Genomic DNA, 72,089 nt, shown 5'->3' on the forward strand with positions numbered 1-72,089 from the left:
TTGTTGGGAGGGGCCAGGAGATAGTTATACCCCAGGAAGAAAAGTTAGTTGGATCCATGTGGTGGAATGGTATCAGTTGAGACAAGAATTTCCAAGGTATTCATTTGCATACTTGGGAGTAGCAGGGGCCAGGGGAAGGAACATTTAGGTCATAGGATGTTGTGGCAGCTGGCCCAATCCCTGCGTTCAGGGGCATGGCTGCCCCAGGGGAGAGGGGTACCTTTAAAAAGAACCGGGTGGGAGACAGACGCCCTGTTTTTTCCCCGCATCTTCCTCTGCTTCGCTGGAGCCTTGGCTTTGTAAGTGTCCCTCTTTCTCCTTTTATTAAAACTGATTTATTCTAAAAGGACTATTTTTGGTTATTTCAAATCTCCCACATCAATAGGAAAGAGATATATTAATGGAGGGAGCCAGTAAAGGGCTAGCGAGAAACATGGCACTAGGAAAGTTCCCAGGAATCCACAGGATGACCCCAGCTAAGACTCTAAGCAACAGTGGAGAGGATGCCTAAACTGGCCTTCCCCTGTAATCAGACTGATGACTACCTTATTGTCATCATAGAACCTTCAACCAGCATCTAATGGAAGCAGATATAGAGACCTTCAGGGAAGCACTGGGCTGAGCTGCCAGAGACCAGTCCAGGAGAGGGAGGAGCCATAATACAAGCAAAGGGGTCAAGACCATGATGGTGACACCCACAGAAACCTCTGACCTGAGCTAATGGGAGCTCACTGACTGGACTGCGAGCAGGAGAATTTGCATAGGACCAAACTAGGTTCTCTGAATGTGGGCGACAGTTGTGAGGTTTGGGCCGTCTGTGAGGCCACTGGCAGTGTGATCAGGATTTATCACTAGTGCTTGAACTGGTGTCTAGGAACACATTTTTGGGGGATACTTTGCTTAGCATAGATATAGGGAGGAGGGCCTTTTTCTTGCCTGGAAGGAAAGTTTTGGACTTTGTTGACTCCCCATGGGGAGGTTTATATTCTCTGAGAAGTGGATGGAGTGTGGGAGGGAAGGGTGGGGTAAGAGGAGGGGAGGAAGGGGGAACGGGGATAGCTATAAAAAAATGAGAAAGTACTACTACTACTACTAATAATAATAATTATAGTTAAAAATTCACTCTTAGCCGGGCGGTGGTGGCGCACGCCTTTAATCCCAGCACTCGGGAGGCAGAGGCAGGCGGATCTCTGTGAGTTCGAGACCAGCCTGGTCTACAAGAGCTAGCTTCAGGACAGCCTCTAAAGCTGCAGAGAAACCCTGTCTCAAAAAAAAAAAAAAAAAAAAAAAAAAAAAAAAAAAAAAAAAAAAACCAAAAAAATTCACTCTTACCACTACAAAAAAAACAATCATATAGAAAAGAAAGGAAGTTAAGCCCCAGATGTTTCAGTGTTCAGATGAACAGCAACCAGGACTCACAGCCTTGGAGATGCATGAATTTATCAACTCCTCCATGCATGGAGTGCATGTGGACCTAAAGAAGTCTTTCTGCTGGGATCTGTTGGTTCCCTAGCAAGGTGAGGGGGCAGGGAAATAGGGGCAGCAAAACTCCTGCCACTCTCTGGATGAGAAAGTGCAGAGTTCTTGGCAGGCTTCAACCTCTTCTTAGCTTCAGGCCAGGCTGGCAGTGTTTGATAGTAAACTCAGATATTTTGCGTGAAATAAAAACACAGCATATTCACTAGCTTCTGGGCTCTGTGACATCATACCTGACTGAGTATAGCGGAGGCAGGAGTTATTCTGGGTCTTAGCTCACCGCTCCTACCTTGTTATGGAGGAGAGGCCATGTTGGTAGAAAAGCCACATAGCTATGGCAGTGGGAGGTAGCCACTCACATTGTATCCACAGTGAGTAAGCAGAAAGCAGACAGGAAGTGAGCAGAGCTGTCTGTGCAGTCTGCCCCCAGTGACACACTTCTTCCAACTAGGCTCCAACTCCAAAGTACCACAGAATTAAAAAGGCACCACCAGCTGTGAACCAAATGTTCAAACATGCCAGCCTATGGGAGATATTTCATATTCCCACCATAGCACATCCATAACTTTCCTAACAGAAACTATGATTAAATTTAAGAATAAATGTTGTTTTGGATGCAGATTTATATAGTCTTTAATTATAATCCCATGAATCTTATAGATGAATCAAATTATGAATCAATTAATCTTATGGATTAATCAACCATTGTGATTAATGACGTATAGGTATAATAATTTCTAATAGTTTCCATTTTAGGGTTTCCCACCAGTAAATGATTTTGATAACACTGCACACAATAAATATTTCCTACTAGAGAATCATAGAAGTTGAGAAATTAAGACTATACATGACTGCTCTAATTGGTGTTTTTAAAAACTTTTTTCTATGTGTAAAACCTCATAATTATTGCCTGTTCATATATGAAATTAGAAACAGGACAGCTGTGTTCATATTTATAAACTTTATGATACCATCAAATGTTTGCACTGAGCCACCAATTTCACAGCCAGGCTGTTATAAAATCATGTCCAGAGGAAAGATGTTAATGTACAATTTTAACATAAATTCTTTTTTAAAAATGTGAATATTGTGAAAGAATACTCACTCATATATCCCATAGGTGCATAAGCAATAAACAAAAACAGTTCAATGTGTGCAGCTTTCTAAGAAAATGAACCAGGAACTTTTAGTACTGTTGGGAAAATTTTAATTTGGGGCAGGGTAGAGACAAGAAATGTTGGACTGTGACAAAGGCTAGTTAGGCAAAACAAGAGAATAGTCAGAGGTTATTCATAAAAGGTGGCATCACATCAACACTGCAGAACCCATATTTATAATGGTCCCTGTGACCAAAGCCCAACCATTAGACAGTCATCAGTCACACCCTTCCTACAGTCTTCCTTCCATTTGGGGATAGATTCATAAGATGAAAATGATTTTTCAGTTTAACCATAAAATATTTGATAACCTCTTCATGTAGATATTTCTCACAAGAATTGGAACTCAAACAGAAGACTCTCCCACATCATTTAGGTCCGTGAAATATATCTCACCCTGTCTGATTTCATCCCAAGCAACTCTACTAGAAAAGCACAACTTTTCAGAAGAAACCCAAGGTATGATAATGTATAGAATATTGCCGTGTCACACAAATAACCTGGAAGATGGGGACATGAGGCTTAGCTTGTCTCTATCCCACAGGTTCTGACAGACATCTACATATCAGTTTTTAAATGATACATGCGAGTATATATATGTATACACCTAAAGTGTGTGTATATATTTTAATTCATTATTAAGTTTGTAATATCTGTAGAAAATATAGTCAAGAAAGAAATCATTATGATCTGGTTAAAATGAAAGTAGGTATCAAATATAAAATTGAGGCATTAGAGCTAAGGTTTCACTGTTACCATAATAAATATTCATTCAACAAATAGTTATTGTATTTTTGTGCAGTCATTACTATAATGGGAAATATAAGACTTATCTTTTTGTAAAATAAGGATAGAAATGTTTTCCCTCATGGAAGATTCATTCTTGTGGGAAAAGAGGAATGATAAAGACACCAATTAAGCAACAGCAGTTTTAAGAGGTGTATGCATTTCTTAGGACAATGAATTGGTCTTCACGTGGCTCAAGTGTTTCCATGGTAATGAAACATCTATTTTGAATGCATTCTATACAATGTTGCAGAAGAAGTATAGTTAGACGCCTCTCTGAACGTCATACTTAGAGACTTAAACATATGTTTGGGAGATCTGTCAATAGGACCCAAAAGTACTGATGCCCAGATGGCCACACACAGTTTCTATTCTTGCAAGTAAGTATGAAAATGACAGAGGAAAGACACACCTCACAACATACTTGGAGAGAAGGTGGATGGCATTGGAAAAACACATGGGCTGAAAGTTGGTTTCAGGGATGGCTACTCTGCATTATACAACTAATAAGGGGGGGGGGTTCGTCCCTGGGAGAGGCTGAGCAGTCATCAATTGTCCATAGTTCCCTGTCTAGTGGTGTGGGACCCCTTGAAATCTTCCTCTATCTCTGTTAGCAAGATCTTATTCCTTCTCTGTTAGCATGCTCATTGAAACTGCATATTGATATTGCCATTATTTCAACTCTTCCTAGGAGATAATGTGTGGCAGGGGTCTTACTTGCTTTTTGACTTTTACAGTATTTCCAGCCCCTCTTCAGCAATGTTCCCTGAGTCATAAATGCAGTGGTTGTATTGTATATATACTCAATCTGACTTGGCACCACATGGTCCATTGATCTATGCATTGTACTTAGCATTGGATTTCTGTGATGGTTTTTATTTGCTAGAGAGAAGCCTTCTTTGATGGGGGCTGCCTACCATACCTATCTGTGGTTATAACAATAATACTTATCATATGATAAGGAATTATATTCTTTTGTAAAGTATTAGTAGTAGATTCTTTTCTAAGCACCTTAGTACCTGAAGTTGTCAAGGTTTCTAGTATCAGGCATGATTTCCCTCCTATTTGGATGGACCTCACATCCAATTAGACAGTTGTTGATTACCACTATTATGTGAGTGCCATTTATTGCATCTCCACAGGTATTTCATTGTGCTAGTAAGTGCTGTGGTTCATAGATGTTGCAGCTGGGTAAGGCTTTTATGGCTTCCCTCCATGGCAGCTTGTCCAGAACCTTTTGGTAGCATGGAGGCTTGGCAGCAGGAAGGAGGCTTTCAGAATAGATCTAACCAACAGATCTGAGTTTTGGGTCCTAAGTGTGTAGTGTCTTCATCAGTAGCAACTGCCCTTCAACGTTTGAGAAGCAACCAAGGGCTAAATCAATAATCTAAACTGTTTGGAGAGTCACTTGGGCTTCCCTGACCAGCCATTCAGAAGCAGGTTTCTCATGCCTGGTACTGGATTTTTTTTTGTTAGTCTATGATTCTTATGGGGGAATATTATCATCTCAAGTGACATAATTTCCAAATATGTAAAATAATTTGATTCCTTTATGCTTTGTCAAACATGCTTGACATTCTTTTGACTGTCCTTATTTTTTAGATTAGATTATTACATAAATAACATTTTATGACCTAGAATATTATAAGATGCTTGCAGTCAGATTTTTCTTTAATTGCTAGGGATTGCTCCAATGTCCTCCCACAATCTGGGCAAGTGCATTACTATGATACCTGCCAGTCATGCTTAATTTCAATTTTGTGAATCAAAGCATTGTTCTTAGGTTACAGTGAGAATAAGTTTTCTTGGATTATAATGAAAATATTGAATCATTTTCAAAAATATATCTTAAAATAAAATATTACACGATTTCTCCCTTCCCTTTCTTTCTTACAAGTCCTCCCATGTCTCTCCCTCTCAAAGAGATGGCCTCTTGTACATGGATATAAAGGCACAAATATAGGAATACAATTATCTGTCTCCATTTTTGTTGTTTGTGTGCATATGATTTCAGAATTGACCATTTTGTAGTGAATAACCAGCTAGGGAGATGATCCTGAGGTAGTTTATTCTCCCTCTCAACAGTCGTTGGCTGCATGTAGTTCTTTATCTAACAGTTGTGATCCATGAGATTCTTCTCCTCCTCTTGAGTTACCGTGTCTATTGATGCCATTGTTTGAGTCTTGCTTAGGCGGCCATTTGTAGGAGACACAATCTCAGAAAATTTCCTAGTTTTCTGCCTCTTACCGTCTTTCTTTTCTTTCTTTTACAGTGTTCCCCGAGTCATAGGAGTTTTGTTTTAAGTGTTATCCATTGGTGTGAGGATCCCGCATATCCATTGATTTCTGCATGGTGTTCAGTTGTGGTTTTCTCCAATGGTCATCATTTGCGGTACAGAGAAACTTATAGGAGAAACTGCAGAGTTTGCTTAGAGATTATGTTTGTCTACCAAAGTGGAAGTAGTGGGCTTTCTTCTAACATCCATGACCTCACTAACTTGTTAGTGAAATTTCTAGTCGGAGACATGATTTTCCCCTGTTGAGTGCACCCTCAGTCCAATCAGACAGCAGTTGGGTATTAACAACAAATGGGTGCCACTCTTGTACTTCAATGGTATTTTCCATGCTGGTCAATTCTGAGGCTCATAGGGATCACCTGCCTTTATGATTTTTTTCATCCTCATGTTTGAAATGCAAGGTTGATGGAAATTTTAAAATAGCAAAAATTTAGAAAGAGTAAGATGAGATATAAATTAAGCTTAGAGGATATATATAGCTCTAGTAAAAGCTAATGAGGAGATGAATTTCTATTTTGAAGCCCTACTCTTAAATAATGTATACAAAATGACTTTAATAGTTAGAATTTGATCTAATTATGGGTGAGTAAGCAGCATGAGTCTTAAGTAGGAAGCTCATTAGATAGTGGGAATTAATAGTTTGCCAAGATCCCTACTGCCAGAGATGCCTATTAATAGAGTGGGCTTTAATGGTTTAGTGAAAGTCAGTTTCTACTTTCAAATTTACTCTGAGTTATGCTTTGCACTGTTTGGGTGATACAACTTTTCTATGAAGAGCTGTAGGAATGAAACACAGGGACAATGTGCATAGAAGACCAAATTCTGAAAGGTTAATAGATGAGGCAGGCATGGAGATCCATATGAATCCCTCAGGAAGTTCTTAACCATGGCAGTATCAGGATGGTAAGGGGCACAATAGGACCCCAGATATCTTTTCCCAAGTGTGCACAAGAGTAAGGTTTATTGGCTAGAACTCAAGTCAGTGGTGAAGCTATTGACTTATTTCTGTGCCTTGACTTAATGCCCACCTTGAGCTCCCCACATGGAGAAATTTGAGCCAGAGAAGCTTAGCGAAAGCTTTAAAGTCCAGAAATTGGTCAGGTGACTCTGCAAGTAAAGGTGCTTGCTACTATGCTCATGAAACTGAATCTAATCTCCAGAATCCTGGATCCTGCAAGTTGTCCTGTGACTTCCATACATTTTTTGGCATGTGTGTGAAAATGCATGCATATTCATACACACACACACAAACTCACAAGCATGCACATTCATACACACACACAAACTCACAAACATACACATTCATACACACACAAACTGGCAGTCAATGAATAAATAGATCAGTGTAAGAAGAAAAATTAGATTAAAAGTCAATAAAGTTATTTTGATTTGATTCTACTCTAACATGAATCACCTTGGCTTTTGAGAACTGACCTTGGTGTTCTACAGGTTGTCACAACAGCTGTGAGTTTATGTGTGTAACTTAGCTGTGGTGTCTAGTAAACAGATTCTTCTTAGTCTGGCTTTTATAATTCTTCCAACCCCAACACTCCAGAGGCCCATGAACATAGGAGGAGAGAATGCTATACAACTGTCCCATGTGGGGTTGAGACACCTCAGTTTCTTTGTGCAGGACAAATTGGAATTGATAAGTTTTGTTTGTTTCTCATCTTTTATCTTTCGTTTTTAAAGAAGACACAAAATTAGGTAGGGAAGGTGGTAGGGATCTGGGAGGAGCTGGGGGAAGGGGATGGAATGTGATCAAAATTCATTGCGCAAAATCCTCAAAGAGCTGGAAAAGGAAGAATTGATCCAGCACCAGAGAAATAGTTCATGGTGAAAATAAAAGAATACTCAAGGATTCTGAGATTCATTATCATTGAATGGGGAAAAGCTAAGCATTGTTTGCTTGAACCTTGTCGCTACCTCCTTTCTCTTGTTTTCCAACTCTTGCTCATGTTTTTGTTTCTATTATGTTATTGCTAAACACTCTGGCTCTTTTTCCTCTTAGTGTATGATTGCATTTCTGTAGATAGCCCAGAAATCTCTATGAAAAAAATACTTGTCAAGTCAACTGTACAAGCCAGTATGGTTTCACAGTGGACTGTAGATGGAGCGGCGGGGCTGCATCCCGCCACCCGGCTAGCTTTACACCCGAAATAATTACATAGAAACTGTATTCTTTTAAACACTGCCTGGCCCATTAGTTTCAGCCTCTTATTGGTTAATTCTCACATCTTGCTTTAACTCATATTTACTAATCTGTGTATTACCACAAGGTGGTCGCTTACCAGGAGAGATCTTAACCAGGAGAGAAGAAGCATGGTGACTGACTATGGCAACTTCCTGAAGCGTCTCCTTCTCTCTCCCAGAATTCTGTTCTGTCTACTCTGCTTACCTAATTTTCTGTCCTATTAAAGGGCCAAGGCAGTTTCTTTATTAACCAATGAAAGTAACACATAGATGGATGACTCTCCTCCATCAGGGGACAAGCATCATTATGACCTTCTCTCTCCTCAAAGAATCTTTCTTCAGGTCTAGCCGTTGAGACACAGAACAATTGTTCTTCAAGAGGTTAGGTATTTGGCAGATGTAAAGTGAATCCCATGCTGTGTTTGGCAAATGATGAATTGCCACGCCTGTCCTAAGGAGGATTCTCAGGATTCTCTCATTATTTTCACTTCCTTCCTCTAACGTTTGACAATGTTATCACCTATGCCATGGTGTTGAGGTTGATGAAGGAGATTGGGAAACATAAACACCTCCATTAGGAGGAGTAGATGCTGCTGTTGCAAATGCAATGTTTTCTCATGAGAAATCCTATTCCCTTTTCTTTTTTAAATAAGGTCCTACTATTTGATCATCTTCAAAATTCACTTACAAACAAGCATAAACTTTAGTGGGATATATGGAACTTTGTGTCAATTTTCAGATACTGGAATATGTACATGATTTGACTTTTATGCTGTGGATTTTTTTTAGAGTCAGATGTTTTCATTCCTAAAGTCCATCTCATGGGATTTATCTGAAGTCTAATATAGGAAGTTGATTGTTTATTAAATCATTTCTGGATTTGAAAGGTACTGTCTTTGTATCAAATTTGTGCTAATTATATCACATTAACTTATTTCTGTTTTATTCTCCTTAGGAAAGTCAAACCCAACTAGCATTTCAAAGATTACAAAATATTTATTCATAGTCACATGCTGATCATGAGCACTTCACTTAGCTCAAAATGGAGCAAGCATAAAAACACAAATGAAATGTCTTTGAATTGGAAGGTGTTTAGGATAGATGAACAAGAAAGACATATCAGCCCTCATGCTTAAGGCCAGTGGCTTTAAGGGAACATGCTTGTAGGAAGCATGCCCTCCTATGATCCCTAACTAATTATGTTTGTTGAATGATCACATCAGAGTGGCCATATAGGTGATACAGACATAGTAGAAAAACTATAATTCTATACATGCTTTTGAGACAGTAACGTACTCTAACTAGTGAACCAGCTTATTTTATGAAGACTTCACTTACCCTACTCAGACAACATTTTGAAGAATTTTATTATGGGTATTTCCAAATTACAATTGTAATGTTTGTTTAATCACATTTAGAAATAACTATATTTTTAATTTTTTATATTTATATATTATAATTTTGCATATTTTTCAATAAATGTATTTCTACTTATGTATAACATATATAAGTGTATGTTAAATATGTTATTTTTATCATTATATTTTATATGATGGTGATTCTATTAAATCTTTGCACGGGGAGCTCATTATTATGCATAGTAAATTGATTCTACAGTAGACTTGATGACAGCAGATGAAGCCTCAAAAGGGTGATACTATATAATGTGTTTGTAAATTGAGAATTAACAATACATTTAGAATTATCTGGCCACTTTGAACTGCAGTTCCTTGAATGGTTATACTACTTGTTGGAAAAGTCATCACAAGGTTCTAGAGAGATGACTCAGGGATTAAGAGTTCTTGCTGCTCTTTTGGAGGACCAAGTTCCGTTTTTAGCACCCATATCAGGCAGCTCACCTAACCCATGATACAGGGCTTCTAGTACCTTCTTCTGGATACTATCAGCACCACATATCCAAGAACATACCTGAAGCCTACACACACACACACACACACACACACACACACACACACACGCACACGCACACACACATGCACGCACGTGCGTGCATACATATACACATACACACCACAAACAAATAAAAATTAACTTCTTGAAAAATCATCACAAACTCTGAACTGGTTCTCAAGTACAGAATTCAGTTGAAGAAAGCTTATTAAGACCCATTCAATGTAGCAACCATAACATTGATTTAAATAAGAATCTATCCTCTGACATGGACCCCTTCAATATTATTGTCTACAGATCACTGATTTTATTGTCAATAGCTGTTTCCACAGTTAAGGACAATAAACCATATCTTAGACCTGTGTAAATCTCAGAACCTAATGTCCATACAATGAATTTTATTCTGTGAGGAGCTGTAGTTTCTTGAGGGAACAACTAATTCAGAAGTAGAGCTTAGTCTGGGAATACATGTCTTTTAGCAATGCAAATACCAAGCGAGAGGGTCCACACTAGAAATATACAAGCCACTTTTCTAGGGTTAAAGAAAGAATGGCAGAAAAATAGATAATCTTGAGGCTGATCAGAGAGTAAAGTCCAGAACAATCCAGTGGTCAGTAAAACAGTACCTCAAAGTCCTGGGGAAATAACAAAAAATCAAGTGAGACTCACTTAAGGGAGCAGCAAAGTATGTTACCGCAGAAGACCTTCCATCCATCTGTCTATCTCTCCTTTATCTACATATATTCAACACTAGAGGAGACAGTGGGAAGTTATCCTATTTCCAAATCCAGCATCTGTTTAGAGGGCTAATCCTGGAAAATTCTCAGGAAAACAGCTTAGCAGTCTCAGTCTGTGGTTAGTTATTTTAGAATTCCCCAGTCTGCCAGTGAGAGACAGCTTAATAGTAGCAGCTCCCTTGTGCTTGTTTTGACCATCTGTCTACTGTGATAAAATGCCCCCTCATCTCTCCAGCCCCACTCATTTGTGTGCGCATGTGTGTGTGGGGAATGTATATATGAATGGGTGTTTTTATGTATGTTTAATGTATAGGTGAGTATGTTTGTGTATGTGTGCATGTGGGTGAATGTGCACATGTATTTGCTGTTCAGAAGTCTCCCTCTATCGCTGTCAACCTTGTTTTATGAGACAGAATCTATTTTGGCTAGACAACCTGGCGGTCTACCCCAGGATCCTTCTGAACCCACCTGTGTTAGGGTTCCATCCTTAGCTGTTTTGTAGAACCCACCTGTGTGCTGTTAGGGTTCCATCCACAGCCGTTTTGTCCTGGGGACCCAAACTCCATCCCTCATGCTTGCAGCTCGAGCTCTTTCCTCCTGAGCCTTGCTCTAGCCCTGATATTCTGCTCTTATTCACCTGTGACTAAACAATGCCCCTTAAGAGGAGTAATGTTGCTGGCATGGTAATCCAGGACACCGTAGACCTTGACTGTCCTCCGTGCCCCAGAATATCCGTGTTGGAAGAGAAGAAACCAGAGATGCTCTCCTGAAAACAGCTCTGCTTAAGGCATGCAAAAAAAGTGTACTGGGGAATGAAGCCAGCATGCATAAGGACAGAGAGCTACTGTCAACTGTGGATTAGCATGCCAAATTGCAGAAAGCAAGATCTCTGTGTGTGTGTGTGTGTGTGTGTGTGTGTGTGTGTGTGAGAGAGAGAGAGAGAGAGAGAGAGAGAGAGAGAGAGAGAGAGAGAGAGAGAGAGAGAGAGAGAGACTTGGGTCAACTTCTCCAGCTTCAGTGTTCCCTGGGACAGAATTTGGATTAAAAAGCAATTCAGAAAGTACTCTCCACTGTATGCTGATGTGTGGTGATATCAATGAACTCTATATGTACTCAGGAAACATTCTGCCAAACTTCAGCTGTATGGTAACTTGACTTTTCTCATCTCCTGTGATTCTGAGATTCCTCAGGCATCATCTGGTCCTAGAGGTTCTCAAATATTTCATTTTGCTGAAGAGATGTCTTATTATGAAACTCTAGGTCTGTATCACCTTTGCTGAAATTGTTTCTATGGCTTTCACGTGCTCAAGGGTTTGTTAATCTTGGTAAATATCACAGGTGACAGGAAGAGCCTTGGTTAATCTGCACTTAAATCTCTCATTTAATATTAGCGTTTTACTAATTACTCCACGCTACTAAAGAGGTCATCCCCGAAGATGCTAGCTGCATACTGACACCCATATTGGAATTTTAGTATTCACCGCTTAAATCCTAAAATCCCAGGAGGCATCTGAGAAGGAAACAATACGTAGAATAAATAGGATCCCAGGCTGCGCACCGAGGAGACGCCTGGAGTCCGACAGAGCAGAGCCCACAGGCCTCGCTGTAACTGACGCACTGCTCTGATCTCTTGCCAGAGCCCCTCCCTTTTACTCCTTTTCTACCACTGAGATTGTCCGCAGACTGCGAGGCTATCAAATGGCCAGCCTTCGAGTAGAGTATTGCCTCCGTGTAAAGAAATAACCTCTTGGGTTTCAGTGACTCCTTTTGACCTTACCATTCAACAAGGAAGGTCTCCCATTGGCTGGGGAGACTTCTAGCATAGTCTGATGTCAGGCCAGGCCCAAGTCTGTTGCCCTAGGCTATTAGGAAAAGATGTAGCATTGTTTCTGCCCCTGCCTATGAAACAGCACCTTGTGTTAGATGGTGAGGCCTACTCAACTACAGGTGTTTGTTTTATAGAATTTATTAATTATAATATTAATACTGATGACTAAAATTGAAATTCCCCCTAACTCTGTCTAGCAATGAGTATTTTTAAAAAATAATATATATATATGTATATATATATATATATATATATATATATATATATATATATATAATAAGATAGTTACCATTCCCAAAGGGTTGGGAGCTTTCTGCAGTCGATGATAATAGATAATCAAATGAAACCAGGTTATATGTTTTCCTGATTTATTAAGTTCCACCTTGGTTAATTATTATGCACCTTGTAATTAATCCTTCTGGGACATTTCTTCCATTTGTGAGATTAAAGGAAAACATTGAATCCTAGACGCAAAACCGATGTTGCTGATTTAAGCCCCTGTTTAACCCGACACATCAAAGAGCCAGGCCTGTCATGTATGCCGCCGTCACAATCTCCGCATGCCAATGCCCTCGATGACTCAGAGTGGCACAGATGGTAATCACCTCAAGTTCAAATTTAAGATGACTTCTGTGGGTTTCAAAATCACTAAAACTGTTAGTACCTTTAATTGGGGCTCAGACTCCCACAGCACATTCTTCTTGCATGAGATAGAAATCTAAAGGCATAATAGGTATTAATTACCATTTCCTTTGCTCATCCTGAGCTTCAAAGCAATTTATCATTCCCTTATCAAGGCTTTCTCATTTGTTCACAATATAAATAAAAGATAAAGGGCATTAGTTCACTTTCATTTCACGATGTTTCCATGGCTTCTTTTCAGATCCTTTGATTTCTCTGTATGAATTTTGCCTACCACCCATTTTGTTTAGCCTTTGTTCTTGGGCACTGTTTAAATGAAAATAATTTTGTAAGTATGGCAACAGTCACCTTGGCCTGGGAAGTGCTGGAATGAGCAGAGCGTTAGCATTTCCAATGTTGTTTAGAGAAATGGCACTTTCGATCTTAGACATAAAGGAGAATTTCACTCCTGTAGCCCTTCTCCGCTCCTGTTGTTCTTCCCAATGATTCAATCTTTAAATTCAGGAGTACTGTTTTCCCACTAACTTCCAGAGAATTAATTAGTAGGAGGTATGTATGTGTGTCTAGATAGATAGATAGATAGATAGATAGATAGATAGATAGATAGATAGATGATAGAGGTAGATAGATAGATAGATATAAATAGATATATAAATAGGCCAATGGATGGATAGATATATGGGTAGAAATAGGTAGATAGATCATGACTGATTGATCTATAGATAGATACATTGATACATAGGCAGATAGATATAGAACAGATAAAAAGAAAGAAACTGAGGCGGGGGCAGACAGAACCATTTGGAGCATTTAGAAGCAACTTCAGATCAGTAGTGTCAGTTAATCCTACCCCCAACACCACCCCACCCCGGTCTCAACGAGAAAGTTGAACACCACAAATTTGTATCATTGTGCTTTTTTGTTCTACTAGCCTTCATTCATGCTTTTTTTTTTAAAAAAAAAATGGGATTATTGTCGTTTTAAAAGTGGATATTTCTTTTACAGTATTCTTTTTTTAAAAAAAAACTTATTTATTTTACATCCTGCCATCTCCTCCCTCCTCTCTGCCCACTCCCTACTGCCACCTCCCCTCCTCAGTTCACCCCTCCTTTGTCTCTCTTCAGAATGAGGCAGGCCTCCCTGGTCTTTGGTTCAGTCACTATGAGCCCCTATGAGCATCCTTTTTATATAACTGCACACTAGATTCATTCTTCCTGTGCAACTGCCTGTATCCACGGCAGAGATTCCCTCTTCCGTACGATAGAACTGAATGCCTGTGCAGGCACTCTGTCTCGTGCGTGGAATGATTTTCAATTCTGAAAATAAAATGTGAAAGAAGGACTTGGGGGAATCCCCTGTCTCTCTACCAGAATCTGTTCTTTTCTACTGGCATTTGCCTTGACTCTGGTATCAGCAGATGAACGATAATTCCCTTTAAGGAGCTGTCTGTATAGTGTTGCTTTAATCACACCCCATTTCTGGATGTGAAGGACATCTAATGGAGGCACTTCAGCTATGGTGAAGGGCACAGTGAAGAAGAGGGTTACTCTGTCACCTCCAAATAGTGTAATTGAAGCAATTAACATCTCTATCTGCTTAGAGTCTCAGCTCTATATTTTCAGATAAGGAAGGTTTTAGTCTAACCACTTGAAGGCAAAATTACATAGTGACCAAGACAGACCAATACTGATAAGTCATTTAAACACTGGGGCCAAGTGCTTTTTTCCCCCTTTTTTTCTTTCTTTTTTTTGGGGGGGGGGGTCTAGGATCTTTATCTTTGAATGTTGCTGCTTGGACTCAGCAGAGATGAGGTTTTCAAATATTTCTTCTTACAGTCTTTCGTTTTCCTGTCACTCAGAAGCCATTATCCGTTACAATAGCCTGCATCAGTTATTTTAGACATGACAAATACAGGATGCCAAAAATCTGAGAGTCTAACCTACGTATCTGCAATATATTAGGTGAAGAGTTTAGTTAAAATCCAGAGAATGCCTGATTCTAGGAAAATAAAAATTGTATTTCTTCAAGAAAGCATTTAGGGCATCATAAAACAGGATCTTGAAAATGAATTCGGAAAGTGCTGTGCATTCTGGGTAAGGAAAGGTAGGATGATGACTGTTTCCAAAACACATTGTTTAGGACTGGGGAGAAACTCTCTGTTGTTAGTGTGAGTTTGGCGTTCACATACTACATGCAAAGAAGTAGATTGTGGTGGAATGTGCTTGTCACACCGCACTGAGGGGAGGGAGGAGGCAGAGCCAGAATCCTGTTATAAAACAAAAGATGGGCAGCACCTGAGTCTGTCCGCTTCACACACACCTGCATGCACTCACACACACCTGCATGCACTCACACATACCTGCATGCACTCACACACACCTGCATGCACTCACACACACCTGCATGCACTCACAACACTTGCATGCACTCACATACAGAATGCCACCTCAGTCACCTGTCCTTTGAGTGCAAATGTGAACATCTGACATGTAAGTCTCGACATAATTACCAATACTAGGCCTGTTTTCGGACCTGCTGTTGGAATAGCACATTTTAAAATGTTTGGCTTGTTTGATTCATTCTTATTTTCATTTATGAAATGTGGAGTATCTAGACGATGGGGTAATGCCAAAAGGTGATATTGTTTATAAGACCTGGCAGAAAACTACATTTTAATGCATTTTTGCATCTTTCCATATATTTTGAGATACTGAGTTAATCTTTATGTCCACATATTAAGCACATATGCTGACCTATGCAATTATGCACATTCATGTACATGGCTGTAATCAAATATCATTTATAAAGTTCATTTTAATAGACGCAACTTTTCTTATGATCATGTCTGATACTTGTATATGATATAAGAAGGGTGTATTCTTTTTATTATTATTTTTTCTTTCATTGCTATGACAAAATAACTGGCTGAAGCAGCTAAGGAAGGGTTAATTTTTGCCTCACAGTTTGGAGATACAGTTCATGGTGGAGATGAAGGAATGAGAGCAGGGTCATGGGCATCTGGTTATATTATACCTGCTACCGGGAAATTCCTTTGCTTTTTCTTAGTCAATAGGCAACCCCAGCCAATAGGATGAAGGTTCGCCCACTCACGGGGACCTCTGCTATTCAGTTAATTAAACATCTTCTTAGACGAACCCAGAGTGTGTTTCTGTGCAGATTCTAAATACAGTCAAGTTGATAATAAAAATTGACAATCATAAGTCCACCCCTTGTTAATTTCACTCCCAAGCCCATCAAATAATTTATCTCTATATGTCCCTGGTTTTTGACGGTTCTAAAACAATTCGAAAATCCAAAGTATCTGTTCAGTAAAAAAGCGAGTGAGGTCACTTATTGCAACCTTGATCTCAGTCTGAACCTCATATCTCACTTGCTAGAAGGAAAGAGCCATTTCGCACAGGTTTTCTCTGTCTCCATGTGCAAGTCATGACATGTGCAGGTCCAACATAGGTCCATACACAGTAAACAAATAAAATACCTACATAATAGTCCATAGTGTCATCTGAGACTCGAGGAAATCCTTTAGCTCTTCATACCTATAGTGACAAACACAGCTTCCATTCTTCACTATATGGTGATGCAATAGCACTTCTATTCTAGAAGGTGGGATGGAGGCACCTACAGGTAAGATCAGACAGAAGTCAAAAATCAGGACAAAGAGCCATTTTTGCAACTCTGTGTCTGGTACCTGGGTTCATGTTTTAATCATCTGGACTCAAAAATTTTGGCGTCCTTCTCTTCCTCTACAGACAACCCAGACCCTTTTCTTTGGTCTAGCTTTTTTTGACAGATACACTACGGTTCTGGTTTCTCAAAAATCTGGTGTCTCCACTGTACTTTAGGCTTCATCTTCCCAGCTGTATGCAGTGCTCTCTCTGGGCCTCCTTGCAGTGACTCTGACCCTTTCTCTTCCCTCAGGCTTTAGGAAATCTTCCCATAAACACATATGACCTCTTCTCTCATCAAACTCTTATGTCCATGTGCCAAGTTCTTCTGTCAGCTTAAGATGTACCCTGCCTTGCTTTGATCAGAGTTGCAGTGACTCACATGTGCCTAGCTGATCCTGGAGTAACAACTCTAGATTGTTCTTCAGCAGGGAACTTCTACAGTGGAATAATCAGTATAGGCTCTCTCCTTTCGAATAGAGTTTTATTTCCACACTAGCCCCTTTGGTGGGCAGGACCCTGGCATAGAATGACCTCTGGGAAGTCCCTAACACAGTCCTCCTTTTCCTCTGAAACCCTATGATCTGCGTATCCTCTGTCTGCTTTTCTCTTACCACTGTGGTCTTCCAACTCCCCTGCTCTGCATGAATAATCTATTAACAATTTGCATTTAACATTCTGGGCCTCCCAAAGCCTTAGCTCAAATTTCTATCCAAAATTCCCTGTAAACTTGCTTGAAAGGCCTGAGAATCACATGGTCAGGTCTATCACCATAGCATCCCCATTCCACAACACTAATATTCTAATATCTATGAAAATGAAATGCTTGAGTCAATCACCTTCAGGAATAGAGGGGATTGTGACTCCCATGTTAAAGGAAACTTGACCTGATGCAGCAACTCTTTTTCCTTCACTCTGTTATGTTTTTTCTCATTTCAGTAGTGTTTATCCTGTTTTAGAACAAAGATCCACAGTTATTAAAGTGCAGAGTTGGTAAGGAAGCCCATGCTTGCAGAACTACCGGAGGTTATTACTGTCTAAAAGTCCAAGTGGCTCAAGTGAGAGAGGTGGAGTCACACACCTTTGGGAGGAACCCAAGGAAGAGTTTCCTCCCTCTGCTAAGGGTGGGATCTTCCTCTCATCCTCGTGAGAGTGGCTCTGCTCTGAGACCAGTTGCCTGTCTCTGCTACCTCACTTTCTGAGCAGGAAACATTCTAATCAGTCACTGTAGCCTTTCCAGGCCCTTCACAGAACGTCACTTTTACCCAACAGTGTTGCCTGCTGTTGTTATTTTCAGCATATTCCCTTACCTAATTAAAAAAAAAAAAGGTTTCTTTCACTTGTGGATTTTGTTAGAATCTTATCTTTTTACATACTAAATAAATTTTAGTTTGTTTTTCTGTTGCCTTTTGTGTATGTTGTATGTGAATGTGGTATGTACTCCTGTTTTGGTGTGTGTGGGGGGAAGTGGTACACGTGATTGTACATGCACAGAAGCCAGAAGTAGGCGTCAAGAGTCAAGCTCCATCACTGCCCACCGTATTCCCTTGAGACAGAGTCTTTCACAGAACACGGATCTAGCCTGAAAGCCAGCATGTCTCAGCAATCCTCCTATCTCTGACCTATGTAGCATTAGACTTGCTTATGTGCACAGCCACACCAGGATATTCTCTGGGTGTTGGGGACCTATATTCATATCTGAATGAAAATGAGGATATGGCCACTCTTAGGTATGGTAGAGGAGAAGATTTTTTTTTTGTAAATATGAGGGAGAGAACAGCTAGAGACATCAAGAACCATTTAGACTGAATATAGCTGGCAGAACAGATTGGGCTATGGAGGGCAGGTAGCGAGAGGAAGAGAAGAGGAGGAGAGAGCAAATGGACTCAAGAGAGGACCCAAGGACCAAGAGAGTGCTTGTCTAACATGGCTGGGATAATAGGAAAGAGGAGCTGGGGGAAGGGAAGAGAAGCTCAGAGACTAAAGGTTTAGGGTGGGGGAGGAGGGGTGAGAAGTGCTCTGAAGCCAGGACTTTCTAATAGGTAGTTGCTGGAGAACCTGGCTGCCAGTATCCAATCCACACTAATAAGTTAAATCACCACCTCAATTAGCTATTTGTCCAGGGTTTGTTCTAGACCTAACAAGGTGCTAATGCTTGTGCAGCCACTGAGCCAACTTTTCAGCCGTCTACCACCCTTTTCCCACAATTTGGTTCTTCTATGAGATCCACGATAGACTTCTTGGATCTATCTTTAGTGTTAAAATGGTTATCTTTTTTTTTCTTCATTTTTTCCTAATAATTTTGGGCATTTCAAATGTCACCCACTACTGCCTGAGCTATTGTAAGCAATGGAGTTTGCTGGGATAATGCCTTTACCTAATGCTTAGCAGATGGCTTGAACAGTCTAGTAAATCTATTGAAAATGGCTGTATACTTTTTACATCATTGCCAGTAATGCATAAGAATTCTTTTTATTCCCTAGTGGGGCATAAATTTCAGGAAAAAATAAAATGCACTTTCTTTTTACTTGCTGTGAATTTCAATCCCAGCTTCTTGCAACTTTCTGAATTATATTGATCTTAATGTGATTATTTTCAAGACCAAATGCACAAAGATGACTTCAAAATGTAAGCCATAATATCAAAGTGTAATTCCTGTGAAATAACAGCCATCTATTTTAATGGTACACTTTTAAGAGCTTCAGATATATACTTACACATTTTCATGAATATATTAAATTTGGATTAAACATATAAATCTATATTCTCTGACCTCATAAAATAGTTGGAATGTTTTCCAATGTTGTATGTTTTGTAAGAGAGCTTAATATAGAATTATTTTCTTCTTAAATATTTGATAGGATTCATCATATAAGCAAAGTAATCTCAATGGGATTTTAAAAGTAATCAATACACTAAAATTATACCTAGTTTGGGGGAAGATATATGACTCATTGTTTTCTTTTTTAGGGGTGGTGGTTTTGAGATGGGATTTTTCTGCATAACAGTCCTGGTCATCCTGGAACTCTCTTTGTAGATCAGGCTGGCCTCGAACTCACCAAGATCCACCTGTCTCTGCCTCCTGAGTGCTGGGATTAAAGGCGTGTGCCACCACCGCCCGGCTTTCATTGCTAACATTAAGTACATGTAATGTTCTTGCAGAGTGGCTGTCAGCACTCACATCAGGTGATTCTCAGTTGTAACTCCATCTCCAGAGACTTCACCACATCTTCCGCACTCACACACACACACACACATTTCCACACACACGCGCACATATACACAGACTAAAATATAAAAAATAAATCTAAAAGAAGAAAATTATAGCTCGTTATAGGTCACTATATGTCACTGCTTTATGTAGATATGCAATTATCCATTATTATATAATTGGTATACAATATATACAATTATACCCATCTGCTCAAACATTCTTCATAAGACTTCCACGGCTGTTCCCTTCCAGCTTCCTAGAACACCTTCTATGTTACCACAATTACACGGACATTCTGTGCAGCAGAATCTCAGAGCATATTTTTCTATAGAACCACAAAGGGTACCTGCTGGTCAAACCTCCCCCAGGACTGCATCCTGTCTACTTTTCCAGACTCTGGGAGGGACTGGTGTACTATCAATATCTGTGAGCTAGATGATACACTCTCTTTCAGCAAGGGTCTTTAATAGACAGTTCCATGTTGCTGTTAATGTCAGGTTTGTGTGTGTGTGTGTGTATGTGTGTGTGTGTGCCAAGTTGTCCTTATGAATGTTCCCATTATTTATTTTTAAGTTATTCCACTTTTATTTGTATAAGCGTAAATCAATTAAACATATTAGTGAGGACACAGTAATATTTTAAAACATGCGTTCTCTATTGATTGGGTTTTGTGTGTGTGTGTGTGTGTGTATATATAAACACACACACATATACAAGTCTGTTGCCGGCAATTAGCATTTTCCATACTAATTAATTCTTTGTGATGGAGGCTTTAAGTATCTCTATTCTAGATCTTCACCAGTGTAAGATGGGTGTTTGTGAACTACAGCCATCCCACTGTTCTGCCAAACTTTATTTCTATTTACCTGTGCTTCAGCATCTACTACCCATGATGTTGTTTATCACTCTCAAGCATTTCTAGCTTCTATTAATTCTCATTCTATAATAAGGGTGCTTTTCTTAACTTCTGCATAATAATACAGTATAATATATTACTATGCATCTGTATTTTTGCATATTACTCTCCAGTTCCATTGGTTTTATTCAAATGTCTTCACTTCTCATTCTGTATGGCTGAATATTTTCCCTTACATATAAAATTATAAAATCACATTTTCTTGAGACATTTAATAGTGATGGACAATTAGGTTGTATTGATTTCTTGGCAGTTGTGTATACCATGGCAACCAAATTGCAGATGCAGATGTTTCTTAATATACTGACAACATGTATGTGTGTCTTTATACCCACTGGTGAGAATCCTCAGTCATGTAGTAGCTCCGTTTTTAATGTTTTGGGAACTCTCATATTGTTCTCCATTATAGCGACAGCAATTTTTGTCCTGTCAATAATCACTGAGGACCATGTTATTGCCTCATACTTAACAGCACTTGTTTGCTTTATATTTTAATAGTTATTCTAATTACAACGGAGTCATAACGTCTTGTAATTCTGATTTACATATCGTTGCTGGTTAGTGATATATAGCTTCTTTTGATATGGCTCTTGGTCATTTTTGTTCCTAATTTGATAGATGTCTATGTAAAAGTCAGGTAATCATTTTAATTGGATTATTGAGGGGCTTTTGGTTGTGTATTTTTGCTTTTGAGTTATAAAATAAATTACCTGTGAATGCTTTATTTTATTCTGCTGGATCCTTCTTCACTCTGTTGGCTGTTTTCCTCGCTGTCACAAGCTTTGTGTGTGTGTGTGTGTGTGTGTGTGTGTGTGTGTGTATACCTGCCTCTCAATACATACCATAAGTAAATGTAATTTTAAGCATTTTAAAAAGTAGATTCTTTCCTTGCTAATAAATAAAATGCAGAGAAGAACAATGAAGTGCTGGATTTCCACTAGGAGGAACACACTGAGCTGTTCCGCTCGAAGTAAATGGCATTTAATCCACCTATTAAAGGAATTCAAGAACAATTGTATATTCTAAAGGTCTCCCATAGATGAAACTGTGAGCATGCAGAGAAAGGAGCTGGTTTTCAGGGATGGGGGTGTCAGTGAGGTGTCAGACTGCCCCATGGTGCTAAATAAGTATCCTTCCTCTCAGTGACTGAGAATAAGTTCCTCAAGTCCTTCTGGAGGAGAGTGATAGGAGTTCCATTTTCAAACAGAAGACTGTTTGGATTGTGCTCCCTGACTTTGCAGAAGCAGTGGGAACTTCAGAAGCTCCTCACATTGGGCAAGGGTTGTTACAAAGAACAAGAATCCACATTTCATTTTGTATTTTTTAGTCAAGCAGCTTTATCAAAATAAAATTCATATACCCTACAATTTACCCATTTGAAATGAATAACTGATTGGTATCTCCATGGAGCCATGGACACAGTCTGTTGTAGAACAATTCCGTCACTTCTGAAAGGAAACTAATTCCCTTCAATATCGATGTTTCCACATGTTTTCCCCCGAATTCCTGGCAGCCCATGATCTTTCACTGTAAGTTTACCTGTTTTGAACATTTCTTGGGAATAGAATTACACAACCTGTGGACTTTTGAGCCCAACACTTTTCTTTTCTATGGAAATAGTTTATTTCATACAACAAGTTCTGATTACAGTTTACACTTCCCACTTCACATACCCAAATCCATAATCTTTCTATTCATTCTTATAGAAATAAAAACAGGAATACAACAACAACAACAATAATAATAAACAGAAAGAAACACACTGGAATAGACAAAACAAACAAGAAAAGTACAGAGCTAATGAAAACTCATAAGAAACACATATAAACTTAGAGACACACATGTTAGCACACATAGAAATTTCATAAAAAAATAACAAAACTAGAAACCATAGTAAATTGTAAAGATTTGGGAGGTTGGTGGGGGCGGGGGATGAAGCTATGACAAAGCATTTGAGACAAAGAACTTTTCCAAATTCCACTGAGTTTGCTTTGTGATAACCATCTACTGCTGGCCTGGGCCTGGCCTTTGGAGTGGTTTATATATCCACTGAGACTCTATCAGAAAAAAAACGAATTGTTCATCTGTGAGTGACTATTAGTTGGAGCTAGCTGCTTGGTTGGGGATGTAAGATTGTCCCCACTTCCACACTCAGTTCTAGGGCCCTCTTTGGCTTAGACCTGTGTAGGCCTTGTTCCTTCTGCCACAGTCTGTGAGCTCATACATACATTAGTACTACTGTCTTTAGAAGACCTTGTTTTCTTGGTGTCCTCCGTACCCTCTGGCTCTTACAAATTTTCTACTTTCTCTTCCACATGGATCCTAGGCCTGAGGGAAGGAATTTCATGGAGATATCTCATTTAGGGCTGAGTGTTACAGTGTCTCTTACCCTCTGCTTATTGTCTGTGTGTGGGTCTCTATGTTTGTTCCTGTCTGGTGCAGGAGTAAGACACTCTGATGATGGCAAGGCACTGTTCTGAGTATAGAAGAATGTCCTTAGGAGTCTTTTATTGCTCTGTTCCTTTAGCAGAACTGTGGCATTTGGTTTTCTTTTGGGTCCCTGGGCTGTCTAGTCTGAGCTTCTTGGTCACCCAATCAGTGTTGGGAATGGGTGTCAAAAAACTCATTTTATGCAATCTCACTTCTCTGCTTTGGTTGATTGATGTTTCTTTGCTTTTAACACATTATCCAAACAGTTTCTTGCCCATTTTGTTATCCTAAGCAGTTCCCCATGTTTGCCCTCAGGAATTTCAGTTTCTGGTTTTACATGTCAATTTTTTAATACATGTCAATTTTTAATGCCTATTAAGTTTGATTTTTGTGACAGGTGAGAACGACTTACCTAGTTTTATTTTCCTTCAGGTAGAGAGACAGCATTCTTACCAGCTTCCTAAAAACCACTATTCTTTCTCCAATGTATATTTATTAAGTACTTTTTACACGGCCCTCACAAACTTGATAAATTGAACTTTCATTTTTATTCTATTTAAAATTTTTCTAGTTTATTTACTTATTCTTTGACATATTTCTTCATGTTAAATTTAACATATTTAGGATTTAGTATGTCTCTGTTTATTGATCTGTAGTTTAATGCCAGTATGGTTAGAGGACACAGCGTTCATCATCTTATTTGATTTCCATTTACAAAGAGTTATTTTACAGAGCTGCATATTGTCTGAGAGTTATGAGCATACTTCAAAAATATGTATGTCTTATATGAAATATTCTGCAAATAAAAACTAAGTGAAATTGGATGAAATCATCACTCACACCTTCTCATCGAATTCTCTGTCTGCCTTATGTGTATATTCCTGGGAATCTCCAGTGGAAACTGTGGGTCGTCAAGCGTCTCTCTTCATTTTTTCTCTCCAGGTTTGATTGCCTTATAACATTTATGACAACTTAATATCCAATACACATTTAGAATTTATTTCTCACCCTGAAATTTCACTGTTATATTACCTTCTCATCTGTTTGTGAGGAAGGTGTATTCTGCTATTACTTTTGTTTTAACTGATGTACATATTTACTTCATATGCATATTTAAATATAGCATGTGGCTTGGTCATACTTTTGAGTGTTCTGAAAACCACCCTCTCTGAGGTCCTCTGACTTGACTATTTCCAGGCAATACAATTACCTATCAATTCAAATTTAAGGGTTGCTTTTATATCCTACTTTACATCTGCCTGGGCATATTTAAGGATACCATTTTATTATTCGTTCTCTGTATTTGTCATCATTTATTTTTACAATGTGGCAGTTTATTGAAAGTTTTATTATTTAACATTCTATAGTATTTTATCATTTCCCTGTCATTTACACATCCTTATAGTAAACTTGATACCATGCTTCTTTAATAGAGCACACAGTCTAGTAAACTACCACTTCACAGATGGAGACGCTTCACTTTAACTGTCCACGTGCCACTGTCTGGAATTAGCTGGGAAGACAGTCTTCATGAGGCCTGTGGCATGACTGTGAGGGCTTTTCTTAATTGGGTTCATTGAAGTGGGAAGAATCATTTCTCCTTTAAGTTGCTATTTTCACCACCAGCCTTCCCCATAGAGACGGGAAATCAAGCTTTCCAGGTATTGGGAAATTTGTATTTACCTTTGACTCCTCCTGCATGCTCCTTGTAAGTTGTGCCTCTGTCCATAAGACCACGGGGTTCATTATCTCTTAATTTGAATATTTCATGTTTGTTTTATAGAGGTAACTTTAAGACATGCATTTCATATATTTACCCTCTCCTCATGTTTTTGATGAATTTTTTAAGGATCCAGTATTACTCACAATGCATTTTCTCTTAATTGAATGTATTATATTCAGTATTTACTTCAAGGGCAGTTTTGCTGCTCCTTCATTTATGCATTTGGCGAGGTTTCTGACATTTGAACCAATCACTGCAATGCTGTGATTTTTCTTCCAATGTATAGTGCTCGAGTGAGAACTCCATTACTGTTTCTCTGATGCCCTGATGGTGTCTATAAAAGAGTCTCTGTAACTCTTTTTTTAAAGATGTACATACGTATGTATGTATGTATGTATGTGTGTATAAAGTGTTCTGCCTGCATATATGCTTGCAGGACAGAAGAGGGCACCAGATCTCATTACTGATGGTTGTGAGCCACCAAATGGTTGCTGGGAATTGAACTCAGGACCTTCAGAAGAGCAGGCAGTGCTCTTAACCACTGAGACATCTTTCCAGCCCTCTGTAACTCTCTTGAACAACACCCTCTACTGCAGCCTTCCTTCTGTATATTTGACATTAACCCAGAGTTCACTTAATTTTGGGACTTAGAGTTTTGAATATACTTGATAAAAACTTAAGTCTTATGGCTCCAGTTGTGCATGTTTAAGTCACTTGGGATTAAGTCATGAGGGTTGTGGCATTCTTCAGGGTATAGTTTTCTCTCTATTGAGCTTGGATAGCTTGAATTCCTTCACATTTAATGTTACTGATCTCAGTTCTGATGTATCATTATAGTTAAGCCCATACAGCTTATCTTAAACTTTAAATATACTTTTCCAAGCTTAGTATTTGTGTAGTTTTGTCAACTTCGCTATTGCATATCATGCTATGTTTCTAAAATATCTAGGTGAATTTACTAGAATTAGACATGCTTATCTGACTTTCTTGTATCTCTTTAATCTCTCAGTAACTTTGCTATATATGTTACAGTGTGTCAATATATTTTACAAATCATTCACATTAATCTTGTTTCGACATTAACATGTTTATTCAGCATAATTCCATGGAGATTCACTCAAGCTATTCCGTATTAATTTTCTTTTTTTATCATTACTCTATGTTGAGGTACTCAAAATTTGTTTAATGGTTAACTCATTGATGGATATGTAAGTAGGTTCCAGTTTACGTCTATTAGAATAAAGCTTCTAAGAACATTAATAGATATAGTGTGGGCTGAAATGTAATTTTTCCTTTTTTATGTACACTATTTAAAAACTTCTTGATAATTGCCTATTCTCTTATATAAGAAACTGCCAAGGGCTGGAGAGATGGCTCAGTATCTAAGAGTATATATTGCTCTTCCAGAGGACCTGTGTTAAATTCCCGGCACCCCACAGCAGCTCACAAATGCCTGTAACTCCAACCCCAAGTAATTGGAGAGTTTCCTCTGACCTCTGCACATACCACACACACACACACACACAAAATACACGTACACATATGCAGCTGAAACACTAACAGACATTAAATAAAAATCAAAGTGAATTTAAACAAAGAAACCTCCAGGTAGCTTGAGAGACTGGTGTGTATTTCATTCTCAATAGCTATGTGTGAGCAACCAACTTTCTCCAAACCCTTACTTGCGATTTGTGTTATCAGATATGATGGTTATTGTTGAAGCAGTATTGGATAGATGTTTATTGTAATCCCATTGTGGTCTTCATTTGAATGCATTTTAGAAATTACTGATTTTGAATAGCTTTTGACATGCATAGTTACTTCTGGTGGCACATGGTATGGATAGTCTTATGCCACTTGTGCAAAACACTTTTAAGGTAAAGGTCTGTTTCTACAATTAACATTGAATTGGTGTGTGACAATTGTCTAAGTTCTGTCAATTATGTTTTAAATAAACGCTGATTGGCCAGTAGCCAGGCAGGAACTATAGGCGGGACAACCAGACAGGAAGTAGAGGTGGGTCAATGAGAACAGGAGAATTCTGGGAAGGAGGAAGCCCATTCCTCTACAGTCCTGTCCAGACACCAAAGAAGGAAGATATGATCTACCCTGCTGAAAAAGGTACCGAGCCATGTGACTAACATATACTAAAATAATAGGCTAATATAAGTTATAAGAGTTAATAAGAAGCCTGAGCTAATGGGCCAATCAGTTTATAACTTTGTAGACCTCTGTGTGATTTCTTTGGGGCTTAACAAGTGCAGGAAGCAGGCAGAACAAGGACTGGGCAGGACAGAAACCTCAGTCAACACTGAATGACATAGCTTGCTGTAGGAATTCCTGCAGCCAGATGCCTTTAAGTTACCTGCCCACTTGCATGGGGCCTCATATATTATATATGCTGATGTAAAGCATGTGTCAACTTTCTTCTGGCTGCAGCGCTTTGGTTGCTGTTCCCTGTTTGAGCAGAGCATTGTGATCTGTGAGTCTAGCCCTAAATAAATAACTCACTATTATATTCAATTCTGAATTAGTGTGGGGTTTCTTTTAAGCGTCCTTCTTCAATAGTTATGTTGAGACTCAATACAAAGCTGTCTCTAGTTTTTGTCTGGCAGAAGCCAAGTGGGGCTGCCTCAGGACAGCAAAGTGACAGCCACTATGCTTCTCAATTCAGCAAGGTCATGGTTAAGCTGCTGATATTTGCTCTCCATGTCCTCTGATTTACCAGATGTGTCCATTCCTCTGAGAGGCAGATCCTACCTCCTTCTCAACAATTCAGTGTCTAAACAAGTCCCCGAGAAACCCTATAAGCACATTCCGAAATGAGAGGTGACTGCTATGTGTCCTGGGTGCATTGGGAGCAGACTCCATTCTTCCCTGCATCTGTCAGCAGCACAAGCTGTTTCTGATTATTTTTCTGGGACCCATTTCACATGTGTGTGATGATTCCCCAAATCATATCTGCATAAAAACATTGAGTGTGACTTCTGAGTCACACAATCCTTGGCATCTCTCTTTTCCTGAATCTCTAGTTATTTAGCACTGCCTAAGACATGCTTACCTACTCAAAAAAGTAGAGTGTTGGTGTTTGGGGGTAACATTCAGGAAGTACTCATTTTGTTTTGTTTTAGATGATAGTCACCATTGCTGAGCAGTTTGTGCTCACTTTAAATCTTACTGTCTTCTGCCTCGGTTCATAAGACAGAAGGAGAATGTGGGTTGCCGGAACCGTTTGATACACTAGATAGTAAGGTGCCTATTTTCAATGTGGAAGAAGCCAAGTTTCATTCCTTTGTTCTGAGACACTCGCTAAACTAGTCTTATCTATTTCCTTCCATGGAGAATATATTCCAATATCCTTCCTTGATGAAATGCTTCCGTTTTAAACATGTGAGAGTAAACAAAGATTTCTTCTGGTCATTAGTTCTTTGGCTGATCTACACCAAGATCAAACAGCCAAGTCAGTAAATGCAAGTGCAGGGACTGCTGAGCCTCAGAACTTGCACGATAAAACATGCCTGTGTAGAATTAATCCCAGAGTCAGGCTCTTTGAAACTGCATGGTAACACAGTCCTGAGACTGCATGCATATTCATCCCAGCTTATAAAACACAGGCTTAGAGTCCAGACCGGTGACAACTCGTTAAACTGCATATTTAAAGGAGACTAAAAAGTCAAGAAAGGACCATTAAAATCACATGCAGAAGTCTGCCACAGATGGCAATGCAACTGCTGTATGTTCTAAATTTCTGATTTATCACGATCAGTCTTTATGTGTCTCATAGGGTATTACTTTGTTCCCCTGAAATACATGTGGTTTCCAAAGGTGATTCTTCTTGAGGTAACAGTTAATTTCCTGTGTTTATAGTGTAGATTTCATATGGGAGTAAATGAACCCTCTTTGGTTATAACAGTAAATGAGTCTCATGAGCTGGGAATGATCTCATGGCAACTTGCCTCTGTTTGGCCAAAGATGAGTGGAAGAGGCTTGGGAAGCAAGTGACAACCTCAACTGAGCCTGGCTTACACCACTCTAGCAGGTGCCAGGAAGCAAGTAACAACCTCAGCTAAGCCTGGCTTATACTGCTCTAGCAGGTGCCAGGCAGAGGTGGAATTTGCCCAAGTGGTTAGATGGTGGGTCCACACCTCTATGCTTTGTTTTTGAAATACTAAAAGGTTTAAGGGCTTATTTTTATTTTTAGTGAGGTATATGTGTATGTCTGTGTGTATGCCACATATGTGGGGATGTCTATGCAGGTTAGAAAAGACTATCCAGAGTCCCTGGAGCTAAAGTTAAAGGAAGTTGTGAACCACTCAACATTGTGCTGAGAACCAAACCTGAGTCCTCCGTAAGAGTAGTATGTACAGTGAGCCAACTCTGCAGCTCCTACACACCTCTCCTTCCTTCCTCTTCATCCTTCTCTTCCTTTCTCTTTCTCTTTAGTCCTCTTCTTATCTTCCTTCCTACTCTTCTTTCCATTCTTTTCACTGATATGGGGTTGACCCCAAGACGATGCACATCATTTTCAAGTGTGTTTCCATTGAACTATATCCCCAATTGGAAAATGTACTTTCCCTCTTAAATGTTATTCATGTTATAACTCACTAAAAATATACATTTAAAAATCAAATAGAACTTAAACACCCTCACTCCCCAAATGCCATAAACATCCCCGCAAATATCTGGCTAACATGAATGAGCAAAGAGAACTGTAGAGCCCCCAGCGGTGCCTTTGAAGTGAGCATCACTATTCCGTTCTAATGGACCACACTTGCCGCCACAGAGCTCAGAGACAGGGCAGGAGCACAGTTTAGACATAACTGGTTTATTCATTCTTCTACGTATATCATTTGCTCTCTAGCTACGCTTGGTGCTTTATGAACTAATTCCACCTATAGCATATAAGCTATTTTCTTCACTTATCTATGTGCATCATCATATCCTCTGCTTCAGGCAGAGTTCTCGACTATCAGCCTGCTTATTGTCTGTGTCTAAGGTTTCCTGTCTATTTCTTGACCCCCATACAGTTTTCTTGTATATAATCACAAAATGTAGTATTTATAGACATGTATGTCATACCCAGCATGAACCTCTAACATGTCTTCATAAGGAAGCTCATAATATTCATTAACAATGAGAATCGGTGTCTCTGTAGAATGTGCAGTGCTCCCTGAAGAACAAAGACAGATTCCTCCAATACCTCAAAGAGGAGGCTGAGTTGTGAAATAAAGAGATTGTACTATTGATAAGTAACAATATTGCCAATATGCATGCTTAATATCATTTGAAAACAATCCTGCTTTGTTCCATGTGCGGGACATTTGTTGTTTCTCATAAATCCTCTGCGTGTACCACCTCCTGCTGACTTTTACTGTTGCCAGTTTTATGGTTTAGTTCTTTTGTGTGGTTTTTGGTGGCTTTAACTTAAATTTACTTACGTTAAATGATGTTTCATGGCCCAATGCCATTCAAAATTTTCATCACACATCATCCATCTTAACTCCTTGCTCACTTTTAAAATATACCAATCACATTTTCCTTGATATTATGAACAAGGTATCTATAAAGCTTTGAAATGTCTCATCAAGCAAAAAAAGTTATCAAGGGTATGACTGATTAAAAAAAAAAGGTAACTGGAGTAGATGTCGTCTGCCGTACCTCCACCTTGAGCCACGGTTTGTTTACTGTCCATATCATGTGTGTGTTTGTATGTGTGTTAGTGTGTGTGCATGCATGTGCACACTTATGTGTGGCAAGGGCAGAGGACAACCAGGGGTGTCATACCTCAGATGCCATCTTTCTTTTTATTGGGCTATCACTGGACTAAAACTTCTGAGAGGGATAAGTTGTCTGGCCTCAAACCCCAGTAATCCACATGCCTCAGTCTCCCCAGAGCTGGACTATGGATGCTGACCACCGTGTCCTGTTTATTTTCTTTTTTTCTTTAACTTTAATTCTGGGGGTTAACCTCCAATCTTCCCACTTACGCAGACAGAGATTCACTGACTGAATTATCCTTCTGGTCGTTAATCACAGTATCTTTAAATTCAGTAAATAATTGATTTGAGTACCCAGAATAATTTGTTTCATTTTAACAGAATTTGAATGGTTGAAAGCAATTAATGTAACAAACCAAAACTCAGCAGGTATAGCCAATATATGGGTGGATTTTCTTTTCTTGTCCCTCACCTCTCCACAAATAATTTGGTTGTGTCTTTTGTGACTGCCGTTGACAGTATGCATGTGTGCGGATTGATATGACAACTCTCAGATAACTATGCCAGCACTGGCATGCTGGCATTTAATGTCACAATCATCAGTGCCCACTGACTTCATTCTGGGGCACCCCAACAGCACATCCACACAGTCCCAGTGTTTCCCATCAGCACAATCTTCCTTTTTCAGCACACAGAAGCTAGAGGAATGCAAAAGGAATATGCCCAGGCTGCTACCACCGAGTAATATGTCAACCATGGCATTTTCAGTGCTTGTGCTGAAGCAGCTCCGGGGCAGAGAGGATGGAAATAATACCAAAAGCAATTAATATAACAGACAATTATTTTGTTCCTCAATTTTCTCACCTGGATCAAGTTTGCTAGCAAGGCACGCTAATGAATACACGTTGGCAGTGTGCCTCAGCCCTCACACTTAGGCAGGTTCTGTGAAGGCTTTCCTCAGAAGACTTGGGTTTAGTCAATTTTCACATTCTCCAAAAACAGTTATCCGGCTGGATTATTTATGACTGGGAGCAATTATGGTTAGAGGCACTGGGTATTCATAAAAGGTCTTCCTTGCCTAGCAGATTGTGAGATGATGTTTGAAAAGTAATTTGGTTTTTATATAAGATAGTTATTCAGATAAAATTGCAGCTCTGCTTCTCAATCTTCCAGTTATTAATATGAAAACCTGAAAATCTCAATGACTCTGCTACATATTCATTTACATGGAGCTGCACAAGTTTTTAGGGAGGAAAAACACTCACTCTAGACAAATACACAAGCAGAGGCACTCCAAGGCATTATCTCCTCTGATGACACGCCCTTCTTCATCAGCTACCATTATTCCTATAAACTGGAAATGCTTTAACACGCCACTTTCCAATTCATTTTGTATGGAGTGGATGGATAAGGAGCTGTACAAACACTGACTGCTCCGTGGGCGGATCTTTCCGTGTGCAACGCTGGGTCTGTGCATCCTTTCAAGCCACCCCGGGGCTTCTCATCCTGATGTGTCTCTTCAGCTCCCTTCAGGTGGACGGCAGAAGATAGTCCTGTGTTTTGTTAGTTTCTGTTCTGCTTTCCTGCTTCTGTCAGTGGTTTGGTTCTGAAGCACAGGGAAGTATTGTATCTCACGGAGAGAGAATTCTGGGTGGGAGGATGAGGTGTGGATGTCTCTCCAGTTCACCTCGAGGAGTCCAATTTCACAAGCCATTAACGCACTGAAAAGGGAGATTAATCTGAAGGCATACCACATTCTCAAAAATCAGACAAAATGTTTGCAAATACTGTTCGGTTTCTTTGGGAAGGATGTTTTGAGAAAGGATTCATTTATATTCCCATAAGTGAAGGAAGTGAGAGCCTATAGAGGTAGGAGTGTCTTCTTATGCAGTGTATGGATATTTGGAAAATACTTTATTTGTTCTTGGCATCATGTAAAACAGATCTGAAAAGCATATGGGTTTTATAAAGCATGTTCAAGTGAACTCAGCAAATAATCAGAATGTGCATGTCATGTAACTGAGGGGTGTGTGAGTGTGGGTGTTAATCATGTCAGATGTGCTCAGAGACAGGCATGGCCCTGGACACATTCAAAGACCATGGACTGAACTTCGACCATCATCGCCAGTCACATGAGCCTAGCACAGTGGTTCTCAACCTGTGAGTCATGACCCCTTTGGGGCTTGAACAGTCCTTTCTTTCATAGGGGTCTCCTAAGGCACTGGAAAATACAGATATTTATGTTGCGATTCATAACACAAATAGTTTTATGGTTGGGAGTCACTACAACATGAGGGACTGATAAAGGTCACAGAGTTAGGAAGGTTGAGAACCAGTGGCCTAGCACAGGAGATTACTACGTGGGTTCCAGGATTGCTGAGTGAGCACAGCCAGCCATGGTACCGTGCCTACAAGGAACAAAAGAAATATTCAGATAGAAAAGAGTGAAACCCTACCAGGAGGTCTTGTAAGAACTAAGAAGACCCCAGAGCACTGAAAGACATGGAAACCTGGAACAGAAGCATAAATAGAAGCAAATATCATGATAGCTCCCACAGTTCACAGCTCCAGCAATGCTTCCCCTCTGCAGGCGAGAAGGCATCAGAGGAATCCTGTAATGTGTACCAGCTGACACCTACCACCTGAATTAACCGGAAATTGTGTAATCCCCACAAACCTGCAGCCCAGTAAGAGAAAAACAGGGATGCTTCATGGGTGCTTCCTTTTGGAGAAAAAAAATTCATATTGACTCCTTAGCAAACTTCAGAACTCAGGCTGCTGTGGCTGGGTTGCACAATGGGGAGGGGCCACCATCTGAATTCAATGCCGCTCAGGTGGTCTGAGAACCCCTCCCATAAGCCCACATCTGACGCCACTGAACCGGTCAACCACAAAGCCTTACTCAACCTGGAAAAACAACTATGATCCTGGCACTTAAGCTGGCTCCGTGCCCATTCTTATACCAGAGCCGTGTTTGGAGGACAGAGAGGAGTTCATATTCAAACTGAAGACCCAGTGAATCAGGTGCTTGTCCTCTGAGAGCTTTGGCATGGCAGACGTAGATGGAAACATACCTATGCCCATATGTGGCTGGGAGCAGGAACCTGTGTGGCTCACATCACCACCTGTAAAGTCATGTAGTGCTTGCTTTACTGTACCTGGGACTGCCTGGGACAGTCCCGCGTGGAGCATCAAGAATGAAAGGTTTCTCCTGCTTTCTTAGGAAGTGATAAGCATAACTGAAGTAAATGGTAGGAATTTGTATTCTTCACTTGCGGGGGATAAGGAATGTTATCCCTTTGAAGGCTGTCCTTCAAATTTCTTACAAGGACTCCTTGCAGGGTCCCAGTGGTCTCGCATGGGTAAGGGGGTATCTGTCACAGTTGCTTCTTGTAGAGGTGGGGTCCATGACTATCTGTATTCACTCATCCATCCCAGAATCCACATGAGCAGCAGTTTTTAAGTATGTGCATACTACAATACTGCTTTCTAAACATGACTTCTGTAAATATTGTATCATATGTTGAAAGGTTCTAGCCTTTCAAATGAACAACGTTGTCTATTTATTGCTTTTTTTGTAAGCCACATTTAAAAAAATAATGTAGTCCTCCAATCTCATCAAGAAAACTTCTGTTTACAACAGATGTAGACCATCACAGAAAAGCACAACCAATCAAGATGCAGAGTTGTGGGTAGCGGTCCCAATAGATACATCTACAAAATACTCCCCTTCTGAAGGCTCAGGGAACACTGCAAAAGAGAGGGCTGAAAGATCAAAATGGCTGGAAGACTGGGAAGTGTCCTGTGAGATTGTGTCTCCTAGTCTCAGAAGCTACACCCGTAAAGTCTCACCAACACAACTTCCTAAACAGGAGCTGAACAAGAACTACAACAGATAGGCCAAAGGAGCCAGGGGAAAGCACACAGAGCATCAGCTGTACATAAAGAACTACAGGCAACTAAAGATGCCGAGTGTCAGAGAAATGGTCTTCCCTAAGGAGAAACACATCAATAGTTTATGGAAGACCAGATAGCTATACAAATACACATACATATGTAACAACTATTAATGAAAAAAAGAGGCCACGAGTTTGAAGAGAGCAAGGAGGTGTGTATGGGAGGGTGTGGAGGAAGGAGAGGGAAGGGATAAATAATGTAATTACAACTTCAAAAATAGTACAGTATTTTATAGTATTTCCTCTTTTGTAATAATGTAAGATTGGTGTACATACCAATTACCATATAAAAAGATGTAGAAAACAAATGTATTCAGAAACTACAATTTGCCCCTAGCTTCAATGGTCTGCTAATCCCACCTGGTGCCTTTCAGGCTCCGCTTCCAGTTCCCATTCTATTCCCTGGGTGGTCTTGTTTCTGTGTAACAATGGCAATAGGATAATGAGGAGCAGCTCGCCTGTGCAACGTGGCATTAGAAGTAGAAATTCCTGTTCTGCCCTTTAGAATAGAGTGTGGACTGAATTGACATCATCCTGCCCAGGCTCCTGGCTTTATTCTAATGAGTGTGGCAGCCTACTACATGGCCAATGATAGTTTCTCAGGAAGAACTCTGCTCCTGCCTTCACATTTCTTGGTCTCTAGTTATTCAGCATGCTTTGGCGGCTGCTTTTCCACCTAGGAAGAGTCCTGCATCTACCTGGATCCTTGAACTTTGCTGGAGCTACCCTGTGTTTGTGCCTTAATCTCACAATGAAGAATAGGGAGAGATGGAAATATCGAGAATGAACAGATACATTCTAGCTCTGTTAAAATTCTCATCGGAAGTCATCTTTTCAACCCAATCTCCCGTCATTTTTCGATCCTGCTCAAAGGCGCTGGGAAAGCCGAGGAGTTAGCATCTCTCAGGCATCTGCTTGTTATGATCGATGAATGTGTTCTGATAAGTACAATAAAAAAATCATTATGAGAACCATTTGCATGCAGATGAAGTGCAGGGGAAACAGTGTGCCCACAGACTTGCCTAACAGAACTACAAAAGTGTCCATGAATATTTACTAGATATACAACAGACTTCGGTGCCTCCCCCAGCTCCTTTATCATAGTCTATGGCAGTTTCTTCTGTGGATGTTGTTTGTGCTGAGTTATTTCTTCGAATATCACATAATGAAATCACTAATTAAAATGCATAAGGCCCTTTCAAAACAAACATGTTATAGGGTCAAATTGTCTCTCCTGATGACTTCAACACATTGAAAAGTAGTTTGAAACCTTTCCAAATTTGCATGGAACTCTCATTAATACTGATAGGGAAATCTAACAGCCAACAGTTTTTAGCAAATTTGCTTACACACACACACACAAACATGTATATACACCCTAGTTGTGTATTTTCCATTAAGATTTTTGCACAGAAACTGTACTCTGAAAGCTTCTGTTTTCAATTCATATACATTGGGGTGTTCTGTAAGTTCTGACACTACATGATAAATGAGGCTCCATTGAAGACTCATTTCATCCACACATCCACAAAACAGAGATCTATTTTCATCTGCACATCACACAGGTCAGCAATGGAGTTGTCCTTCTGGCTTCTTGAAATGGAAAGATGCCAGTACCAGGGGAGGGACCTGAGGACATCCTGCAGGAACAGTCAACAGCTGGAAAATTAATACCTCACCCAAAGGTTAAAAGAAGCTGGCTATGAGAAGAAAATAAAATTGAACTTCAAGCAACTGTTGTGTGGAGCAAGATTAGGGTACATGTGTTCTGTAAGTAAAAAGAAATACGAATGAGATGAAGAGGGAACGGGGGCAGTGCCCCTGAGTGGCCTAAAGCTCTTAGAGACGGGGAGTTCTATTGTGGTCACAGAATGTGTGATAGTTTAGTTAGGAAAAGTTTAAACTAGCACAGACTCTGATATGGTCCTTTATCTAATTAAGGTGTACATCACTCTGTAAGGGCATAATTGAAGTGTGCTTGAATAGGAGTGATGGGTCTTAAAGGAAACTTGAAAAGCCAGAAGAAACAAAGTGTAAAACAAAAAGATTCAAATTCATGATATCCTGGGCTCCTTTGAAGCAAGAGATTTTCTCAGTTGTGGTTATTGCTAAGAGAAACTAAAACAAAAATAAGTTCTATCAACATATATAAATATAGCACGTACGATCATGTATGCTTTACCAAATATGGATGACTATGACCCAGAAGCAGGTGTTTATATTGTCTGTTGATATGGTACATGATAGAAGCAGTAACACAAACCTTTAATTAATCACAGAAGAGAAGGAAATTGTAAATATATGCATTTCTCAAATATGCTGCTGAGATCCTGAAGTAGGGAGTTACTATAAAGTAGAGAAATCTGTGCTGTTGGCGTAGGGTTTTAAGAACTGTCTAGTGATATCCTTTATTCTGGAGATGATGGAAGCTAATGAGCAGTTAAGGTAACATATCCCAAGGTTTTACCTGATAACCCAAGGTACTCTCTATCTACAACAATCAAGCTCCCCAGTTCACAAATTTGTACTTAATCTGTAGAACCTTGATATTGATGTGCCTTTTTTATTTTTATTTTTTGAAAAAAACCTTGATTCACAAAAACAAAATATTTTACTGTTAAACTTTCCTTAATTTCTCTGGACAAAAAATATGGGCATGTGTTTTATCTTATCACCTACAGTGTTTTGAAATATAAATGTGTGCATTGATAGTTCACAACAGCAAGTTAAAATTAATTGCTGCTGTACCTTTTGACAAAATAAAGATTCAGCCTTCCCCACTACAACGACAGAAAGAACTTCCATAGAGATGCAGGGAACATTGATTATTCTCCCAGCATCATGGGATCAGAAACAAGAGGAATCCACATAGAGATTCTGAAAAGCCACATGGCAAGAAATACTTGGCTAGGGGGTTGGGACGATAGACAGGGAAATCCATGCATGTCTTCCTTTAATGGAAGGAGACTCCAGTCAAGGATTCTTTGAATCATTTTTTGCTTACAGGAATGCCATGGCAAAGAATGACTAGGCATGACACACCAGCTTGGTCTTCTTGTAGACTGTGGGTCATGAGGATAGATATAAAGAAAAGGGACGGATTTCTCCTGAAAGTCTCATTGTGTTGGGAAGTATTTAGAAAGACATGAGATCATAATGAAGGATTATTTTTACTGTTTCCATCCAGATAACCTAAAAACAGGAAGTGCACTTGCAATCCCCCAATGCAATAGTGGAATAAAATGTCCAAAGGGTGAGGGCATAAGACAGTACACATTAGATATTTTCCAAACTGTCTTGTGTGTTTAATTGAGTAAATATGTGATTACAGACAGAAAAAAATTTCTACTTGAGAAATATGAATGGACATGCAGCATCTTTACAGCAGCTACTATGTTGGGGGTAAGAACAGACTCTTCAAGTCCTCATGACCTCTGCCTCTGACCTCGGGATTAACTCTTTGGTAAACAACTCTATTGCAGATGACAAGCAGCCCTATGCAAAGAAGGCTGCAAAGCCGAAGGAGAAATGCAAACAGGATATTGCTGCCTACAGAGCTAAAGGAAAACCCGGTGCAGCTAAAAAGGGGGTAGTCAAGGCTGAAAAGAGCAAGATGGAAAAGGAAGATGAGGAGGAGGAAGAAGAGGAAGACAAAGATGAAGAAAAAGATGATGATAAGTAAGTTGGTTTTAGTGCAGTTTTTTTCTTGTCTATAAAGCATTTAATCCCCTGTACATAACTCACTCCTTTTAAAGAAAAGAATTGAAATATAAGGCTGCCTAAGATTTGTTTTTAAACTGTACAGTGTCCTTTTTTTGTATAGTTAACACACTACCGGATGTGTCTTTAGATAGCTCTGTCCTGGTGGTATTTTCAGTAGCCACTAACCTTGCCTGGTACAGTCTGGGGGTTGTAAATTGGCATAGTTAAAGCAGGTAGTTGTTGGTGCGCAACACAAATTAGTTATATATGGGACGGTAGTGTTTTTTAATTTTATTTTTGCTTGTTTGTTTTTTATCTTCAGTTGTCTCTGATACAGCTTATATGAAAATAACTGTTGTTCTGTTAACTGAATACCACTCTGTAATTGCAAAAACCTTGTAGCTGTTTTGTTGACATTCTGATTGCTTCTAAGTAAATACAATTTTTTTTTTTATTAAAAAGAAACTTATTTGGTAAACTGAAAGGTAGGAGCCTACAGGCATTGCCAGTTCTTGTTCAAACGGCAAAGATTAAAAGCGCAAATGATGTAATGTACTAAGACCTCAACAACAGAATGTCTGGAAACTCAGTGGAGGGGCACCATCAGCTCCTGCAAATTATCATATCCCTGACAACACTTCCCAGCAGACAGGAGTAATGGCTGTAGAACTGGAGACAGGCTGAGTTTTTAATCTACAAACTTTATGTATGCACTATGCAAAGTTTCTTTCAATGTGCATCTTAAAGGTGTAACTCGAGAGAGTCATCAAGTGTCTGCCTAAAATGACGAGGTGTGTGCCCAATGATTGAAGTTTTATAAGAGTAATGGGGTTTGGAAAATTCGATTTAAAAAAAAATTTTTTCCCAAGTTCTTCTGTGATGACCATTTATTGAGTCATATGCTACAAAAATCACCAGGTATTCAAGAAGAGAGTAATTTAAAATTTATATGTAATATCCTGATTTTTAAAATTGGCTATTATTTTGCAAAACAACTGTTGAAACCAAACACACAACAAAACCATACATATTTCCTTATGCTGGTCTTAAATATGAGCAGATAACCATGGGAGCAACAAGGCAGAATGTGTTTTTGTCAATTAGCCACAGGAAGTCATACCTTTTTTGATCAAATAATTTTTTCTGATAAACATAGAGCATTTAAATCATAGTCATAAAATAACCTATAGAAATTACCAGTGTCTGAGCCTTGTTTGTAGTTGATTTAAGAAACAAAACTAAATTTATTTAATTTAATTTAATAAAATTTAAATTTTATTTTATAGCAAACTAAACTGTTCTTTAATTTTTCATTCATTTATTTAGGACCCATCCCATGAAGAGATGGTTTATATCTAATCACATAATGTACACAAGGAGGTAGCTCCAAAGTCCATTTGCTAAACGGTGGTGACAGGTTAGGATACCTGTCAGCAAACATTGTCGTTCAGTGACTTTCAAAGGTTGAAACGAAGCCGGGCGGTGGTGGCGCACGCCTTTAATCCCAGCACTCGGGAGGCAGAGGCAGGCGGATCTCTGTGAGTTCGAGGCCAGCCTGGTCTACAAGAGCTAGTTCCAGGACAGGCTCTAAAAAAGCTGCAGAGAAACCCTGTCTCGAAAAACCAAAAAAAAAAAAAAAAAAAGGTTGAAACGATCATTTGTGACATGTAATTGCAGAAAAGCTTTTAAGATTATGTTTTCTTGGATGTTCCTTGGTAGGATTCTTGAGGTTCAAGGGCACAGTTGGCTGTGTTAGTCTACCTCCAGTTGGCTACTACACCTCTTACCAACTGTAGAACCCTCCTCTCTTCATTGCAAGTTACTTGTCTGAGAGTGGAGAGTCCCAGAAGCATAGAATATATAGTTACATATTTTCTTGACAAAAACTGTTGGCTAATTCAATTAACCTCACATCCTTCAGTGTCGTCATTTGTTCTCTGAAGCATGTCTGAGGAAGGAGATGATCTGTTTGCTAAAAACCTGTCACCTTTAGGAAAACGACCAGCGTGTAATCCCAGGAGAGATGCTGTATTGATCAGACAGTAGAGATGAATGACGCACATCTTTCCTAAGAAGTGCTTTAAACATTTTTAAAGGGTTTAGATTAGACTAGTGCCTAGTTAGCTTCTATATTTAACACCTGACACATCTATCTACTTTTGTGGTTTTTAGGTTTTATTTTGTTTATATTCCTAACACAGGGTCTCCTGTTATAGCCTAGTCTGGCCTTAAAGATAGTTCTCCCACCTCCACCTCCAAAGTTTTGTGATTAGAAGCCAAGCGTGAGCCATCATGAGTGACCCTAACTGTATCTAATTTCAGACTTTGGCTTCTGTGGGGTTTCATTGCATAGTACTAATTTATCCATCCTCAATCCAAACCCAAGAATCATGAATTTTCCTAATAAATATTTCCACAACTGAAACTAGCAAACCTTATCTGAAAGGCAAGTAAGAAAGTTGGATTGAGAATGCCTCTTAGATTAAATAGAAAATACACTATTTAATCTATGCTTCTGCAGAATCACAGAGAGAACTGTATTTATTTGCCTTTATTGGGTCTTTCAAAGGCACCAGTGACCTTACAGGGCACGTGGATTTACATTTCAATATCTAACAAATGTCTTTGCTTATTCATTCTTTTTAAAATATGCTAAATTTTTGCAGGGAAAAATGTAACAAAGATGAATTAATTGCTAGATCCTCAGATAGTTTGCATAAAAGCCCATGAGAAGATTAAAATGATTCCTGTAGGAACAAAGTCAGTTATGGGGAAAGCCTACAGTATAATCATCTTTGTAATGAAAGATCCACTTAACTGCTCCTTCAAAAACATGTGCTGGCTCTTAAGTCAGTTCTCTCTCTTTTCAAATGTATAAAAGTTAAAAAAAAAAAAAAACCTCTGAAACTTTTTAGACTTTTTGAGAATATTTCTCACATTTTATTTTTGAGATGGACTTTGAGTATCAACTGCATGAGTGGTAGGACTGGGAATGGGAATATCACTAGCAGGGTCGTATGCATCTTACCGTCCATGTCTAGTGATTGTACAGCTTAGTACCATATAGCGTCTATTGTTTTTTGACCGATCACATCATGATTCTTCATTTTGTAACAAACACCCAAAAGACATGCATACACACACACACACACACACACACACCCCTCTACATTTCTCTCCCCATAAACATGCGCATATAAATTTTTCATGAAAAATGTATAACCCTATAACAAAGTATTAATGGTAAAATATGAGATGCAATGTTTTTAGAGTCATTTATCTACAATCAGTCACAGTCCTTTATAGTAGAAAGTACTAATAGATAATAATAAACTTAACCTTAATCTATCATCTATAGTTTAGATAATAATTAGAAGATTGTGTTTGTCTTCACGCAATATAAAGGGCAAACCATGGAATTAAGTTATGAGGCGCTCACTTTCCTATTACTAAATAAATAACTCTTAAAATTTACTAATAAATTTTTCTCCAATATAGCCTCATACCCATGCAGCCCATGTGCTCTCACCACACACACACACACACACACACACACACACACACACTACACGCACACACATACACACAAAAAACCCACTGATAAGATAAGCATTAAAAGGACCCAGCTTAATGATAAAATAAACTTGTAAGCAGGTTTGTTATTTTAAAGTTCTCAGGGGGATAGTGATTTATCAAATATCATAGATTTGGATTAAGTCCTGCTTAATGTTCACTCCTTTTCTAAAGGGCAGTCTGAGACTGCCCATAAGATTTTCTTTATTTGGAATTAACCAAGACATAAGTTTGTTGAAATGGTTAACTATACATCGTCCCACCTCAACTCATCTAACCAATATTTAACGGGGAAGCTGAGGTTAGTTTAGTTTTAGGGTGCTTCTAAATCCCATCAAGGTGACAACCAAGATCCACTGCATAGCCCTCCAGCCGGAAAATCCAGAAGGAAACACAGTATTTGAAAAACACTGTACAATATAATGTATGGGCAGAGGGCAGAAATAGACACCTTTCCTTACACGACAGAAAAAAAAAAAAAAACATGTGGAATGGTGTCACTGTTAGTAATTATTAGTGAAAGGCAAAATTATTCCAAAATGTGACTCGCCTACCCGAACAACTTTCAGAAGAGCAGACTACAAACATCACCATGGGTGCATGGGAATTTTGGTCAGCTAGTGTCTAGCTCCACCCTCTGACTCTGAGCAAGCTTTGCCAGAACATGATCAGAATAGCACACAACAAGGGTGTGTCAGAGGGAACTAAAACTAAGTTACAATCCACTGATTCAACATTCCTAGAGTCATTGATTGCTACATGTTTCCATGCCAGCTTTTAGGAACCCCCTGTCAGTCATCCTCAGCATGTCCTCACTTTAACAGCAGACAGCCCAAGAGACTGGAGGTTGCATTAAGCCTGAAGGTCAGCCATTCACAGGATGAGCGTCTACCATGTCCTTGCTTTAGTAGTAGACAACCCAAGAGGCTGGAGGTTGCATTAAGCCTGAAGGTCAGCCATTCACAGGATGAGCGTCTACCATGTCCTTGCTTTAGTAGTAGACAACCCAAGAGGCTGGAGGTTGCATTAAGCCTGAAGGTCAGCCATTCACAGGATGAGCGTCTACCATGTCCTTGCTTTAGTAGTAGACAACCCAAGAGGCTGGAGGATGCTTTCATCTAGGTCAGCCACTCAGGATGAGGTGTGGAGTGTGGCTTTCATCCAGCCCTGTAACACAGGAGGAAGGGTCTCTTTGTTGATAGACAATGCATCTTTTGTGCCATTTGTGTAGCGTTTAAAGTAGAAATTCAAGTCCCTAATGTCACCCTTTTCTCTTTCACTTTCTCCATGCACATTAGTCATAACCAGTCAGAAATCATCGGTTCATTATTTGTCATCCAGATCCTCACTTTTTGTGTTTGGTTAAGAGTATTATTCCATGGTGGCTTGTGTGTCTCTCTCAGTTGTCAGATCACAGCTCTCTTTTACTACTGGTAACAGTCATTACTGTCATTAGACCTAATTGATTGACAGTCTGTTCCAGAAACAACAGGAACAGTTTGCAAATGCTCCCTCAGAATATGTTTCTCTTACATTTTTCGAGTACAGAAATCAATTGTCAAGGATCCTTAAGGGAATGGATGTGTAGACAGAGGTATGGATAGACAATACATCTGTGAAACAAGGAAGGACAAATGTATATATGATGGGTGATGGATAAATAGTTGATAGATTTCAGATCAATAATGTGTATATGATAGACAATACATGGTAGCAATGACTTAGAAAATAGATAAACAGATTATCTCAAGTGGTTATAGAGGCTGGCAAGCCCAGTGTCTGGCAAGCAGACTTGTGGCAGCCTAGAAACCCAAGATTACTAATGACCAAATTGAGTGCAATCTGGCATTTAGTGAACCAGGAAGTCCACTAAACAGTTGTGAAAAAAAAAAAAAAGCCTTGTACCTTTTAACCTGATTGGATGTGGCTTACAATGAGAGAATCGTGCATCACTTAAAGAGCAATTACATACTTATTTAACGTTTTTTAATCTCACCCAAAAGCTTTCTCGGAGAACTGCCAACAGAAATGTGTTATCAAGTATCTGGACAGTCCATGGCCCAATCAAGTTGGCATCTAAAAGTAATTATTATGTATCTATAACACACTAGAAAAAAATGATGAATTTTCTTGGAATGAATATTTCATTGTACTCCCAATTTAGGTGATAATCATGCTTCATAAATCATACTGTGAACTTGGGATTAAGTTGAGTCATAAAGTACTCGTTTCAAAGACAAGAGAATGCATTCATTGATGAAAATCACAGGCTTTCTCTATAGTGTTTTCAAGGACACGGCTTTAATCAAAGAAAGATTTAGGTACCAAAGTTTAGATTTTTAAAACTTGAGATCTAAATTTGAAAGGAATCGATTGAAATTTTGAGTACCAAAAACTTAAACTTGAAAGTCCAGATAAAAGACATGTTAACTAGAACTATAGAAATAATCTATGTTCAAATATTTTACATTTTAATGAGCTTAAAATTTTCCTACTTGGAAAAGGAACTATAGCAAAATTCTATATGTTAAAAAATCTGAATTGTCCTTATCTGTTTTGGTATCTATGGTTGTTTGAACAGGAACAATGCCCATGGTCTTATGTGTTTGAATCCTTGGCTCATAGAGAGTGCCATTATTAGGAGGTGTGGCCTTTTGGATGAAGTATGTTACTATGAGGTGGGCTTTAATGTCTCAGATGCTCAAGCATGGCCTAGTGTGGCATTCGCTTATGCTGGATGAAGATGTAAAACTCTCAGCTTCTTCTCCAGTACCATGTCTGCCTGCCTGCCACCATGCTTTCCTACCATGATGATAATAAACTAAATCTTTGAGCAGTAAGCCAGTCCCAATTAAGTGCTTTTCTTTATAAGAGTTGCTATTGTCATGATGTCTCTCTACATCAATAGATATCCCAATTAGGACAGTATTTTACTCCATAATACATTAATTAAGACTAATTTTGATGATTATGTTGGAGAGTCATCTAGGATTTCTTTTTATAGTTTTATTAACCTTTTCTCCTTCAGGACATGGTCCCTATTACATTTATAATAGTTACACTAGTAATAATGACAGTTATCTTTGTCTTTGTTAATATGCCATGTATCAGTTAACCTGCTATATAAGAACATGCCATATCAGTTGGTTCCTGTGAGGAACATATGATTTCTATGTCTGGAAGATAAAGCGTTAAGTTTTCATGGGAAAATTATCAGAGAACACAGAGGAGTCTCTTAGACATACAAAAGGAACCAACCAAGGTCAGAGACTCGGAGACCCAAGCTCATCTACTCTGTGGTCAACGTCTGTGCCTTTACAGCAAACCCAAGGAGTCTCTATTCAGATTTTGGAATATGTTACAGATAACCAAGATTTTTTTAAGGTGTTATTTTGAATCTATAAAAATATGTTGTAACCTTTAGTTTAATAATTTTTTTTATTTTTAACAACAATTGCTGCCTTTTAGCATGGGAAAATATTGGAGTATTTTTGTTCTTTTCAAACTTGTACCACATAAGATTGAATGAAATTGCTGCTCTTTACTATTATACAAAATTATCCAAACTTAATGTAGTACTCCCTGGGTTTTATTAAAGGCCAAACAATCATTAGCATTTCCAGAATGAGATTTCATAATTATTAATGAGGATTCCAAATATAAACACTGTTTGTTTCCTTAATGAAAGGCTTACATTTTATTAGGACTGTAAATCTATTTCATGACTTTATGCACTGTTTTTTAGGCTGGTTAGGAGCTCACTATGTAGCCTAGGCTGGCCCAAAATGTCTACTTATGAATACTATGGATTTTGATCGCTGCAGTTGGGTCTGAGCCAGTTTGGTGGTTGGTAGGGCAGAGCTGAGGCATGGTGGGATCTTAGTGAAGTGGGGTCTGGAAGTTGTCTTTAGAGAACTGGTAAAGTGGTCTTTTAAATGGATAAGATGATATTTGAGGAACTCCTGAGCTCATGCAAGAGTGAGTTGTCATACAGCGAAATGCCTACTGACTGCTCTGTGGCCTCCTGCTTGTAGATGCATCTCTAACACCCAACTTAAGCTCCTGCTGCAGAGATATTTTTCCCTTTGACAGATACAAGAGAATGCGAGAGCAAAACTCAATGGAACTACTCGATCTTCCACTTTTAGATGCAGAAGCTCTGAATCCAATAAACCCCTTTTCACCATAAGTTCCTGATCTTCTAGTTTTAGTTTGTGATTATCAAAGCCTGAATATGTACAGTGGTGATGTACATATTCTGTGATGTTGACATTTCAACACTACCTGCAGAGTGTGGGGCATCATCAATAATAGTGTCCAGGGTAGCAAAGTAATTGCTGGGTAATTTATATTGTTTCACAAACTAAAGATGAACTGCATCATCTACTTCTGTTTCTTTCTGTTTCTGCTTTCTAGTAGTTCTCTGGAAACAATAACTAAAAGAAGAGGCCTGATTTCTCATTAAACTCAAGAACTTTATAGAGAGGGCTTTTGTGTGTTTGTCTTTAGCATGAAGGCTCATATAAAAGGAAATGTCTCCCTCGTAGCATAGAGACAAGTAAAATAGATATTTAATGCAGATATAACAGAATTGTTTGATTGTTAACCTTCTTTGGTTCAGAGCTCATATTTTGTTTTCTGATACCAGCAATTTTCTTCCTAGTAAGGTTTCAGAATGCTGTTTCCATTGGTGTGCTTCTGAGGACCTTCACTGTCATCTATCATCTCTCTTTCTTTCTCTCTATCAGTCTGTCTGTCTGTCTGTCTGTCTGTCTGTCTGTCTGTCTGTCTTTTCATTCTTCCATCTCCTGTCTATCTGCACATGAGCTGAAGTCTAGTTATACATTAAGTTTTTTAAATGATCCTTTTCTTGAATCAACTTTAGGAGGTGTTAGTTGAGTAGGTGGGGTAACTTATCTGTAATCTTCCACTTCTTTGTATCTTTCAGGTTCTTGGTGTCACTGCTATATTATAGAGCTCCCTGTCCTATGCACTGCACCCAGAACAAATAAGATTATCTCTAGGGGTTCATTCCTTATCTATGAAATGCAAATACGTATTAGCTCATGCTTCACTTCAAGCAGCATTTATTCTAGATTTGAAACTTTGATGGAAGATGTTTAATCAGTAATGATGATTTGTAATGTTAACTGATGATGCTGTGTTACCTGATTACTTAATAAAACATTAATGTGGCATTCATTTTATGGAGATGAGTAAATTTTTTAATCAGCTTATTTTAATAGGAGTTTTTCTAGATCATCATGGTGCTATCGTTCAGTCAGTTCTAGGTTCAATGGCATGACATACTTTTCTTGAAGAAATTCAGTTCCATCTGTGGTCCCGAGTTTCATTTGTCTTTCTTGCTAGACGGATTTTATGTTTATTTCTCCCAGTAAACTTCTTACTGTACCTGTGTTTCAGCTCTGGCATGTTGGTTGAACCATAATGGACATACACTATCTAAATATAACGAAGGACATAAAACAAAACGCATGTGATCACCCAAGTGTGTGTACATATGAAAGAAGAGAGTACACGAAAAAAGGATGGGAAGAGACTCCTCAAAAGTGAAGAGTTTCCATGACAACCCACAGTTCATATCGCATTAAATAATCAAACGTCTCCTAATACCATAACACAATCAGTTCTCTGCTTCCATATAGTGTTGATGAGGAGAAAAAATTGAAAAGCATGCAAACTTTTTTTAAAATTATGTTTTCATTTGTAAATGGTGTGTTTTATATAGTGAAGATGCCAAGAAATTCCCTTCAAGGTCATTTAAGACCAACAATTAAGTTTATCTGGACTATAGAATCCATTATCAATCTTTGATTATTAGTTGTGCTGACAATAAGAATCCAGCCTGATCTAAAATACTGAAATTGTACAGTAAAAGAAAATACTTTGTAGATATAAAAAGTTAAACAAACAGAGCACTGAAGTAGTTTCTGATCAAGCGCACTAGGGCAAGAGGTTTTTATAAATTGATAAAAGTTATCTAAAACATGGATATTAACAAACTCACAGATAAAAATGATAACCTTTTAAGGTAACACACTGAATTAAATTTACTGTATAAGAAAATATTTAGGATTTTTTAAAATGACATGGTTTCTTTTTTTCTATATCAACGTATAAAAGTCCCTCAGAAGAATTGGCATTATAAATATCCATTATCAGAGAAAGATGAAAGGCAAACATTTAGTTTCTGTGCTTGCACAAATGTCACTTCTAGGTACCTTTCATAAGACTCATTTAAAAGTCACTAATAGGTCATTTTGTCATTAGAGAATCCCTCAATACAGAATGAAGCAAACAATGATTTAATTACTCAGAAATTAATACTGGTACCAAAGTGTGTTTAATAAAATATGACCAAGACATTAATCCACAAACCTTTGGATACCTGGTTTTTGGTAAAGAAGCCAGAAATATACACTGGAAAAAAGACAGCATCTTCAACAAAAGTGCTGGTCAAACTGCATGTTTGCATGTAGAAGAACTCAAATAGATCCCTATTTGTCAACCTGTACAAACTCAAGTCCACACACATCAAATACTTCAATGTAAAACAGACCTGCTAAAAATGATAGAAGGTTCGGGAATAGCCTTGGATGCATTGGCACAAGAGACAACCTCCTGAATAGAATATCCAGAGCACAGGCACTAAGATCAACAATAAATGGGACCACATGAAACTGAAAATCTTTGGCAGAAGTCATCCTTGATGGTACAAAAGAACAACCCAGAGAACAGGAAAAGATTTTAACCAGCTCTATCATGACCTCCTAATTACAACAAGAACAGGAATGGTAGAGATTTACTAGACACACCTGATTGCAAGGATCAAATGCCTATAGTTCAAATCCAGAGCATAATGCCATTAAAGGCAAGAGTCCAGTTAATTAGTACAGATAAATCAGAATGGTACAGTATAATGGGGAAAGAGTAATACATTAGAACCTTCCCTCTTGGGAGCATTATAAGGGGCATGGGCCCATATAGTAAGACTAAGAAACTGTAGTACAATGTCTGTTTCCCAAAAAAGTTGTTTTCCAAGGCCAGGCATTTGGATAAGGGCCTCCATTCCTTTGGGGGCTCGAGGAAAGTTCCTACTTGATAAAGCAATCATTCTCCTTATCTCTAGGAAAAGAAATGTGTGTCCTTTTCATCAACAGGTATCTAGTGCCTATTGTCAAGGTCAAGGCTAGCTTCCCTAATTCCTGATCTCAAACCACATCCCAGCTTACAGGTCCCTTGTCTCCAGTTTAATTCTGTGTACAACTATACAGTATAAAAGATGTAATCTTCTCTCAATAAAAGCCCCCCCCCCACCCGATTCACCCTCAGATCATATCCACTACCCCATCACCCCCTGCTGCCACCAAATCTACACATCCTTTTTGGGAACTGAACTTCTTGCTGAAACATGTCTCTGGCAGTATGTACTCACTAAAATAAACTGCAGCTAATATATCTGTGGGTAGTTATAGTGTTTGCTAGAAAGGCAAATGATCACATACACACGCATATTTCCGTTTTCAGCAGTCTCAAACAGTTGAGCATTTAAGGATCAGTCACCATCCTTACGGCAAGTTACTAAATCTGTTATCAAAAGCTATTATTTTTTTCTAGTAAAACTTTAGAACATCAAAACTGTCTGAAATTATCTGCTTAGCATCAGTTTTCTAAATTTTACATTTGAGTTTTTATGGCAACACCTATAATTATTAACAAAAATGTCTTTGTTTTTAGATATCTAAAGCAGAGATAAACACAAGAATTTTCAAAGAATTTATGAAGTTAACATGTGGAACCTTAGTTCTCAGCAGTAATTATATATATATTATAATATTTGCATGTACACATAAATTATATACTTTTATGTATATCAATTACATACTGTGTATTGCTGGAAAATGGGTATTTTAAGAGATTCATATTAGATTATTCAATTATATTAGTTGCTGCTAGCTACCCACACTATTTCACAGTTTTATCAAAATCCCCAAGTCTGCAGTTGAGAGTCTTATTTTCTAGTAGGGAGAAAAGACACACACACACACACAAAGTGTATGAGTGGGTAGGAATCTGTTTGGATTGTAGAAGATGGAAGTACTAGTAGATATAAATTTTCTAGAAATCTTACAAATGATTAAAGTCACTAAAAAGCTATCCCTTTGTAAGTTTTCTTGTGTGGGCCAGGTTAAGCAGGCCCACGCTGGCAATAATATTCCTTGAGTAGCAATATTTTGCTGGTCTGTTGTTTATAGTGTTATAAGGCTAACCAGGGCTTATAAATATTTAGCATTATTCATACACAAACTCATGTATGCTCCAAATCAATTTATTTCACTAGTTCTTTTTCAGCAAAGTTTGCGATTTTTGTGGTTGTTAATTGGAGTAGCTGAAGGTTAATGAAATAACTCAAGGTGTGGGTGTTTAAAGACAGCCTTTAATTGACAGAAGCTTCATGTTGAGTGGCACTAGAATGCCTGTTTAAGTCTGCCTTGTTCGTCACTGTCCTTGTGTTTAAACAGCCAGGCTACACCATGATTAAAGATAAACAAGTCGGATTAGTCCCTTGAGCTCAGGGACTCACAGAGACCTGCCTGCCTCTGCCAGAATTAAAGGCGTGCATCACCACTGTCTGGCCTAATGGCCAAATTTTAATTCATACATAAAGTAATTTGCGTAATCTAAAGAGCATATGTAAAATTCTAAGTTATCCCTTTAGAGTTCCTAAGTATTTAGAACTGAGTAACACAGTGAGAAACCATAGTTATTAAAGTATTATGTGCTTAAAATATGAAAACTATTTTCCTACGTCTCACAGAATATGATGTGTGTGTGTGTGTGTGTGTATACATTTTAGTGTGTGTACATCTTAGTGTGTGTGCATTCATGAATGCAGATGCTTGTGGAGACATAGGACAATCTTGGGTTTTGTTCTCAAGCTCTGTCTGCCTGTTGTTGGTTTTGGCATGCTTCAACACTGGCCTGGAACTTGCTAGTAACTAGGCTGGCCAGCGAAGACTGGGGGCTCTCTGCCATTTTCTTCCTTCTATGTGTGGTATTGCAAGTACACACCTGGCTTTCTTTCATGTGGGTTCCAGGGATTGAACTCAGATCTTCGTGCTTGTAACAAGCCCTTTACCAAATGAACCATCTCCCTACACCCATTAAAGAATTTAATTTTAAATATGTTTCAGGTGTTAAAATATGCGTAAGCCTCCAGCTGATAATGGAATTATTTGCAATGAACAGGAGAATGCGCAGAAGGGTTTTTGACCCCTCCTAAACCCCAGGACTCTGATACCTGCCTTAAGATTTATGGATGAGATGAGATGAGTTTTATGATATCACTGAGCATCAAAACAGTGCCGGCCATGACGGAAGCAGCAGGTAGGATCTAGGGGTACTCCTTACTGTTGACTGTCTTTCTGAGGCAAACATGAGACCATGGGGCCAAGTGGTTCACTGCATTGGGACATCTGCTAAAAATCTCCTTAGGGCAGTTGATAATTAAATTCCAACAGGGAGATGGATCAACTGGTCTAAGAGTCACAAGGGCCTTGCTCAGGCTAACTAAGACAGCAATCTCCTATTCCCCAAGTGTCCCATTAAATTTAATACTCTTTTCAAAGTGTGAGTTTTTTTTCTTCCTTTCTTTCTAAAAATGTTCCCAGGAAGATTGGTTCAGTCATTATCTAAGTTTTATCAGACCCTACCAGAAAATTACAGTTAGGTGGCTCCATGAATCATGAAGCTGAAGTGAGTCAATAAATAGAAAGATCTTATATGTACATTGATATTTAAATTCATCGTGAATATTTTAAGACTATATCATCCTTCCAAAGACTTCACTCGTTTCTGTGCTCAAAGAATAAGAACAGCCGACTGCCTTGTGATGGAGCTCACAGTGAAAGTCTGATGCATTTGTGGTGGAACGTCTCAATTCTCTCTAGATTCATACAATTGGCTAAAGTGAACAAGAACAAAACAAATTATTGAATGAAATATTCACAACCTTCCTTATGGAAATAATTTTAGGAATACGACTGGCTGCAAATCATGAGGTAACACAAAACTACCAAACAAACAAACACTACAGGGGCAGTGTAGCCACCGGAGTATCATACAGAAAAGGTGGCATATTGTTAAGGCATAACACTGAATGATTCATTGCCCCGGAACACAAATGCTGATCGGCCTCGGAAGAGAGTAACCTGGAGGAAATGCCACTGTTTGCCTCTTTCATAGGCCTTTTATCTGCAATATATTTGCATATTTGCAAATGACCTGTGTTAAGCTGAATGGAAATCAGAAAGAAACCTCAAGGTGGCTTGTGCATCAATACTAACGGGAAGGATGGACCAGTCATATTGGTTTGATTGAGGCTTGAACACACAAACCACTGACATGAGTCCCTTAACTAAGTATTGAAGTTGTTTTCCAAGAACACCTAGAATGTACTCAGTGAAAACCACTGTTTCATTTGAGAACAATGTAAGCTCAAACTGTTATCTTGTGAGGAACATCAGGCTGTAAGAGGCATGATGACAGTTCACATACATAGAAGAGACCCTTAATCCAGTCCTTGTTCCACCTATTGATTGACAGACAGCCTCAGCTTGTCCCTATTATAGTTACCTCACGACCTGCATACTTATGCACAAATACTTTGAATATAAATTTCTCTTTAGTTCTAACTTCCTGGTTAGGAAAAATATCAGAAAGAGGAAGGAGGGGTAGGGCTGAAATCAAGGGAAGGAGAAAAAGTTTTTTAGGATGATAGCTGATCTCTGGAATTAGAACTCATTAACATAAAGATTATCACACAAGTCTTTCATGATTTCTAACTTTCTATTTCTATCTGCAGCCGTGAACAAATCCACAAAACTATAAATCCTTTCATGAGTTGGGATGATAAGGTACAGTAACACCCAAGCAAATGTTTGATAGTTTAGGTGTAAGGGTACACCTGAGAAAAAAAGTATTCTAAATTTATAAGTGATCAGCAAAACCTAAGACATTCTTGGTAAAACAACATTGTTTTGATCTTTAACAGTATATAATACAGATGATAACAAGTCTTCCTTTGTTTTAAATTTAATTTCTATAGCAAAAAAAAAAATTCCACAAGAAGCTATAAGAAAGCTATAATGAAAGGTCCCCTTATAGACCCTTGTGAATGGGGTCAAAGTGGAGCCCTGTGAACCAGGAACCTGACCCTCACCCACAACTAATGTATGCATTCCTTGATCTTGGCTTTTCTCACTGGCAGATCTCAGAAATGAAATTATGTCACATATAAGCCAAGTTGATGGCATCGTTGCCTAAGCAGCAGCAGCCCAAGTGGATGAGGGTTTGTGTGAAATGGCTCTAGCCCTCACTCTGTGCTTTCAAGTTTTATTATACTTCAATACGGGCATTAAACAATTAGGGTACGTTTCCATTTTTCTCTTTCTGAGTTCTATGCCACTGTCATTAGAGGTCTTGCTATCCATACATATATTACAACCCCCAAAGTGCATGAGCACACGTGTATAAGATTTTAAACAATTTGAATATAAAAACGATCTCTGCAGTTAGCTAGTGTTAGAGTTTCTTGGCCTCCTACATTCTCTCTCTGTCTCTCTGTTATTAGAATGATTTAACATTTCTCATAGCAGAAGGACACTGTGGATGAATTCCATTTGGATGTTTCTGAATACATAATTATTTTAGCCACATTATTGAACTTGTTTATTTCTGGATAGAGAGTTTTAGGTTTCAAATGGCATTCACCATGGCACAGTGATTTTTTTCCTCTTCTTACTTCCTTTGCTCTCATGAGAACCCTTCTTCTATGCCCTACTTTTGATCCTCTTTAAATCATGGCTCCTCTTCAGGGACATTTCCTTCTGTGGGTTTTTTCTGTAGTGTCTTGGGCCTCTTCTGCCCTGCACTTAGACATCTCATCAGTTTTTCTGAGCTATTCTAGCTGTTGCTCTTCTACTATATTTTTTCTCCCTCTCTTCTCTCTTCTCTCATGAGCTTCCTAAATACACGTGCATATTGCCAGCCCTCATCTCTCAGCTCCATGAAACTTTTTGGATTTTAATTTCTTTTCTATTTTTGCTTTAGGGGTTGGGAATAAATCTCAGCGTGAGAGTGCTTGATTAACATAAAAAGAGGCCCTGAGCTAGATTCTCAGCACCAGAACTAACAAATGACTAAATTTAAAGACTACCCCCTTTAAAAAGAATGATTTACGTTTTTCTGTGTGTCTGTGTGAGTGCCTGCCTGCATGCATGTATGTATGTCCTATGGATGTCTAGGGCATGCAAAGGAGAGAAAAGGGTGTCAGATTTCTCATGAATGGAGTCAGAGAATATCTGCTTGTGAGCAGCCATATGGTGCTGAGCACAGAACCTGGGTTCTCTTTCTTTCTTTCTTTCTTTCTTTCTTTCTTTCTTTCTTTCTTTCTTCCTTCCTTCCTTCCTTCCTTCCTTCCTTTCTTTCTTCCTTTCTTCCTTCCTTCCTTTCTTTCCTTCTTTCTTTCTTTGTTCCTTCCTTCCTTCCTTCCTTTCTTTCTTTCTTGCTTTCTTTCTTTCTTTTTTATTTTCTTCTTTTTTGATAATACCAAGTGTTTTGAACAACTGAGTCGTCCCTCCAGCCCTTGTTATCTTATTTTGAGTTTTTCTAATTTTCTTATTTTCTCCTATGTTTTAAATTCATTGCCTTCTTTATGATGAAAGGCAATTTTTTTATGATTTCAGACAGTGAAATTTTTTTATTAGCCATTTTACTTTTTCTAAAATGAGCAAATATTTGTTATATAACAGCTTAGTTTCTGGAGCACATGCAATTTTTAATGGTTGGTTCAGTGGACTTGTTGCTAATTTTATTACACATGTCAGTTTTTCATTAGATTTAATTGATATGACTAATTTTTTATGCTGTCTTGTGTTCTTTTTATGGAGTATCTTTGAGTAGAGGGATCTTTATTGATCTTACATATAAGCTTTATCATACTTAACAATGACCTTGTATCTTTATAAATATTCTTAAGCACTCTTCTAGAATGTAATCAATTAAGTAGAAGCACTTTAATTAATTTGTATTTTTTATTGAAAACATAGTTTCCCTAGACTTTACAATTCTTTGGGTGAAATCAGGGTCATGTCAAGCATGATGTTAATAGTTCCCTGTTTAGGGGATGAAAACAATTCTAAGTACTCCGCAACTATGAGTTTTTCTCATCTGACAGGTGTGAATGCTGCTACCTTGGTCTTGCACATGCTTGTGTCACTTTTTAGGGGACTTCCTCAGAAAGGACTATGTACTGACCCATCAAGATTTACAAGAGAGCCGGGCGGTGGTGGCGCACGCCTTTAATCCCAGTACTCGGGAGGCAGAGGCAGGCGGATCTCTGTGAGTTCGAGACCAGCCTGGTCTACAAGAGCTAGTTCCAGGACAGGCTCCAAAGCCACAGAGAAACCCTGTCTCGAAAAACAAAAAAACAAAAAACAAAAAACAAAAAACAAAAAAAAAAAGATTTACAAGAGAGGCAAGGAGTGGGCTTTGCACAAAGCTGGGTTTCCTCTCTACCCACTGATTTTCCCTTTGATAAACTTTAATGAAAACTCTACCTTGCTAAAAGAACATCCACATCCATTCTTTCATAATTATCTTTATTAATAAGTTGTACTTGAAAATACATTTACTACATAATGCTGTACTGTGTGGATACATTCACATGAAGTCTAGGAAAACAACCATTACCCACAGAAGCTTTGGTTTCTAGGATCATTTCCAGTGGAGGCCGTGCAGACTTACTGGCCACTGAAGGCCCAAATAGATGCTTTTCCTCATTAAGTGATTTCATTTGGTCACAGCAATGAGAAAAGCAATAAATACACTCTTTGTGCTCAGAATCTGGTAATTTCTCATCCCAAGCCATGAGCTTTGTTGCTGTTAGAATGGAAGTTATCTGTTTGGGACTCGTGTACCTCCGTCTCTACTGTCTTTGTGAATCATATCTTCTCTGTCTCCATCTTCACTGTCTTCCTTATCAGAAACCTCTCCATCTCTTTTTTTCACTGTCTTCATGAGCAGCATTGCTATGGGACAATGGTCTGTACCCTGCTATTTGTATTTTAAATAAACAGTGATTGTCCAGTAGCCAGGCAGAAAGTATAGGCATGGCGACCAGGCAGGAAGTAGAGGCGGGGTGACAAGAATTCTGGGAAAAAGAAAGATTCAGTCTGCAGTTGTGACCCAGCTGCAGAGGAAGCAAGATAGCAAGATGTGACTGCCTTACTGAAAAAGGAAACAAGCCACGTGGCTAACACAGACAAGAATTATGGGCTAATATAAGTTATGAGAGTTAATAAGGAGCCTGAGCTAATAGGCCAATCAGTTTATAATTAATGTAGACCTCTGTGTGTTTTCTTTAGGACTGAACAACTGCAGGACTGGGTGGGACAGAAACCTCTGTCAACACAGCATCCTCTCTGTTTCCAACTTTAGATAATGAGACTGTACCATGTTGTGAAAAACGCAGCACTAAGTGAATGTATTTCAATCACTTTTGAGATTACAGATTAGATATTTCCCCAAAAGATACATTGTGTGCCTCATCTGTCATTGGAAATCTGTTGGCATGGTATTGGCTTTTCCAGCACTGATAATCCTCAGGGTCTCCCATCCCAGGGAAGCATCTGCATGTTTGTGGGGCAAAGCAATCTACACATGATCCATCATTTGAAGACGCTTCAGCATCATTACCACAGCGGGGGTCCATAGGAGACTCTGGGACAATGTTGTGGTAATCCAAGGATGATCAACAAAGGGTCCTCAAGATAATGAATCCTGATGCTTCTGAGTTTGGGCTACAATATCATCCTCCAAGGCAATCAGCAACTATATCAATTCCTTGCTAGTTTAATGGAACAGCTTCAAATAAGTACTCTTGGTGGAGAACAAGAGCCCATGAACCATGGTCAGGCTTCTCCAGTGTCCAACTAGCACCCACTCACCACCGTCAGACTTGCATCTGTTCTCTTTGACCATGGGGAGTTGATGTACTCAGCACCGTGATGTTTGATCATACTTCAGCAGTAGCTTTAGCGGGCCTTTTAACTTAACTTTTTTATTTAATCATTTATGTGCACATGTGTTGTGTGTGTGTTTGATGCATGCAAATGTGTGTGTGAAGGGGCAGTTTCACGTGCTGTATGGAGACCAGAAAAAGACATATGATGTTCTGCTTTGTTATCCTCTGCCTTTCTTTCTTTAAGACAGTTTCTAGATGTAGCCGTGCTGGTAGACAAGAAGCTGTGAGGACTCTCCAGGTTCTACCTCCTCACACCACTGGAGTTACAGGGAGACAGCTGTCTCAATAGTTTCATTTGTAAACACAGCCACTGGGATCTGAACTCGGGTTCGTGTGCTTACACAGCAAGCACCGTAGATACTATAAAAGTGACCCAAATATGCTGTCTTAAAAAGGATGGTAATTAATCCAGCTTAATACATCAATGCCAATAAATTTCATTTGAAAAGGTATTTTAAAGTTCTCTTAATTATGGTAAATGACTTAGAGATAATGCCAATCACAAAAGGTGAAAACCTGACATAGAAATAGGCAGAAAAATGGATGATCCCTTTATCAGAGCAAGGCAGCTCTGACAGATGAAACAGGAATCTGAGTGAAGAGAACCAGATATACTTAAAGAATTCAAGTGAAGTAGTTTTTTTTTTTTTTTTTTTTTTTTTTTTTTTTTTTTTTTTTTTTTTTTTTACATAGCTGCCCAGTGACACCATGGTACGGAGCCACAGAAGCCTGCCTAGTCACACTTAGGTCAGTATAGACAGATTCCACCTGCAAGGACAGCTTGCCCTTCCTCAACTCACTCAGCACTATGCTCTTGATATCTACCTTCTGCCGTGCTGCAGAGTTCATTCTCATTTGCTCTCACGGTGTATAGCAACCAGCTGGGTATATGCCAAGATAGCCATCCATGTTTCTATGAACAGGCATTTGTGAGGTTTCTATTTGAACAGCTAAAAATTTAGATAATTTGGAGAATATTATCCATATTGAAGTTAAATCTTTTAATATATAATCATAGATGATACATCCTTTCAGACTTTAAATATTTTATTTAAATCATATGCTTCCATTTTACATACTGCATTAAAATGCATCTTGACCAGATTTACTGTTACAAGATAGCATCAATATTTTTGTAAATAGCTATGTTCATTTCTTCATAATGAACTCTTTCTTCAGAATAATAATGACTGGAATTCTCTGACTATATTCTAAAGAAATTTCATCATTGTAATAATCTAACATAAGTATATTGAACTTTTCAGATAATTCTATCATATTAATACCATCCTAGTATCCCTAGCTCATTTAATTTTAATTTTTTCAGTATATATCTGGAACCTATCAAAATATTTAACTAAGTTTTAAATCTTTTCATCTATGCACTGAGTCACTGAAATGAGCTTTGTAATGCTAAATAACCTGCACAATAAAAACTGTGTGTTGGAATTCTTTGAGCGTCAGTGGAATCTCTATATATTGTATGTTATATAGGGTAAGGTTTTCAGTCCATGTTCATGATAAGTGTCATTCTATAATTTCTGACATTTGCATTCTTTGTCCCCATTTTTTAGGTTGTACCTCTTTTTCTCTTTAGAGTCACCAATTGTAGCCCACACAGCTCCTTACATTAGTTAACAGGAGGACCGACACAGCAGATAGTTTATAAAAAACAAAGTCATGGAAGAAGCAGCATTCATGGGCCATGTGCTGTCATCATAAACTGCCAACCAGGTGACCTTAACACACAGCAAGGAAACAAATAGCAATAATCCCGAGCTTCCCCTTACCTTCCTTCCCCTGGGACATTAAATTTTCTCTATTCTCCAGGGGGTCATTTGAGTGTTTTCACTTTCAGGATCTTGAGGCTCTGATGTCTCTAAAAACTTTGGCTGAACTTTTCCAGCCTTGCTGAAGTTCTGTGTTTCAGCAAAGGACCCACAGGATTCATACTAAACCTCAGCTATTAACCAGGATGGGGTGAGAGGCCTCCCAGCTCTACTCAGGACACTCGAGTCTCCTCTGCAGTGTTTGAAGACTTCTTCCTCACAGGTTCCGGGAGCTTTGGGACCTTAGATGATCATTTCCGAAGAAGCAGCTTCGCTCTCCCATGTAATCGCCAATCCTACCAAGTGCGGCTGAGACATCATGTTTGGAATATATGTGATTTTAAAACACATTGTTTATGACAGGATAGCAAGGCACAAAATGAAATCCCAGTGCCTAGTCACTACCCGACCCCGAATGAAGGCATAGAGCTGAAGTAAGGTGTCCAGGGATTACAATTTACTCTGCCTGATGCATTCCTGCTACGAAGATTGAAGATGTAGTCAAGCCAACCACAAAACAAAGGTTCTGTCAAAATACAAGTGAACAGCTGCTCTTGAGACTGCCTTCCTCTTCAGTCTGAGTCACTACTGCTTTCTTGAGAGCCTGTGTGTGTGCTTCCTCCCCCCCCCACACATCCCACCTTCCTCCCAAAGCCATTTCAGCTGTAAGAACTATAAAGGGATACAAGAACTTTGCAGTCGGGATAGAGCTCCTTTACGAAGAATGCTAAATGGTCTATCTACTCCATCCAAGGGATTTAACGCAGATGAAAGGCCTTGTGCAGGAAACTCTTCCTCTTCTTTCTTGCCTAGGTAAGTATTCTGAGCAGATGGCGTTATTCAATTATTAGCAGTTGGCACAACAGGTAAGAAATGAGAAAAATTTAAGGGTTATTGAACGCTAGGGAGCAATATTCATCCTGGCTCCTGGGGAATTAACCGTAAAGCTCTCGTTAGTTTTAATGAGAACGCACAACCAATCTGGAAATGTTCACATTGACTCAGCAGTGCGCTACACAGCACAGGTGTTTAACTGTCAGCAGATTTAACAGTCTGATCCAGAAAGATTAAAACACTGTAGGATAAAAACCAGCCACTCACAAAGGTAGAAAGGTCTGGGGGAACCAAACTGTTATTTTAAACTTGAAAATATTAAGACAACTTGAGGAGCCCATTAAACACACCCGGCTCAGCCTCATTTAGTAAATTTATGTATTGATTTGTGTTGGTTTCTTAGCAGTGACACAGGAAAGGCTTGCGTTTGGGCAATGCCAATAGTATTATTTTGCACAGGACTATTAAGTTTGTTGAATATTCATTATTAACATACTATGGCAGAATGGCCTCGTGATTGAGGGACACACTTCTCCCAGGACGAAGAGATGTGTGATTTCCCTATTCAAACTGGAAGAGAAGAGTCTTGAGCGCGGAGTTGAACCACCTCTGCTGTGGCTGTTTTGCACACTACTGTTGAAGTCATGTAGAAACTGGGTCACTTGTACTAGTGATTTCAGAATTTCTTTACAGAATGTCTATCTTGAAGTTCAGAGGGTCCTCACGGGGATCTTACTGCTTCTATATTTACTGTATACCTATCACTGGCTTGCGACTATGTCTGTGTCAGTGTCCTCATGGGTCTAGAAAATTATATCCCCTTGTGTGTTTTAGTTTGTTTGGTTCAAATATGAGTGTGATTTACTTTTTGAAGTCATGTGGCAAAAACCTGGACTGAGAATTTGTGATTCCTGTTGGGAGCTATATCCTGTGGCTGCTTATCAAAGGAAGATAAGACCTCTGTGGTCCAGTAAATGCCAGAGCTACACACATAAGTTTCTGTAATGCTTACATAATCCCCTGTAGTTCACACAGTCATAGACAGGTTTTCAGTTTGTCTGAAATTCTGATTTCTGGCTCTATGATAAGATTGAGTTGTCTTTTCAGGATAAAAGAAACTAATATTAGATTATGTATGTTGCTCAAAAACTAAACATTTCCCCTTTAGAGCCTGCCGGGCAGCTTTCAGTATCATGAATACTAGGGGTGAAGGCTCCAGATGGGCACCAGCTTGACTTCTCCATGTTCAGTGGAGAGTGTAGGTGTTGGATGTAGCAACAGGGCTTTCCCATCAGTTTGTGGAGAGACACCAATATTCTTGCCAATAGCCTGGGTTGTTTGACGGTTCCAATGGGACCTCTGTGTCAAAGAACTCTATTATATGGAACCCATTCCTAGTATTAGAAGCTTTATTTGGTGGCAAGAGATATCAAATTGGAACTCTGACTCACCCATTATTCAGTGATTTCACTTAGATCATCCTCATATATGTATGAATTTTAGGAAGCTTCTACTGTATTACGTTTTCATTTGACCCACCACAAGACCCTTAGCTTTAGCTGTCCTTCTCCGTATTCATTTCTTCTCCTCTTTTTCCTTCCCCCTGCCTGTTTGATCCTTACATTCCAGCTCCCCGCCATCCATCCATAACTGTCTGTCTGTTTCTCCTTCTTAGGGAGATCCATCCATCCACCTTAGTCCCTTACTCTCTACCTAACCTCTGTGGTTATGGTGATTTTAGCTTACTTAAATTTTAATTCAAATGATTTTAGGTTTAAAGATTTGCAATGCAAAAAACGGGTTTTGTACTAAATGATCCAAAACATCTTTATGAAGAAATTTACTTTTATTATATATAAACATAGGCCTTGCTGCAGACATAGATCACGGTTTTTGAGCCATGCCTTGAGGAAGGGGATCATTTAATTAAAATAGATATGAATGATTTCCCAAGTGTCTTTCAAATGTGTATGAAAAGACTTTGATATTTATCTATTTATTCATTGAGGATTTTATATAGTATATTTTCATCACATTCTTTCCCACCCTTATCTTCCCTGTTCTTTTTCTCTCTTAAAATAAAAATGACAGGAAAAGAAATCACTAAAAGCAAGGAATCTGGTTTATGTTGGCAGAACATTCCTGAACATGAGGCCTGCGCTGGAGTATGTCTGATGTCCCTCGTGTCACTCCATTCAAGAAAACTCATTTCCCTTTCCCAGCAATTCTCAATCGGAAATAACTCCTTAGCCACGGTTGGACTTGATCCCTGCTTCGACTTCTCCATGCTGAAAACGTGAGTGCTCAGAAATAATGATCTATTATTCGGCTTCACATTTTCTTAGACGGAATTCACTTTCTACAGTATCATTTACCCCACAATATTGAGGTAAAATATAATTCAGATTTTTAACATTAAACTGTATTTTAAATTCATAGCTTCCATTGTGATCTGAATAGTAGTGTTTCTCTTTAAAATCTAGATATTGGACACAACTCACTGTGTGATTGTATTTGAAGACGAGACTTTCTGGAGGTATGTAGTCAATAAGATGAAGTTAGGATTTGAAGCCCCGATCCTGTAAGATTAATGCTCTTATAAGAAAGTATTGCACAGCTCTTTTGTTCTCATAGTCCCCACCTCTCTCCTAACTGGATCCTTTCCCCAACACATGAGCACAAAAAGGAGGAGCCCTGTGAAGCTTAGGGAGAGGCCAGCTTCTGCCAGTTGAGAAGAGGCCCCAAATGAAATCCTTGTTTCTATCACCTTAATCTTGGACTCCAGTTTAGAGAGCTGTGAGAATTAAATTTTATCCAGTGATGTCTCACTTTGTGGTATATTATGTTATAATCTAAGGCAGCTTCTGTGTACTGATATTTCATTTGTATTTTAATAAATAAAGCTTGCCTGAAGATCAGAGAGTAAAATAGCCCCACTGGTCAGCCTTACAGAACTGGCAGTGGTGACCACACCTTTAATCCCAGTAGCCACACGAGTTTGCCACAGAAACCAGGAGGTAGTGGTGCACGCCTTTAATCCCAGCCCTTGAGAGAAATATGAGATGGAAGGAGACAGCTCTCAGTCTCATTTCAAGATTCCAGGAGGCAGGATCGCTATTTCGGACTGAGGTATAGGTAAGAGCCAGTAGCCGGCTGCTTTGTTTTTCTGACCTTTAGGTTGAACCCCAATTTCTGTCTCTGAAATTTTATTAATCATGCTACACTTCTGAGTGAGTAAACTGTGCACATACATTTTGTCTCTGTCTTATTGCTGCATATGATCACTACATGTCTACCAGATCAGAAAAATACTTTCATAATAACTCCCAGGATCATACATGGAAAGTCTCGGATAGTCTGTGTTTTCAGCTAGAAACCCATCAAGGAAAGTAAGGGATAGCAAACATATCCCATATGATGAAGGGATGTGTTCTTTTTGTTAGGAATCAGGTATAAATTGTGCATATTGACTGAAAGATGCCTTGAGTTTACAGTATGTAGTTCTTTGCCATGCCTGTTTCTCCAACAAAGGCATTGTTGTGCCAGCTGAAAGAGTTTGTCATCATCTTCTGCTAAGCTGGATTTCCTGGTACAGGTGTCATGGGAACGTTACCCTGTGAGTTCCCTTTATATAATAAGCTCTAAAGTGACAGGTGACTCCATTGATTCCAAGCAAATTGGACTTTTTATACTACCTCAAGGAGAGGGGACCCTTCACATGTGGCTGGAATGGTAAAGGGTATCACTTCAGGCTTCCATGGACACTTGTCAAATCATGTCTTGCAAAAGAGCACCAAATGATCCCCCATGAGAAGTGGTGCTGTGACCCTCTCTCCAAAAACGGGTTGGGAATGCCGCATTTCCGTTTGCTGTACAAACGTAGAAAGTGCTTGGGTAGCATTGCCATGAATCAGTGCCTCTCCCCAGCTCCTTACAGGAAGGTCTCACCTCATCAGCTGCTCTAACTCTCTGCTGGAAACTCTTAATTCCCTTTCTTAACAGATGAAAACAATATTTCAGAATGCAGCACCCCTTCTTATCCTTAGGGAGTACATTCCAAGACACTATGCCTAAGACTACAGAAAGTTCCAAACCTCAGCTACCTTCTCCTCTACAGACAGAATTTTGATCACAGTATTTTGTGACAAATATTGTCATAAAAACTATAAAGCAGGTTGACTCAAGCCCTTGCCTTCATTATAGAATATTACCCAGGTCTAGGATACTATGCTCTCTTCAGGACTGAGTGATGTCTCCTCTAAGATTTTCATCGCTCTCTGAACTAGTAGCTCATCTTCTGGATTCAGCCATCATAGCTTTATTTTCTGAGTTTCCTTTCATTCTTCTATCTGGCTCTCAAAGAACCTGAGCTTTCCCAAACTCCGGCACTGACCCTTGGGAGTCATCTGATACAACATTGGCTCATTTTGTTCTCTTTTCTTGGATTCAGACGCACATGGGTATCTGATCCTTACATATTTTGTGTGGTTTCTAGTTACTTAAAAGAGAAAGCAGATATGGTCTCTGTGACTGCATTTTATCAGAAGAAACTATTCTTTAATATTTGACTTGGGTCAGAGGTGAGAGTCATGCTAATCAATCTATGCTTTATTATTCTGACCCAATTAAAAAAATGTGAGAAACTCATTGTCATAACAGCATGGGTATAGAGTAATTTACCAATTTAATCTCCTCAAGGTTAAACAGATATCCTTGTTTAGAAGATATTTTTACATGGCTAAGGGTATGTGAATTAGTTTTTAGTTATAAACCCTTGGTACGATAGAAGTATATACCAATGGGAGGTGGCCATGTTTTGGCTGTTTGAGCTGTGAATTCTTAGTTATTTCAACACTGGCCAGCTGTCAGATCCTGTGGAAGCATGTGACAAGCATGTGACATGGTTATATCAGTTGTGGAATCTGCAGTCTGAGGTCATGGCGTTAAAAATATCAAAACAAGGGAATGATGCAATCCTTCATAGAAAAGTTGGATTTGCAGTAAGCGCTGGGTTCTTTGAAAGCCAAGCTCAACAGTTTAGGGCTTGTTCTGGTCATCTTAACAGCCTTGACAGCCTAGAATCACCTGGGAAAGGAATCTCAATTGAAGGATTGCCCTGATCAGATTGGCCAGCAGGTGGGGTGGGAAATTGTCCTGCCTGTTAATTTTAGCAGGGATTCCCAGCCCACAGCGGACTGCAGTCTTCTCTGGGCAGGTATCCCTGGATGAAGCAAAGAGCTATCTGAGCATGAGCCTGAGCAAACCAAGAAGTATCATATTTCTCTATGGCTTCTGCTTCAATTCCCTAACCAGACCATGACCTTGAATGTAAGACAAATCATGCCCTCATAACTCAGTCTTCCTATGTGTTGCTTTTGGCCTTGATTTTGGTCACAACAATAGAAGAGGAATTCTTTAAATTATTCCCCACATTCCTTATATTTCAATTTCTTTTGATTGTGTGTGTGTGTGTGTGCGCGTGCGTGTGTGTGCGTGCGTGTGTGTGTGTGTGTGTGTGTGTGTGTGTGTGTATGTTGAGCTCTAAATAGTACTCGTGATTAAATCAAACTTTTTGTTCCCTTTTGAGATAATGTCACTATGGGTTGGGGGCAGTAGTATAAAACAAGTGCATTTTTAGCAACTGTCAGTTTATCCTTAGATAAATATGTCTTTTCCCGTCTATCTTATTTTGCTCTGGCAGGGTATGTATGTCTTATGTAACCTAGGATGCCTGGAACGGTCCATATGGTAGACTTTGAACTTCTCATCATCCTGCCTCTACACCTTGAGTGTTCAGGTCACAGTGACGCAACACTATGCATGGTTTACATGGTGCTGGAGATCAAACCCTGGGCTTCGAGCTCCAACCCTGGCCTCTTGCTTCTTGGTGTTCACTCATTACTGGAGAAGGTATAAATGCATGGATATGAGACGGAAGCTGGTATATGAAGGAAGGCACGTTAGTAGTCAAGAAAAGGGGCTTTCTGAAAATAAACATTTTTTTTTTTTTACCCTGCTTCCTTTTGTAAATATAAGCTTGTCTGCGATCAGCCAAAGAATGGAGAATATAAACACCAGAACTCTGGTGTTCAAGTAAACTTCATTAGAGCATGATGAGGGTTTGGAGTATGAACAAAGCTCACTTCTTTCACATCATCACGGGGGAAAAGATGACGGTCAATATTCTCTGCAGTCTTCAGCCTTATGAGAATACTAAATTATGTGAGATAAAGCTGTTACTGTTTTAGCTTCAATGCCAGGCACAGCCGCAGCGAGGTAGTAGGAGCTTAGTCATGGTATTTTTAGTCATAGTATGGCTAATGTTTCCTGGTTGCCAGTGGTCATGGGTGTGGAGAATCTGTATCATTCTCCAACACAACATCGCTTCAGACAGCCACAGGGCCGCAGTGCAGATGGAGGGACTGGAAGGGATAAAGCAAGCTCTCTTCCTCTGAAGGCTGAGGAGATCTTCCTGGTGTTCTCCAAATGACGGGACTTTGAAGAACATGCTAGAAAGTGGTAATATTTTGATAAATATTTTCTGGTATGTGTCACTGAAAAAAAAAGTCACCTAAAAGGCTATTTTATCATCAAATAAATAAGACTTTTACATGTTATGTGAATAGTTAATGTAATCTTTGTGGCATACAGGCATGACTGTGAAATCTGAACTTGCTTTAAAAAAAAAAAGAAACATGCGCCAGAAAATGTTCCTACGCAGAAAAAACATTTCATAATTTACAGCATTGCTGCTTCTGTATTTGGAAATCCTTTTGTAAGCACGTTAGCAAAATGTATAATTATCTTACTAATGTGGTATTTTTTTCTCCCGAAGGCTGAATGACTGCAAGCTAAGCTGGCAAGAGTTGCCTCAGCGTGATATACTTCTCCTGAGGCTTTTGTGGAGAGGGTGACTACTTATAAATTATCTGTCGCATATAAATTAAGAGTAAATAATAACACAAATCTGCCCCTTCCTGTCGGGAATGCGGAAGCTAACGGACAGTCTCCCTTGCTTAGAAATAGGTGGTACCTATGCTAGAACCCCAATGTAAATAGAAGTGAGACTGACAAGCTGTGTGTTGTATCCCTAGCAGCTCATTTTCCTGGGAAATGCTGCTGGGCAATTTCCCACCACAAAAACCTCGAGAGATGAATCCTATTTACTCTGGGGCTATTTACTTCTTCTACAGAACAATTTAAAATGTGCTACTTGTAAGTCTGATATGAGGTCTTGCTGGGATCCCCCCCCCTCCTTTAATATGCCGTTTCTGAAATAGCAGCCATACTTTTGGCATCATTTTATTATTGTGCTTGAAAACAACCCATGTTTCTCAGAAAGAATTTCCTAACCACTTTAATTATACCGTACATGCCTTCCTATTTTCTCAGGATAACTTTGGCCAATTGAAAAAGATCAAAGAAGCTAGCCGAATGCAAAAGGTAAATACAAAACTGGGAATCTGCGGAGGCTCTAGTGCAGGAAAAGTCTGAGGGTCTGCCCCATGTAGACAGGGACAGCAACATCACTCACAGCACACTGGTCCTGTGCTCCTAGCAATGAGTCCCAGGAAGCAAAGAGCAGGCAAAGTCAGAGGACAATAGGATGCAAGGGGTTTTGTTGTTATTTGTGTCTTTTGTTTTTGTTTGTTTTGCTTTTTTTCATTTAAAGAAATGGAGCTAAGCATGGTGGCTCACACAAACAATCCTACCATCCTAGCATTTTGGAGATGAGACAGGCGGACTAGGAAGTTCCAGGCTTGACCAGGCTACAGAGTACCTCCCTGTCTCAAAATAAAACAAAAATCAATAAAAATATAGAATACTGGTATCAATTATATGAAATATTAGTAGTTAATAGTTAATAATTGCTTCTCAGGAGATAAGAAAAGCCATCCAGGGGATCACTTGAATATAAACAACGCATGATAGAAGGTTCTCAGATAAAGTGGGGATGGCATGAAGCAGAGGCTTCATGAGAGGAGAGCATGTTTTTCAGGATGTCACTCGGTAGGAACAGCGTTGGTGACTCTGAGTACAAAGAAATCATGCAGAATCCATTTTGGGTTTCTGGACAGTTGGGCTTATTTGTGGATGGTGATTAAAAGTGAGATTTGAGGGACATTCCTGGCTTCAGGTGCAAAGTCGGTACCATTTTTGTAGGTCAGTTAGATTGTCAGTGTAATCCAGGTTTTCACCAGCATAGGAAGGGATGATGTGGCAAAAGGTAACAGATCTGCAAAGTGGGGCCATTATCTAGATAACAGGGCTTCTAGAAATCTACAGAATCCAAGTCACATATTGACTGAAGTTGGGGTAGAACTGAGGCCACCAAAGGGTTGGGAGTGTGGTGAGAGGAGGTGGGTCAGTGGCCATATTAAAAGCTTCACTAGGAGACAAGAGGTGAGCTCTGGCATCCACCCACACTAAGGTCACAATGATGAAAACTGACTGTTGCTTTCAAAAGATCTGGACAAGGGGATCTCAAATGTTCCTAACCCCCACGGGTTAAACTTCTGAGACATATTAGGTGTTCAACTAATTACCCCAATCTGAATATCACACATTGTACTTATACATAGGCGCTGAAATGCCACCGGTAGCTAGTAAACGCCCACTTATCATACATAAGTTTTCAGAGAGATAACGTCAAGAAAATGGGCCAAGTCACAGAAGTGTTAGACCTGTTATTCCTGTCCACACCAAGCTAATCTTCCTGCAACGGGTGAAGAATCTGAACTCTTGTAAGACCACATATCCAAAGCACCAGGCCAAATAAGTGCTACACCCAAGCTCCTCGACTTTTGAACTGCAGTGTGGTGATTTCCAGTTATTATAATCAAAGAAGTAGTAAAGCTTTGCATTGTTGGATTTTAATTCCCTGAATTCTCTTGATCCTTGAGAAAACTATCTAAAAATGTCATAAAATATATCCCCCGAGGGGTAATTGAGAGAACTCAGGGCTGCTGCTTGGTGAGCACCGTATCAGGTGGCTCTGACCTCTGTGCAAAGCTCCAGTCCACAATTCTACTAAGGTGCTGTCTGTGTCCAGGGCACCGGAGCCCTCACAGTTCACATTTCCCCACCTGCTTGTGTGGCGTTGATGGCTTTTTTCCCAAACTGATTAAGCTAGGTGTGTATTTTGGGTCAGGGTAATCTAGGTTATTTGTGGGGGTGGAAGAATCAAGTTTTAGAGAAGTAGCTGATGCATATTTCCGAGCCATTACACCTCCCTCTGCTCGCAAGCCTGCAAGCTGACCCTCTGTGCCCTCATCTGCTCTGAGGTGTTCATCCTCTCTAAATACCAGATTGAAACTACCAATGGTGCATTTTGCAGGTGAGGTGCTGGTGGGTTAAAACACCTCAGCAGAGAAAGATTTTCACTTTGTCATGTTTGTCCCCTCTGCAAGGTGATTTGGGGACCATTTTCCTTAAATGTCATAGAAATGGCCTCTGTACGTGCCACAGCCAATAATCACACTCACTCTTGTAGATAGTCCTCAGTGGGTCCATCCTTTATCTAAATTATTTTTCCTCAGAGGTAAGCTAGCCTCTAAACATACAACACTCAATGGAAAAGAAAAAGCATTATTTATGAGTTTGACTCATGTGAGCTTGAAGCTACCACACACTTGCGTTGAAACGTTTGATGTTTTAGGATTTAGATTTTCATTCTCAGATAAGCCCATGGGCTAGACGTGGAAATGGCAGCTTAGATCTAGAGGAGCTGACTATACGACCATATTTCACCCGAGGGGAAAGTCTCTCTGATGGTGCTCAGTGCCCATGCATTCCTGGTACAATGGGGCTTTGCAAATACAGCTCTGCCTCATGTGTGAGTGGAGCATGGAGAAGGAGAGACGTCAGTTCAGTTACTAACTAGAGCAGGGTATCATCTAGTCTCACAGCTGGAGCTTAATGGATATGACCCAAGCTATGAGCTGCTGTGTTTTTCCCTTTTCTCACACCCAGGATGAGAACACCAAGGGTCATGACATAGGTTATCAAAGAGTGTGCTATAACCCCACAGTGGAACGAAACCATCACAAAGGTCAGTTAGTAGAAAGGAGTATAGCTTAAATATTCCCTTTTCAACTCTGCAGTTTAGAAACTTCAACCACATGATGTAATTTCTTGTGTATCTTTAGAGGTCCATTTGATTTTCAGTGACGATTCATTTAGGAAACAATTGTGGAGTGCGTGCTTTGTACTTATGTGAGAATGTATATACTGTAAATATCGGATAGGGATGGTGGAGAGATGCAAGTTGACTAAACAATGTCCTGGTGGCATGGCTGAGTCAGTTAAGTTCCTGCTATGCAAAGAGAGGAGCTGAGTTTAGAGTCTTAGGAAGCCGTGTAAAAGCCAATTGTGGTGATGAACGTCTGTAACCCAGCACTGTTGGGTGGAGACAGGAGGATGCTTAGAGCTTGATGGCCAGTCAGTGTAGCCAAGATGGTAAACTCTAGGGTCAGTAAGATGCTGTCCCAAAAAACTATGGTGGGGACCAGTAGAGGGTGCCTGATGTCAATCTCTGGCTTCTGCATATAGTATCATGCATTTTACCCAGACACACAGATACACAAATGCTCACATGCACACACATGAAAATACGTACATACATACATACATACATACATATATACATACATACATACATAATAAATATTCCCTTATGCTGTCAGTTGAAAAGAGACTAGTCAGAATTGACTCTAAAGTTGTTCCTAGTGTTTCCATTATGTTCTTGGAGCTATAACAAGTCCCTGAGGTATAATAACAAAGGATCCTTTAATCGAAGAAGTGTTTATTTATTTCTTAGACAAAGAGCCATAAAGCATTGTAAGGAATCCACAAGCAAGCCATTGGCATCCAGAAGATTCTGTTATCCAAGTCTTGATGTTGCCCAGGTTTGAGCTGCCATTCACAGCCAGACCTTCATATTCTGTTGAATGTAAGTGACTTCCTGGAGCATCCATAGAGCACCAAGTCACTCAGTGACATTTATGGATTCATAGTTATGTCTGAGCACACTCAAGAGTTATACCATCTGACATCTTGCTGAGCACTGGGGCTGAGTTTCTTTACGTTCTACAATCCTGACTTTCTCCATGCATCCCTCCCTGTAGACATGTCGCCATAGTCACCCAAAAAATATTTCAACAACACCAGAACTCCACAGTTTTCAACCTCTCTCCCATTGCCTATCAGGAGCTGACCCCTGAAATCAATTATTTCTAATCCTCATTTACTTTACTAAATATGAATAGCTCAGGGCTCTCCACAGTATGCTGTCTCTGACTCCAGGAAATTAAACAACAACCCTTTAACTATAAGTATGTTCTTAATGATGTTTAGATTGTTGATATTTATAAAAAACAGTCTGAAAAGTAATGAAATAGATGTTCTGAGAACAAAATAGGGATTGTAATAAAATTGTGTGTGTGTGTGTGTGTGTGTGTGTGTGAGTGAGAGAGAGGGGGCGAGAGTGTGCCAGCATATGCACAAAAGAGAGAGAGAATTAATGACTGAGGTGAAGATAAGGGATTAGTTAAGGCAGAGGAAAATGCAATCAGAATTCATCTCCATCCATTATCAGAAACGGGACTGCCATTATTTTCAGTGCTGAACCCTTTGTAAGTGACCCTTACTGCAGTAAATAACCTCCCACCTGTGCTTAGGCAATGAACAAATCAAAATCAGCGTGTTACACAAAAAAGAAGACAGAAAATCAGGATGGGCTTTGAGAAGCAGAGTTCTAGTCAGGGATGAAGAAGGGGGGAAAAAAGCCAAAACTTACTATTTTTTTTTTAACCTTGTCAAAAAACTAAATCGATTTTTGAAAATAAAATGACATCATTCCCCCCTCTCGAATCCTTCCCACTGCCTGACAACAGCAATGTGGGGTAGGGCCAGCCATCACCACATTTTCACAGGAACAAGCAGACAGAGACAGGTTTTTTAAGTGCAAGGACCTCGACTCCGACGGCTGATGCTGACGGCACGCTCCTAACAGGAGCCTGGGCTAATGCACAGCCCCACGTCACTCCCCATTTGACAGATAACAAAGCATGGTTTGTGCTACCAGACCAGATGTCTTGTTCATTTTATATCCCTTCCACTCTGTGTACCAAGGAAATAATACGAAAAGGAATATTAGGGGCGATATTGCAGCTGAAATTCGACAGTGTTTTATACAAGACAAGCGGACAGTATGGAGAGTATAGCTTACACAGCAGCTCTGTTTATAAGACCACTATGCCAGCCCATACCATGTCCAGTTAACTGAGACTTCTGAAATCGGAAATCAAATTAAAAATCATAGCCAGAAGTTTTCGAAAGAATGGGAAGAAGATGAATGTGTACAAAGACAGGAGGGA

Source organism: Arvicola amphibius, chromosome 9 (genome assembly GCF_903992535.2).
Source record: "Arvicola amphibius chromosome 9, mArvAmp1.2, whole genome shotgun sequence".
In the NCBI taxonomy this organism is placed as follows: domain Eukaryota; kingdom Metazoa; phylum Chordata; class Mammalia; order Rodentia; family Cricetidae; genus Arvicola; species Arvicola amphibius.